This window comes from Pseudophryne corroboree, chromosome 6 (assembly GCF_028390025.1).
Source record: "Pseudophryne corroboree isolate aPseCor3 chromosome 6, aPseCor3.hap2, whole genome shotgun sequence".
In the NCBI taxonomy this organism is placed as follows: Eukaryota; Metazoa; Chordata; class Amphibia; order Anura; family Myobatrachidae; genus Pseudophryne; species Pseudophryne corroboree.
The window spans coordinates 540,633,179-540,705,267 of NC_086449.1; the positions used below are offsets into that span (position 1 = coordinate 540,633,179).

At 47.3% G+C, this 72,089-nt stretch overlaps 1 long non-coding RNA gene across 1 annotated transcript; it reads right to left on the reverse strand.

Annotated features, from left to right (window-relative positions):
- Positions 1-16,966: 16,966 nt before the first annotated feature.
- LOC134935427 (uncharacterized) lies at positions 16,967-46,502 on the reverse strand. Its single transcript, XR_010180131.1, has 3 exons — positions 46,370-46,502; positions 19,995-20,135; positions 16,967-17,346 (listed from the first exon to the last, which is right to left on the reverse strand). It is a non-coding gene; the product is annotated as an uncharacterized LOC134935427 (long non-coding RNA).
- Between the last annotated feature and the right edge of the window lie 25,587 nt (positions 46,503-72,089).

Below are 72,089 nucleotides of genomic sequence, written 5' to 3' on the forward strand. Positions count from 1 at the left end.
GGTAGTAAAAGAATAGTGTCTAGACAGACAGAAAGGAGGATGGTTGGGACTCGTGGTCTCAGCTGGTTCTTCAGAGTATGAACTAGCTGCCACTAATCAGTCAGCTCACTAGAAGGTCCAGCTCCTCTGGCTGGTGCCCATTAACTTCCTTCACACAAGGCACGTTCCTGCCTCCCCATGTCTTTTCTTATTTTGTTAAACAATTGCTTAAATATAAATTTTATAACCATAAACCTCCACAAAATAGTAGTGTACCACCAGCAAGGCTGAGACCATAACTTGTAATGGGTGTAGTCATATCCCATAAGGAGCAAGCCAGGCCCATCCCACTTGGCGAACCTTTCAACCAGTGGCGGAAGTCTGGGAGGCAATGGAGTCGGATGCCGCCGGGCTCCAGCAGTGACGGGGGCACCTTCTCCATTGCCTCTGATAGTGCAGCGGTCCGGCTGCGGCTCCCGTCTCCCGCATGACCCGCCAGCTCCCGCCCACTGACAAGTGCGCCTGGCCGGCTCCGGCTCCCGCATAATGATATCACGTCTGGCTGCTTTCCGCCCGCCCTCCCTCTCACTCCGATGGAGCCCAGATCCGGCTTCAGCCTGATGACAGGACGGCTGGCCGGCTCCCGCCTCACAGCACAGCTGGCCCGGCTTCGGCTACTTCCCCTCAGCGCCGCTGCCCGACTCCTACATGCTGACACCTGCCAATGGTGAGCACTAAGCTGTAACTGAATGATGGAGGAAAGTATGAGGGTTGGGACAGTGTGTACGTCAATGTGGCTCTGTGTGTGTGTGTGTATTTGTATAGGTGTGAGTATGTAGTTATGTGTGTATTTGTATAGGTGTGATTATGTAGCTATGTGGCTGTGTGTGTATATGTGGCTATTTGTGTATAAGTGGTATAGTGTGCGTGTGTGTGTGTGTGTGTGTGTGTGTGTGTATGTGATACCCTGAAACTGCAGCCCAAATCAACTGTGGCACTACAGGTGCCAGCATGACTTTAAAAAAAGTAAAATGTTTGCTGGAGTTGCATAGCACTGTGCCAGCAGCCTACGGCTTGCAGCACAGAAGGAGTTAACAGCACAGCTCATAGCTATACAGATTAGTCTGCAAAATGCAAAGGGCATGACTCACTCATTTGCAGACTCAGAGCGGGAAACTGAGAGCGGGAAACACAGAGCGGGAAATCCCAGATAGAATGTGTACCTGGGAATGCAGGGTTATAAAAAGGTTGTCCTGCAGCAGCCTAGGAGGAGGACAGTCAGTGAGGAGAGTGAGCAGACAGTGAGGTGAATTTAGCCAGAAAGATGTAGCCCCAGTGAGGGCTCCCCACATGTTTAGGTGGGGAGTGATGCCAGCCACAGCAAAGCACTTGATGACAGAGGGAGACATCCAGTGAAAGGGTGATGCCAGGAGAAAAGTTTGCTAATGGTGTGAGTCTCAAGAGGTATCTGGGTGAAGTGGTCGGAAGCCACGCGGCGTGAGTAAGCGCCCCCATGGAAAAGTATCTCGAGAGGTATCTGGGTGAAGTGGTCGGAAAGCCACGCGGCGTGAGTAAGCGCCCCCAAGGAAAAGAATCCTCGCTAAGTAAGAGAGAGAGAGACGGTCACCTGATGTGTAGCACTACTGATCACAGAATGCCCTGGTACGTAATGCTGTTTGCCATGTATATGCCGCTGCGACTAAGCGATGCGCTGGAGGAGGTGCCCTGATGTGTGATCCACTGTAACTTATGCTTTGTGCTGGAGGAGTGTTCACAAGTTATCCCTGCAATCTCCCTGTTTGATGTTTAAATAAACTTTATGCTGTTTATCTGAGATGGCCTGGCGCCCAATTCTTTATGCGCTGCACTGACACCTGTAGTCCACACCCACAATGTACTTGTAGTTAAAGACCTGATTCTTCAGGGGACCCTCTGGTAACTGTGCCTGAACCCATGACAAGCCGGGGCAAGGTAAGGGTGATGTACTATACACAGTGACTGCAGATCTTGCATACCTAGAACTAGTGGGCTATCACATTTGGCGTCCGCGAACAGGATACGAGCAACCATGGTTACCAACGTGGGGCTCTAAGGGCAATATTTGTGGAGGTGGAACTCATGTAACAGGACATCGGGACTATGCAGTGCACCCGGTCGGAGCAACACCCTTGGGGGCACTGTGTTTGGCCATTTTTGAGTGTCCGAAAGAGCCAAGGATCGCAAGGGGAATGTAGTCCCCTATATCTATTTTCCTAAAGTTTAAGAAACTTGTTTCATGGGAGGGGCCCACGAGAGCCACTTGTCTCTTTTGACCCAGACGTGGGGGGAGACAAGGGCAGGCGAGGGCAGGTTCTCTGTGTTTGGCGCAATTGCCACAAGATGTCTGGAACATTTTACTATCACATGTGACTCTGGACTGTAACTCGTGTGAAAACCGCAACAGAATATGTGATTTGTATGTAATGTGATGTTTGACATACCATGTTTTCCTGAATATGTGATTGTTGTTTTTTTGTCACATGTACTGTCATTATATGTTATGTTGAAAACTGCTGTTGCGTGAGGACACGCAAGATTTCAGCAGGGGTGCATGTGATACCCTGAAACTGCAGCCCAAATCAACTGTGGCACTACAGGTGCCAGCATGACTTTAAAAAAAGTAAAATATTTGCTGGAGTTGCATAGCACTGTGCCAGCAGCCTACGGCTTGCAGCACAGAAGGAGTTAACAGCACAGCTCATAGCTATACAGATTAGTCTGCAAAATGCAAAGGGCATGACTCACTCATTTGCAGACTCAGAGCGGGAAACTGAGAGCGGGAAACACAGAGCGGGAAATCCCAGATAGAATGTGTACCTGGGAATGCAGGGTTATAAAAAGGTTGTCCTGCAGCAGCCTAGGAGGAGGACAGTCAGTGAGGAGAGTGAGCAGACAGTGAGGTGAATTTAGCCAGAAAGATGTAGCCCCAGTGAGGGCTCCCCACATGTTTAGGTGGGGAGTGATGCCAGCCACAGCAAAGCACTTGATGACAGAGGGAGACATCGCAGTGTGAGAGCAGCAGTATGCAGAATCCAGTGAAAGGGTGATGCCAGGAGAAAAGTTTGCTAATGGTGTGAGTCTCAAGAGGTATCTGGGTGAAGTGGTCGGAAGCCACGCGGCGTGAGTAAGCGCCCCCATGGAAAAGTATCTCGAGAGGTATCTGGGTGAAGTGGTCGGAAAGCCACGCGGCGTGAGTAAGCGCCCCCAAGGAAAAGAATCCTCGCTAAGTAAGAGAGAGAGAGACGGTCACCTGATGTGTAGCACTACTGATCACAGAATGCCCTGGTACGTAATGCTGTTTGCCATGTATATGCCGCTGCAACTAAGCGATGTGCTGGAGGAGGTGCCCTGATGTGTGATCCACTGTAACTTATGCTTTGTGCTGGAGGAGTGTTCACAAGTTATCCCTGCAATCTCCCTGTTTGATGTTTAAATAAACTTTATGCTGTTTATCTGAGATGGCCTGGCGCCCAATTCTTTATGCGCTGCACTGACACCTGTAGTCCAAACCCACAATGTACTTGTAGTTAAAGACCTGATTCTTCAGGGGACCCTCTGGTAACTGTGCCTGAACCCATGACAAGCCGGGGCAAGGTAAGGGTGATGTACTATACACAGTGACTGCAGATCTTGCATACCTAATACTAGTGGGCTATCACATGTATATATATGACTGTGTGTATATGTGGTTGGGTGTGTATTTGTATATATATATATATGAGTGTGTGTATTTGTGGCTGTGTGTGTGTATACCATAACTGGGCCAAGGGGGGGGGGGGGGGGGGGGGCAATATAATTTTTTTTGTCTCCGGGCGTCTGATATTAACTTATGCCCCTGCTTTCAACCCTAGTACCAATTTCCTTGGTACTACACATCCCCACATTATATCTGTAATAACACGCACCCTTCAACCTTTGCATTAGCACATTCCCCTCTATCATCTAACATCTCATAGCAGCATTGCAGCATCACTTCTGTAGTAACACATTCCTATGCCATCACTTTTGTAGTAACACATTCTCTCATCACCTTTGTAGTAATACAGCATCTTATCACCTCTATAGTAACACATACTCTCATCACCTCTGTAGTAATACATCATCTCATCACCTCTATAGTAACACATACTCTCATCACCTCTGTAGTAATACAGCATCTCATCACCTCTGTAGTAATACAGCATCTCATCACCTATGTAGTAACACATCTCATCACCTCTGTAGTAACACATACTCTCATCACCTCTGTAGTAACACATACTCTCATCACCTCTGTAGTAACACAATATCTCATCTCCTCTGTAGTAACACATACTCTCATCACCTCTGTAGTAACACATACTCTCATCACCTCTGTAGTAACACAATATCTCATCTCCTCTGTAGTAACACATACTCTAATCACCTCTGTAGTAACACATCCAATTGTCACCTCTGTAGTAACACATACTCTCATCACCTCTGTAGTGATACAACATCTCTTCACCTCTATAGTAACACATACTCTCATCACCGCTGTAGTAATACAGCATCTCATCCTCTCGATAGTAACACAACATCTCATCACCTCAGTAGTAACACATACTCTCAACACTTCTGTAGTGATACAACATCTCATCACCTCTATAGTAATACAACATCTCATCACCTATGTAGTATCACATCTCATCACCTATGTAGTACCACAATGGGCCTAATTCAGACCTGAACGCTGCTGCGCGTTTGCGCACAGCAGCCGATCAGGTCTGAAATGCGCATGCGCCGCTGCTGCAGTGCGCCGGTGCATGCCAGACCGCCAACGGCCATCTCAGCCCTGCGATCGCCTCTGCCTGATTGACAGGCAGTGGTGGTTGCAGGGCGGGAAGGGTCGGACTGGTGGCATTTGGCCGCCATTTTATGGGCGCGGTCCGGGCAACGCCGTGGGGGGGGGGCGTGGCTGTTGCGTGACATCACATGCAGCTGCTGCGACTCGGACAGCAACGAGTAGCTCCCTGCCAGCACACAGGAGCTGCACTGGTAGGGAGCTACTCGTCAAGTACAAAAGCATTGCCGCTGTGCAATATCTCATCACCTCTGTAGTAACACATGCTCTCATCACCTCTGTAGTAATACATCTCATTACCTTTGTAGTAATACATCTCATCACCTATGTAGTAACACATCTCATCACCCCTGTACTAACACTATTGTCACCTCTGTAGTAAAACATACTCTCATCACTTCTGTAGTAATACATCTCATCATCTCTGTAGTAACACATCTCATCACCTATGTAGTAACACAACATCTCATCACCTCTGTAGTAGTAACACAACAACTCATCACCCCTGTAGTAACACATCCTATTGTCACCTCTTTAGTAACACATACTCTCATCACTTCTGTAATAATAACATCGGGGTAGGTTAAAGTTGTAGCTTGTAGGTTACCACTGGCATGAAGCTGCAGAGGGACTAATAGGAAAGCAGAGAAGCCGGGAAGATGTTGCCAAAGTGGAGAGAGCAGTACTACAGAGCAGAGCAGGACCCCACAGAAGGGGAATTGCTGGTTGGGTAAAGAGAGAAGTTTAGCAGACTGCAAGAGATAAGCCACTTGTGCAGTAAAAAGCCTTGATGGTAGTTTCAGAGAACCCCGTAAGTGGATATAGCCCAAGTATTAGAAAGGTGTAGTCTGGCAGGGAGAGAAGTCTGCAGTCAGTCTGAGGAATCACCCATCAGCTTTGGAGTTCAGAGAGGCTTTAGATGTGACACATTTCAGGATCAAGACTGTTTGTCCTTCTGAAGGGGATGGTATCAAAATCCCGGCAGTCACTATCCCGACCATCAGAATGCCAACAGAGGTATCCTGGCAGCCAAAATTCTGACAAATCCTTGTACATATTTTAACCCTGCCAACCACTCCTGCAGCATAACCCTAAACTGATGTAGTGTAGTGCTGTAGGACAGTGCATAGGAAGGATGTGGTGTAGTGCATATTGGGATGTAGTGGTATAATACATTGATGCAATGTAGTGTAGTGATAAAGTGCAGCGATGTAGTGCAGTGATGTACTGCAACGTTGGGGGGGGATAGAATGCAGTGTTCTTGTGATGTAAAGTATTACAGCATATAGGGGGTCATTCCGAGTTGTTCGCTCGTTATTTTTTTCTCGCAACGGAGCGATTAGTCGCTAATGCGCATGCGCAATGTCCGCAGTGCGACTGCGCCAAGTAAATTTGCTATGCAGTTAGGAATTTTACTCACGGCATTACGAATTTTTTTCTTCGTTCTGGTGATCGTAATGTGATTGACAGGAAGTGGGTGTTTCCGGGCGGAAACTGGCCGTTTTATGGGAGTGTGTGAAAAAACGCTACCGTTTCTGGGAAAAACGCGGGAGTAGCTGGAGAAACGGAGGAGTGTCTGGGCGAACGCTGGGTGTGTTTGTGACGTCAAACCAGGAACGACAAGCACTGAACTGATCGCACTGGAAGAGTAAGTCTCGAGCTACTCAGAAACTGCACAGAGAAGTCTTTTCGCAATATTGCGAATCTTTCGGTCGCAATTTTGATAAGCTAAGATTCACTCCCAGTAGGCGGCGGCTTAGCATGTGCAAAGCTGCTAAAAGCAACTTGCGAGCGAACAACTCGGAATGAGGGCCATAGGGTAGTAGGGATGTGGGTAAAACTACTGTGGAGGGTGCACAGGCACTCATTACAACAAGGTGAGTTAGATTAAATAGATCGAACTTGAATTCGACCTCAAACTCCTGTTTTTCCGACAAGTCTGGAAATCCGACTTGAATTGAATACACCCCTAAACCTTTGTAAAAAAAATAAGAATTCCCCTCTCTGCATTTTAGCAACACATTTTCCTTTCCCACCTGCAATGACACCTTTTACTTTGTACCCATGCATTGCTGAATATTGATTATTTATTGCAGACAGAATTAATAAAATGAGGCCCTTAAACAGGACGAAAATAGAAGGAAAACATTCAACCAAACATCTTTGAAACTATGAAACTACCACCAAATCCAAACTGCATTCACCCTCATGCAAACTCATCTATGTTTTTAAAGGAATGTGATTTCATGACATACTATACTTGTATTTGTTATTACCTGTGTGGGAGATGTTGCTCAGCAAAGCTTAGGTTATTGTTGCATACTGCCTGGTGTTTACGCAAACACATTACAAACTGCTCTTCTTCAGCAGATAACCAATTTGCTCAAATGTACGGGCCTGTGTCTTAATCAGACCTGCTATAACATAACTTTAGGGGCAGCTGGTGTCAGAATCATAAACGTGAATATTCATATTCAGAACACTACATCCAGGGCTGGTGCAAGGGTGTTCGGCGCCTCCCTGCAAACTATAAATTTGCGCCCTCCCTCCCATACTTAATAAAGGGACAGTGCGCACCGAAGTCGCACGCCGCAAGAAGCGGGTGGGGTGTGGCCACACAATAGTACCAATTCAAATTACTCTAGAAAGCAGCACAATCTTGTTCACATTACACCGCACACTGGGGGTCATTCCGACCCATTCGCACGCAGCGGTTTTTCGCTGCGGTGCGAGCGGGTCGGAACTGCGCATGCGCGCCAGATGCATTGCGCATGCCATCGCCGGGAAGCGACGCCGCCAGCGAGAAATGTGATCGCATCGGCGATCGCAAGAAGACGGACAGGCAGGAGGCGTTCCGGGGCAGATACTCACCGTTTTCCAGGCGTGGTGGGTCCAACGCATGGAGGGCGGATGTCTGATGTCACAGCCGGGAACATCATCGCTGGATCCGTCGCACTAGTGAGTAGCTGCAGGGCTGGTCTTGTTTTGCTTTAAACTTTTTTAGCATAGCAGGGCTGCACAAGCGATCACATCCCTGCTATGCTAAAATACACTCCCCCACAGATATGAGATAGATAGATAGATAGATAGATAGATAGATAGATAATAGACAGACACACAGATAGATGATTGATAGATAGATGGATAGATAGATAGACAATCACACATAAAAAGAAAAAATATAGGGGTGTGGCTTCATGGGGAAGGGGTGTGACCACAAAATAATACCAATTCATATTACGGTAGTCTCCATTATTCAAATTACGCCACACAGTAGCGCCACTACACCAGGTAGAACCCCTTTTACACATTACGGCAGCCAGTCCCTCTTTTTACACATTACGGCAGCCAGTCCCCCTTTTTACACATTAAGGCAGACAGCGTCCCCCTTTCTACATATTACGGCAGACAGTGTCCCCTTTTTACACATTACGTCAGACAACGTCCCCTTTTTACACATTACGGCAGCCAGTCCCCCTTTTTACACATTACGGCAGACAGCGTCTCCTTTTTACACATTACGGCAGACAGCGTCCCCTTTTTACACATTAGGTAGACCGCGTCCCCTTTTTACACATTACGGCAGACAGCATCCCCCTTTTTACACATTACGGCAGACAGCGTCCCCCTTTTTACACATTACAGCAATCAGTGTCCCCTTTTTTACACATTACGGCAGACAGCATCCCCTTTTTACACATTACGGCAGACAGCGTCCCCTTTTTACACATTACGGCAGACAGCGTCCCCTTTTTACACATTACGGCAGACAGCGTCCCCTTTTTACACATTACAGCAGACAGTGTCCCCTTTTTACACATTACGGCAGACAGTGTCCCCTTTTTACACATTGCGGCAGGCAGATTCCCAACTTTTACACATTATGGCAGACCGCGTCCCCTTTTTACACATTACGGCAGTCAGTGTCCTTTTTTTACACATTACGGCAGACAGCATCCCCTTTTTACATATTACGGCAGACAGCGTCCCCTTTTTACACATTACGGCAGACAGCGTCCCCTTTTTACACATTACGGCAGACAGCGTCCCCTTTTTACACATTACGGCAGACAGCGTCCCCTTTTTACACATTACAGCAGACAGCGTACCTTTTTACACATTACGGCAGACAGCGTCCCCTTTTTACACATTACGGCAGACAGCGTCCCCTTTTTACACATTATGGCAGACAGCGTCCTCTTTTTACACATTACGGCAGACAGTGTCCCCTTTTTACACATTACGGCAGACAGCGTCCCCTTTTTACACATTGCGGCAGGCAGATTCCCACTTTTTACACATTACGGCAGACCGCGTCCCCTTTTTACACATTGCGGCAGGCAGATTCCCACTTTTTACACATTACGGCAGTCAGTGTCCTTTTTTTACACATTACAGCAGACAGCATCCCCTTTTTACATATTACGGCAGACAGCATCCCCTTTTTACACATTACGGCAGACAGCATCCCCTTTTTACACATTATGGCAGACAGCGCCCCCCTTTTAAACATTAGATAGAAAGATAGATAGATAGATAGATAGACAGACAATCACACATAAAAAGAAAACTCACTTTAGTTCCTCTGTACTGGTCTAGGGCAGTCTCTCTTTTGTTCCTGATCCTGAGTCCTGTCAGGTGATGAGATGGCTCCGTCCATAGGGATGGGGGCATCTAGTGGCTCCTGGCGGTACCGCAGTCAGCAGTGACTGCAGCTCTCAGCTTCCGAAGTCGTCCTTTGCTGGTCCCGCCCCCACACCTCCCCTTACTAGCGTCACACAGCGCTGTCACAGGACGGGAGGAGGTGGGGCTGGAGTGGGGGGACAGAAGTTCCGCGATCCAGGCTGCCGGCTGCTGCTGCTTGTACAGTGATAGGTGCAGCGGCAGCCGGCAACAACAGCACACAGTGAAGGGATGCAGTGTAGGGAAAGCGCCTCTCCTGCCTGGCGCCTACCTGCACTGCATCCCTTCGCTGAGCGGGTTCCGCCGGCTCTGACTACATCAAAACATTGAACAACATCTGAGACCAGGTAATTACAACCTAAAAATTACACCCTAAAAATGGGCCTGATTCAGATCTGGTCGGAGTTCCTATCACTGCTGCTTCCTTCCAGCTGTCACATTTTAAAATGTCATGAAAGAAAAAGGAGTCAGATTCTGGCGCACTAAGAAGAAAAGTCTATTATTCAATATTGGTTTTAGTTGTTATTATTCCACAAATATCCAATTGGGGTTGGTCCAATAGTCATTTATTCACCACTGTATACATATGTACATTTATTTATCCTTATAAGTATAGATATAATGGTTTTGGTATGTTTTCCCGTCACACAGGATTCCGAATGTCAGTATACCGATATCGGCATCACGAGCGGCAGAATGCCAGCAGGGGCGGAGCGTGGACACTCATAGAGGGGACATCACCTACTTTGCAGGTATACCAGTGGTGGTATGGTGCCCCTTTGGGATTCTGGCGTCGGTATTGTGACAGCCGGGTACCGACGTGTGGTATGCTTACCGCATTTTGATATAACACATATTATGTTAATATTGAATATATCCACATAAACAATTGGGGATCTGATATTATAATAATCAAAGGTGGCTCACTTGAGATAGGGGAATATAATAAAGATGTATAGTAATAATGTTATGTGAAATTCAGTAACAGATTACTAGTCTCCCTATGAGGACTAAATCAATTATACACTAGATATAAATTAGTGCTATAATCTGTCTGAACAGCAATTAAGCAATACCATTCACAATAAATGGAGCCAGTCTCCATGATCTGCTTTCATATATATATCTAATACCCCTTTCTGACAGAGAAAACAACCCAGTAATTTCCCGGCACGGGAAGGGTCGACTCAGGATTTTTTTCTGTCTGAAAGGATCAACCCGGGACGGAATTCCGGGGACTTCGACCCAGGTTTTTACCTGGGTTTTTCCCAGATCTTACATGGGTTGCTGGCTGTCTGAAAAGGTCCGATTGGCTGAGCAGCAGGGTCTCTCTGATTGGCTGAGTGGGCATTGCACTGGCGCTGGCGTCTGAAGTCACAATTAGGCTGCAGGGGAGACGGAGAGAGACAGCATGGCGCACTGGAAGGAGGAAGAGATCAGGGAGCTGCTTTCTGTTAGAGGGGAGGAGGAGATCCGGAAGCAAATTACTGGGACAGTGAAGGATGCCGCAGTGTACACCAACATTGCCAAGATACTTACCTCAAGGGGCATTGAGCGTACACAGCAGCAGGTAGTGAATAAATTGAAAGCTCTCAGAAACTTTTAAGAAAAAGTTCATGACAACAACAGGAGGAAAAGTGGTGCTGCTAGAATGGAGTGGGTTTACTACGATCAGTGCAATGAAGTATTTGGCAATTCTGCACTGGTTAATCCTATTACCATTTCATATTCCAGTTGTGCGTCCTCACGAACGCTACCCCGGATAACAGCCAATCCATTCCACTGATGCCACCAATGTTGTGTGATGATATAACTGAGATCGGCGACACCGATCCGATTGCTGCTGTGGGGGACCCAGTCACCAATACTATCGTGGTCGATGCCAGTGGAAGCAGCACAGGTACTCCGGCTGGGACACCGACTTCTGCACAGACTGAGACCCCAAAGTTGCGTAGGAACAGTAAGTTGTTTTTGTTTTACTTTACACACACTTAAGATTTTTGTTTTGTTTAAAATCCAGTATATAGTATGGGCCATATTCCACAATGATGTTGTTTGCACCTGTTATTATTTTTAAATGCTGTATTACACATTAAGTTCCTGACTGTCATGTATTTCATCAATATCAGATGGCCACATTAGCTGTTGCACGATTTATGAGTAATAACGACTGCTAACAACATCACAGGCCTGTTACACACCTGCACGCTAATAGCACGATTTATCCTTTAGATACATCGTGCATAGCATGCAGTGTTTGTACAATTGCGCACTTTCATAACTCACACATGATATCTTTGTCTTGACCGATACTTAAAATGTATATGTTGCAGTGTGAAGCTAGTGCGCAGGAGGTAGGAGTCCTCAAGCACAAATATGCTGACATCACTGCTATTTGATTTTTTTAATTTGTTGTTTTCCCTCCATTTCTAGTCTTTGACGTACCTGAACGGAAGAAAAAAACTTCAAAGATGGAGCAAGCTACGCGCATAATGACAAGAATCCTGGTCAATCAGTTGCAAGATTCCGATGCTGAAATGCAGGCACAGGAGGATGCCCGACTGCAACGCTTTTTTGAGAACGAGAAAGTTATAAAATTCATTTCTCACGCAACTTGTGGGTATGCATGAACGCATTTCTAGGGAAAACAGAGAGGCACAGATGTCATTTCTTAACGGTCTGGTGTCTAGAATACACAATCCGCACCCTCCACACCCTTATCCAGTGTATACTCCTCACTATTCTGAGGGTCATTTTTCCAACTACCAGTAACATAGCAGAGGCATTCAGTTTACGGAAACAAACTCCTCAAATCCACCTAATGCTACTCCACATGCCACTGTGCATAATAGTCCAGATGGCACAGGGAATACTACTTGCTATGGCGCAGTGCCTAGTTATCTAGATGGCACAGGGAATAGTTTTACACATGGCACTGCACGTATCAGTCCACATGTCAATAAGCAGACCAGTCCTGATGGTACAGTGCATAGTTCCACATGCCACTGTGCATAATAGTCCAGATGGCACAGTGAATAATCCTCCACATGGCACTGTGCATACTTACCTAGATGGCACAGGGAATAATGCTCCACATGGCACTATGTATACTTATCCTGATGGCGCTAATCATAAGCATCCACTGGGCAGCACATTTTACAGACAGTTGAAGACATTTATGTTCTTCTATTTCAAGTTTGCTGTACAGTTATGCCTTTTACATATGTGTCTACAGAGGCAAATAATATTTTTTCTTCATCTTTTGTATTTTTCTAAATGTTCATGTGTATTCTGCACTTTACAGGCCTGTTAAGTGCCCGTGCCACACCTGGCCGTTACCTCAGCCACTTCTACAGATTGTGGGGGTGTACGTTAGGCTGAATGTACACACATTATACCTTCTATTTATGTGTCTACAGAGGAAAATAATATTTTTTCTTCGTCTTTTTGGAAATGTTCTTGTGTATTCTGCACTTTACAGGCCTATCAAGTGCCCAGGCCATACCTGGCCGTTACCTCAGCCACTTCTACAGATTGTGGGGGTATACGTTAGGCTGAATGTACACACATTATGCCTTCTATTTATGTGTCTAATGTCTACACCAGGGGTGGGGAACCTCCGGCCCGCGGGCGAAGCCGTTTGGTCCGGCCCACCAGTTTGTGTTAGTGAGACACGCTGCCGCTCAGTCCGGCGGCAGCGTGTCTCAGCTGTCAGAAGTTGAACAGGGAGGAGAGTGCGGCTGTCGGGTGAGAGCGGCGGCGTGTAGTACTTCAAACCAGCCGCCGGTCCGTGAGCCAATCAGAGCTCGCGGACCGGCAGCCAATCAGGAGCCGCGGCTGCCGGTCTGCGAGCTCTGATTGGCTCTTGAACCGGCGGCTGGTTTGAAGTACTACACGCCGCCGCTTTCACCCGACAGCCGCGCTCTCCTCCCTGTATACCTGGCACTGTGGGGGGCATTTGTATACCTGGCACTGTGGGGACATCTGTATACCTAGCACTGTGAGGGCATCTGTATACCTGGCACTGTGGGGACATCTGTATACCTGGCACTGTGGGGACATCTGTATACCTGGCACTGTGGGAACATCTGTATACCTGGCACTGTGAGGGGCATTTGTATACCTGGCACTGTGGGGGCATCTGTATACCTGGCACTGTGAGGGGCATTTGTATACCTGGCACTGTGAGGGGCATTTGTATACCTGGCACTGTGGGGGCATTTGTATACCTGGCACTGTGGGGGCAATTGTGGATCTGGCACCGCACTATTGGATGCATATGTGCATCACGTCCCATTTTAACTGGCCACACCCATTTTTTTGGCGCGTGCGCGCCGGAGGTGTATGGCCCCCGAAGGATTTTATAAATATCCAAATGGCCCTCGGTAGAAAAAAGGTTCCCCACCCCTGGTCTACACACATCATGGCCTATTTATATTCAAAAATTAAAGAAGCATTTTAAATTGTAAAGATGTTATATTTAAAGTGATACATGTGAGGTAACGTACATAACGTTTTCATAACCAATAAAACCAAAACTTATTTTCAAAAACAATAAAACCAAAACTTTTTTGCAACATATCTCTTGTGTCCTCATCTGTGTCATAGTAGATAAGTTAGCAGTAAGGGTGTTGCGGATTTCCTCTGCACTGCCACTACTTGTTTCACCCTTGTAGCCTGCTGCTTCTACCGGAGTATCGCACAGTTCAGAGTCCACAACATTACACTCAGGTAATAAAAAGTGTTCTTTCTGTATCTCACAAAAGTTGTGGAGGATGCAGCAAGCAGCAAACACATCCGGCACCAGGGTGATGGCAATGTCATTGCACTTTAGTAGACACCACCAGCGCCCCTTCAGTCTCCCAAAGGCATTCTCCACCACCATCCTGGCTGAGCTGAGAGTGTGGGTGAAATGCACTTGTTCTGGAGAGAGTGGGAGATGCCGTATGAAGCCCTTGATGAGCCAACGCCTCAGAGGGTACGCCGCATCTCCAATAAGGTGTACTGGGATCTCCACCCCATCAACAAACTATGATTACTGTAATGGGAAAAAAATATTAATATATAGTATAGGTGGCATACATAATGTTCAGGAAATTTGTGGCAGGGCATGCTGGGAGGTTTAGTTCCACAACAGCTATAGATTAACACCCCTGCTGCACAACGTAAGAGGCTGCCCCATACCATAATTGCAATCTATTGTATTATTATTTTGCTATGAAAAATATAACCCATCAAAATAGATATGTTTACCTCTCTAGGGAACAACCAGCCATGTTGGTTCTCCTTTGCAATCTGGAACAATTCAGAGTTGCCAAGTACCCGGGAGTCATGAGAATGAATTGGCCAGCTGATGAAGACATCTGTGAAACTGAACAGTATACGTATTAGCTGTGTTTAACAGTGGGCCCAGCATATCACTCACATAAAACACACCATACTACTTACCAATACTTATGGTCCACTACAGCCTGCAGGATGATGGAGTGCCAGCCTTTTCAGTTGCAGTAATTGGCTGGGTTGTCTCTGGGGGCAATAATGGGTATGTGGGTACCATCTATGGCTCCAGCACACTGAGCAGATCCATGTCACAAGAGACCTTTTATGCTATCATCTAGCCGGTCCCCTTGCGGTAAGGAGATGAAGCAGTGTTTTTTTTCTCATCTCTGTGTGCCATAAAAACAGTCCATTTCTTATGACACACAAGTCTATTGCAGGGCTGACACGGGTTCTGTCTGAAAGGGGTTGACCCAGGAATAATCCGGGTTAAATGTGCTGTGTGAAAGGGGGTTAGGAACTGTAACCCGGGTTTTTCCCAGTTTCACAAATCTGGGAAAAACCCGGGATTTTGAGATTTTTCTGTCTGAAAGTGGTATAACATGCAAGTTCAGACTGAACTGAAAAGCTGCAACTGTTTCTTATTGACACCTGCAAACAGACATATTATAGTGAAGGGATCTTCCAGTGTCTGGTCAAAGTATGGCCCTCATTCCGAGTTGTTCGCTCGGTAATTTTCTTCGCATCGCAGCGATTTTCCGCTATTTGCGCATGCGCAATGTTCGCACTGCGACTGCGCCAAGTAAATTTGCTAAGAAGTTTGGTATTTCGCTCACGGCATTACGAGGTTTTTTCTTCGTTCTGGTGATCGTTGTGTGATTGACAGGAAGTGGGTATTTCTGGGCGGAAACTGGCCGTTTTATGGGAGTGTGTGAAAAAACGCTGCCGTTTCTGGGAAAAACGCGGGAGTGGCTGGAGAAACGGGGGAGTGTCTGGGCGAACGCTGGGTGTGTTTGTGACGTCAAACCAGGAACGAAACTGACTGAACTGATCGCAGTGGCAGAGTAAGTGTCGAGCTACTCAGAAACTGCTTAGAAATTTCTATTCGCAATTTTGAGAATCTTTCGTTCGCAATTTTGCTAAACTAAGATTCAGTCCCAGTAGGCGGCGGGTTAGCGTGTGCAATGCTGCTAAAAGCAGCTTGCGAGCGAACAACTCGGAATGAGGGCCTATATGAATAATCTCTTGTTGATACATTTATGTTTGGAAATGTAACAACTGTATTGAGTCAGTGAATACAATATGAATCCATAGGCTGACTCTTTAAAGCTGACAGGATATAGTCAGCATTTTCTCCAGTGTCTGAGTGCAGAGATTTAAATATAAATACATAAAGAACAGACATTTTATTGTGAGCAATTGCTCCAGTGTCTGGATAAAGAACTAATAAGCACATTCAGATATCTGCAGACATGTAAATTGGTAATGAACCAAATGAAATCTACATGTGTCAATTGAGGTTATCAGAGCAGTTGGAATTCTAAATATTATTCAGTTTCTGAGAAATCAGGTAGTACTAACAGGCATATAAATAGTGAGACCTTTCTCCAGTGCCTGCCGTATGGAACAAACAAAAAACACAGAATGTAATATTTCGATGCATGTTGAATATAATATTGAAATGCGGAGCACAATACTGCTGAAATGAATCTAAATAGAATTAATAGAAATTAGAACAACTGGTTACCAAGTCATCTATTGAAAGTGACCCTGGTTATCATGCAGAGTTAATTCATTGTATGGGGGATAATCCATTTATTTAAAATCCATTGAAATAAAACTTAGTGGTAACAGCAATGGACACACCATAGTGAGCCTCACCAACCCTGTGTGTCTACTAAGATCTATAAAAGTGTATAGTACACTATTTACATTAACAGGCCTAATAAGTGCTCTGCAATTACTTTATCCCTGATACTAATAGTCATATTAACCACCTTATGATATCCATGTAGCCAATATAGCCCATTACTGTCTATTCCCCTGAAATTATACAAATCTATTAAATCTAACAATCCCTAATAATTTAGTTGGAAAATCACTCCCAATAGGGTCTTTAGATACAAGCAACAGTACAGACAACCTGAGCAATAATAAAAGAGACAGACAGGAATTGGATACACAGTTGAGTTTTTAATACACACAAAAAAAAATATTTTTCTTTTTATTCACTTTATTATCTTCTAGACAATATTTCACTGTTTTGATACATGAATATGTTAACATTGAATTAATAAAAGTTAAATTTTAATACTCTTTTCTACTTAGTGCGCCACAATTGGACTCCATTTTCTTTCCTTTGTTCCTCCATAATTAATATTGGTCTGAGGCAGCACCCCTGTTTGGATATATTACTTATAAATGTATGTAATTTTGGGGTATCTAAATAAATAGAATCGATAAGTTCTGCTGCATTAGAAATCTCCAACTCCTCTCCACATTTTAAAAATCCATAGGCGACCGAGTTTGGGAACGCTGATGAAGCCCTGAAGTGGAAAACAATTGAACAAGATAAATTCACTGAGCAGAGAAAGTCTTATCACTACTGACACCTGCGCCAGACAAGCCGGAAGTTTCAGCTGTGTGTTCTACAGTGTGGTCCAACAGCTAGGAAGAATACAGAGACGCTGGACACAGTGGGCCTAATTCAGAGTTGATCATAGCCGTTCAAAATTTTGCACAGGTATGATCCTTTACTCTGACATGAGGGGGGACGCCCAGCAAGAGGTTAGTCCACCCCGCATGTCAGGCCCTATCCCCCCCCCCTGCAAAAGTACAAAAGCATCGCACAGCAGCGATGCTTTTGTACTTTCTGAGTAGCTCCCTACCTGTGCAGCTCCTGCGCACTGGCAGGGAGCTACTCGTCGCTGTCCAGGTCGCAGCGGCTGCGTGTGAGGTCACGCAGCTGCAGTGGCCTGCCTCCCGCATGGTCCAATCACGCCTGCATTGCCTGGACCATGCCCCTAAAACGGCAGGCAAATGCCGCCGGCCTGCCCCCTCCTGCCGAGCGACTACCGCCTCTGCCTGTCAATCAGGCAGAGGCGAATGCAGGGCTGAGATAGCCATCGGCTGTCTGCAGAGCCGGATTAAGGGGGGTGCCCCGGGCCCCCCTTTCCAAAAGGCCCCCCCCCCCCGCCGCTATCCCACAGATCGGATCTGTGTTCTGGTCCGATCTGTGTTTCTGAGCTGTGGCCGTCACTGCAGCGGAAGTGTCCTGGTCAGCTGCGCTCAGCTGTTTTTCATGTGGCGGGTCTGCAGGGTGCGCGCAGGCTGGTTCATCGATTGCTGATTGCCGATTCGTTGCCTAGCTGCCGGGGACGGAAGTGCAGGAGGGTTCATCGCGGCAGAGTCTGTAGCGGCTGGTAAGTAGCACACACACACACCTCTCTATCTCATAGGGGCCACACTGTCTTACGTGCCCCGGGCCCCCCGTGGTCGTAATCCAGCCCTGGCTGTCTGGCACGCGCCGGTGCACTGCAGCACCGGATCAGGTGCAGTTCAGACCTGATCGCCTGCTGTGCGACAATGCACAGCAGCGATCAGGACTGAATTAGGCCCAGTGAATAAGTGTACGCAGCATCGGAGCAGGAGTACCGCATATTTGGGTAAATGTATGAAGCAGTGATAAAAGTGGAGAAGTGAGCCAGTGGAGAAGTTGCCCATGGCAACCAATCAGCTGCTTTGTATAATTTTATTGTATACAATTTATAAATGTTACTTCAATGCTAATTGGTTGCTATGGGCAACTTCTTCACTGGTTTACTTCTCCACTCTTATCACTGCTTCATACTGTTATCCGATTGGACCACAGTGGCAGTAGGGAATGGGAGTTGGTCCACTGCCACACCATAAAGGAGCCACACCAGAAAGGAGGACCAGGTAAACACCTCATCAAGAGGAATGAATGTCTCTACCTGTTACTCTTCTGTGACCCACTAACTGTGAGGTGCTTTTATAAACTGTAAATTAGCACACACAAGGATTTCTTGTCACATATAAACCACAACAGCAGGATTTATATTTTGCACATTAATCCCAACAACAAGATCTGGCACGACCCATTTTAAATGATCACAGGTCTCTGGACAATACTTATAAGCCGGTCAAGCAGAAAACTGGGGTGTAGCTACACCATTTTACAATGTATAGATTTTATAATCTTTCTTCCAGGTACCTGGGTTTGTTTGTGATCGTGTAAACAATTGTTGTTTTATTCTATAGTTGAATCTCATTTGCACAGTTAACTCTATTTCTCTTACCCCCCCACTTTAATTTCATTTTCTCTTTTCTTAACCTTCATTCCTGCCCATCCCCCAACAATGTATAAGCGCCGTGAACACAGCTACAATTGAAGCACTCTAAAGTACTAAAATTTCTATTGTCATGATTTTAACCGTGTCGACATTTCAAATGTTGACAGTTTAACTGTTATTATTTCATGTGTTGATTTCTTGACTGTATGTACATTTTTCAGTTGTCAGCATGTTGGGTATCAAAATTTTAATTATGTCAACATTATGGCATCTAAATATTATTGTGTCGACCTTTTGACTGTCGACATTGTGATTGTAGAGATGATGACTACGTCCTAATCTAGAAGATATGTTGTTTTTATTATTTTATTTAAATGAAGAGATAAATCTTTTAAATCTTCCAAAGTGTGCAATGTTTAAATTTTTTTTTATTGTAAACGACAGGTAAGAAAAGAAAAGAAAGATACTGATACAGGGTTAGTGTAGTAATCATATATATGAAGGAAACAATTCACAGTGCATTATATATATATATATATATATATATATATATACACACACACACACACACACACACACACACACACACACACACACACATATATATATATATATATATATATATATATATATATATACACATACATACATACATACATACATACATATATATATATATATATATATATATATATATATATATATATATATGATAAAATTATATATATATACTTATATATATATTTAATATTTCCAAAAGCAAGCTGGCACTCTTGAAGACTGAATGAATGCGCAGACACAGTGATGTGATCAACGTTTCAGGGCTGCTGCCCTTTTATCAAGACAATCTGTATTATACAAATAAAACTTTTATACATTACCAACACCTCGTGCACTTGCTTCCACGGCACCCTCCTCGAGCCGATGACGTCATTGGCGCGCTCCCGCGCCGGCGACCCGGCAACATAGGGGGGGCGTGGAGAATCATAGTGACGTCCCATCACCATAGTAACCCGTTACAACTGTAAGAATGAAAACATGTAGCAAAGATTCAATCATGACCCGCAATGTATGAGGCACTATAGGTCTAGTCTGCTAATGTAAAATGTCACAAGTAAATATACTATTATCTTAAAAAGCTTATAAGCTAATGTTTAACATCTGCATGAGACAGCATTATGATATCAGATATGGACGGAACCTCACACTGTAAGTATCACACTGTCATAATAATATGGTTTGTATCTTAGGCAACACCTGTGGAAAAAAGGGCAGTGCAATTATAACAAATTATAAGAAGCTAGTGAATGATAGAATGTCATTAAGTCCAAAGGGCTTCACAGACTGTAGTGTATGTATCCACCAGGATTCTTTTTGAAGTAGGATTCGACCTCGGTTTCCCCCTCTTGGGGACTCGGGTACTCCATCAATGATTTTATACCGTATGGATGACATACTGTGTTGTAGCTCCTTAAAATGACGGGCTACTGGCTGGTCAGAGCCCCGTCCCTCTAAAGCCGCACGTATACTGGATCGGTGTAACGCTATTCTTTCCTTGAACTGGCGAATAGTCTTGCCAATGTACAATAACCCACACGGGCATTTGATATAGTAAATCACATATCGGCTTGTACAGGTGTAAAATCGTTTAATCTTAAACTCCTTTCCAGAGCGTGGATGATGGAAAACGGCACCTGGTTCCAAACTACTGCATGTGGTACACCCAAGGCATTTAAAGTTACCTGGCTTCCTTGTCAAGAAGTGGCCAGGCGGTGATACTTTAAGATTGGAAACATCATTATGTACCACCCAATCTTTGATGTTTCTTCCTCTTCGATAAGAGGGTAAAATCTTTGCTCCTTTAAGAGACTGTAGTTGTTTGTCTTGGGTGATAATGGGCCAAATTTGTTTGGCTTTCTGCATGGTGTTCATACTGGTGGTGGAAAAATCTTGAGTCCAAACTATAAAGTCCGGTTTTTTAGTACTTTGGATTTTGTTTAATAAACTTATTCTATCTTGCTTCAAGGCTCTGCTTTTGGCTTCCTTTAGGAATTTGAGTTTATAACCTCTTTCAATGAATTTTCTTGTCATGATGTCCATCTGTTTGATAGTCTCAGCTTGATTGCTGCAGATGCGTCTGATCCTCATATATTGGGAATATGGCAGTCCCCATTTGAGGGTCGATGGATGGTGACTATTAGCATGCAGAGTGGTATTTCTGTCCGTTTCTTTGACAAATAAAGAGGTATGCAAGTGGTGTAGATGATCTTGGTTGATAGCCACATCTAGATAGTGTATTTCTTCATAGCTGGTGGAATATGTGAATTTAATTGAGTCATCTAACTGGTTGATGTCAAACATGGCCTGTTGGAAACTCTCATGCGATCCCGACCATAATACAAAGATATCATCTATGTAGCGGAAGTATGCTTTAATATTCCCTGCTACATTTGGATTTTGATAGAAAAAGGTCATTTTCCACTTCTCGCATGAAAATATTTGCAAAGCTCGGGGCCACGCAAGACCCCATTGCACACCCTGAGCATTGCCGGAAAAATCATACACATACTTATATATATACACATATATATACACATATATATATATATATATATATAAATATATTACACAGTATATATATATATATATATATATATATATATATACTGCTCAAAAAAATAAAGGGAACACTTAAACAACACAATGGAACTCGAAGTCAATCACACTTCTGTGAAATCAAACTGTTCACTTAGGAAGCAACACTGATTGACAATAAATTTCACATGCTGTTGTGCAAATGGAATAGACAACAGGTGGAAATTATAGGCAATTAGCAAGACACCCCCAATAAAGGAGTTGTTCTGCAGGTGGTGACCACAGACCACTTCTCAGCTCCTATACTTTCTGGCTGATGTTTTGGTCACTTTTGAAAGCTGGCAGTGCTTTCACTCTAGTGGTAGCAAGAGACGGAGTCTACAACCCACACAAGTGGCTCAGGTAGTGCAGTTCATCTAGGATGGCACATCAATGCGAGCTGTGGCAAGAAGGTTTGCTGTGTCTGTCAGTGTAGTGTCCAGAGCATGGAGGCGCTACCAGGAGACAGGCCAGTACATCAGGAGACGTGGAGGAGGCCGTAGGAGGGCAACAACCCAGCAGCAGGACCACTACCTCCACCTTTGTGCAAGGAGGAACAGGAGGAGCACTGCCAGAGCCCTGCAAAATGACCTCCAGCAAGCCACAAATGTGCATGTGTCTACTCAAACAATCAGAAACAGACTCCATGAGGGAAGTATGAGGGCCCGACGTCCACAGGTGGGGGTTGTGCTTAAAGCCCAACACTGTGCAGGACGTTTGGCATATGCCAGAGAACACCAAGATTGGCAAATTCGCCACTGGCGCCCTGTGCTCTTCACAGATGAAAGCAGGTTCTCACTGAGCACATGTGACAGACGTGACAGAGTCTGGAGAGGCCAAGGAGAACGTTCTACTGCCTGCAACATCCTCCAGCATGACCGGTTTGCAGTGGGTCAGTAATGGTGTGGGGTGGCATTTCTTTGGGGGGGGCCGCACAGCCCTCCATGTGCTTGCCAGAGGTAACCTGACTGCCATTAGGTACTGAGATGAGATCCTCAGACCCCTTGTGAGACCATATGCTGGTGTGGTTGGCCCTGGGTTCCTCCTAATGCAAGACAATGCTAGACCTCATGTGGCTTAAGTGTGTCAGCAGTTCCTGCAAGACGAAGGCATTGATGCTATGGACTGGCCCGCCCGTTCCCCAGACCTGAATCCAATTGAGCAGATCTGGGACATCATGTCTCGCTCCATCCACCAACGCCACATTGCACCACATACTGTCCAGGAGTTGGCGGATGCTTTAGTCCAGGTCTGGGAGGAGATCCCTCAGGAGACCATCCGCCACCTCATCAGGAGCATGCCCAGGCGTTGTAGGGAGGTCATACAGGCACGTGGAGGCCACACACACTACTGAGCCTCATTTTGACTTGTTTTAAGGACATTACATCAAAGTTGGATCAGCCTGTAGTGTGTTTTTCCACTTTAATTTTGAGTGTGACTCCAAATCCAGACCTCCATGGGTTAATAAATGTGATTTCCATTGATAATTTTTGTGTGATTTTGTTGTCAGCACATTCAACTATGTAAAGAACAAAGTATTTAACAAGAACATTTCATTCATTCAGATCTAGGATGTGTTATTTTAGTGTTCCCTTTATTTTTTTGAGCAGTGTGTATATATATATATATATATATATATATATATATGAAGAACAATAGTTAAGGGGGCGCTCAGGTACCACACGGTACTACCAATACACGTGACAAAGAATAAAAAGTAATAATAATTGACACTCCTCTATAATATGAGTGGCCGCAACCTTAAACAATTAAATATGTGCTTGGAAAACACATAAATAGTAAATTTGAGCAAGTGAAGAAAAGGGCGCCTTCTAGTGTCTAAAAAAATTTGTACATAGTGTATACCCAGTGTGAGTAGGAAAAGGACACTACTTATCTGGTATATTAAAGACTTTTCTTCGGTCATAGGATCAATAAAGGAACATGAAAAAAATAAGAACAATGGATAATAGCGTGTACAGTTTTCACGCAATTTTCATACCATTAGGTAACATAAAACCAGTTGTATAAAAAACCTTAGTGGGTATTAGCAAATCCCACAATTTTATAAATCCACAGCCAGGGATGTTTTTTAAAAGGTTTTTCACAAAATGTAATACAACACAAATATACAAATGGAAGAAATACAAGCGTACAGGATAAAAAATATATTGAGCTTATCTATCCATATAGGATATCGGATACATCTAGTTGTCCATAAGTATCCGAGAAATGGTAAAAATGTTAATGACGATGCGCAGAGAATGAAGCTGGCGGAACGCACACAGCTACCACACTGACTGCACTCTGTTTTTTTATACAACTGGTTTTATGTTACCTAATGGTATGAAAATTGCGTGAAAACTGTACACGCTATGATCTATTGTTCTTATTTTTTTCATGTTCCTTTATTGATCCTATGACCGAAGAAAAGTCTTTAATATACCAGATAAGTAGTGTCCTTTTCCTACTCACACTGGGTATACACTATGTACAAATTTTTTTCAGACACTAGAAGGCTCCCTTTTCTTCAATTACTCATATATAGAAGCAAATTATACTTACCGATAATTTCATTTCTTCAAGATACTTCATGGCAGCCATAACTACTGGGGATTGTATCCCATTCCTAACTTTAGACAGGGAGTTTTTCTGAATTACTAGGGCCCACCCACTCTGGGTACATAACAGCACTCCTCCTCTTCCTCCTTAGTCTTTTGAGTGTTTCCTACGACTGGTCCCTCTGAGAAATTTACTAAGGGAGGGTATATTGTAGGCTGCCATGAAGTATCTCGAAGAAATGAAATTATCGGTAAGTATAATTTGCTTCTTTCTCCTACGCTACTTCATGGCAGCCATAACTACTGGGATATACCAACACTCATTATAGGGAGGGTAATATACACACACAAGAGCCTATGTTTCAATGCTGAAACATGATACTTATTTATTGTAATGCCCCCTGAAGGACATGTTTTTCAAAGTGGGTGTCCACAATATCCAACGCATAATGACTAGAGAACGTATGTATTGAAGACCACATGGCTGCTGCGCAAATGTCTTTCGCCGACACTCGACTCTTCTTAGCCCAAGAAGTTGCCACGGCCCTAGTAGAGTGTGCCTTTAGACCCTCCGGAATTCTACGACCACTCTTTTCATAAATAAACATTAAGAGTTCTCTAATCCATCTGGAAATGGTTTGCTTTGTTGGTTTTTCACCTTTCTTCACTCCAGAATGGAACACAAACAAATGTTTAGTTTTACGAAACTCCTTAACTCTTTCCATATAGATTAAAACTGCTCTTATTAGATCTAAATTATGCATTCTCTCCTCTGCATTCTGCGGATTTGGGTAGAAAGACGGTAACACAATGTCCTGATTCAGATGAAACTCCGACACCACCTTTGGCAGGAAATCTGGATTCGTTCTTAGAACAATTCTATCCGGAAAGAAGTTAAGATAAGGTTCTTCCGACCATAGAGCCTGTAGTTCACTAACTCTTCTGGCTGTTGTGATGGCTACCAGAAACACTACTTTCCAAGTCAAGAACTTTAACAAAATATCCTGTAAAGGCTCGAACGGAGGCAGCATTAGAACATTCAGAACTAAGTTTAAGTCCCAAGGAGCAAGAGTTGACCTAACTCGAGGCCTCATTCTTTTAATTGCCTGACAAAACTTTTCACCAAATCCTCCTCAGACATTTTCCATTCCAAAAGGACACTCAGAGCTGATATCTGAACTTTAATAGTAGATACTGCCAGCCCTTTCTCAAAGCCCTCAAACAGGAATTGTAAAAATTGAGATGTTTCTGCTTCCAGTGGATTAAATCTTGAATTGGACCATGAAATGAATTTTTTCCAGATCCTATAATAAACATTAGAGGACACTTTTTTTCTCGCCTGAATGAGCAAATTGAGGACCTGCTCAGACAGGCCCCTACTTCTTAATAATTGCCGTTCAATTTCCACGCCGTCAAATGAAGCTGCTGCAGAGTTGGATGCAGCAATGGGCCCTGATGCAGTAAGTCCCTCCTCAAAGGCAACCTCCAAGGACCCTGCACTACCATCCTCAGCACTGAAGGAAACCAAACCCTGTTCGGCCAATAAGGAACAATTATTATTACCTGCGCTCTCTCCTCCCTGATTTTCCTGAGAATTCTTGAAAACATGGGAAACAGAGGGAATACATATGCCAGTCCGAATGTCCAAGGCAGAGAGAAAGCATCCACTCCCCCTGTTCCTGGGAGATGATATCGGGAGAAGAAGAGAGGGACTTTTGACGTGTGTGGCCATCCATCAAGTCTGCCTGAGGCATTCCAAACTTCTGAATAATCTTCTGAAACACTACATCGTTCAATTCCCATGCTCCTGCTAATAATTCCTGTCTGCTGAGAAAATCTGCCACTACATTGTTTACTCCTAGAACATGAAGAGCTGTCAGAGTCTTGAGATGGCATTCTGCCCATTTCAGTATCCTCGACACTTCCTCCATTAATACTCGACTCTTGGTGCCCCCTTGCCGAATGAGATAGGCCACCATGGATACATTGTCCGAAAAAACCTTGAGATGCATTCCCCGCAGCTGTTTCTGGAAATGTTGTATTGCATTCCACACTGCTCTCATCTCTCTGTGATTTGAAGACAGAACTGCTTCCTCTTGGTTCCATCTGCCCTGGCAATTCCGCTGCAACAGAGGTGCTCCCCAGCAGGGCCGTTTCTAGACAATTTGGCTCCCAGTGCGAGATTTCAAAATGCGCCCCCCCCCCCCCCCCTATTGCTCTAAAAAAAAAAAAAAAAAAAAAAAGTGTGCCCCCCCATATAGCCATAAAAAGAAAAAGCATGCGCGCGCCGTAGGCACGCGCGCTCCCGACAAGGGTGTGTGGCCTGATTAAAATGGGCGTGGTCTCATTAAAGTGGGCATGGCCTCATCTGATATCATCACACCCACCACAGTACGGAAAAAATAAAAATGTCCCCTTTTTACACATTACAGCAGGCAAGTGTCCCCATATTACACAGCGCGGCAGGCAGGTGTCCCCATTTTACACAGCGCGGCAGGCAGGTGTCCCCATTTTACACAGCACGGAAGGCTGGTATCCCCATTTTACACAGTACGCAGGCAGGTGCCCCCATTTTACACAGTACGCAGGCAGGTATCCCCATTTTACAAAGTGCAGCAGGCAGGTTTCCCCATTTTACACAGCGCGGCAGGCAGATATCCCCATTTTACACAGCACGGCAGGCAGATATCCCCATTTTACACAGCACGGCAGGCAGATATCCCCATTTTACACAGTACGCAGGCAGGTGCCCCCATATTACACAGTACGCAGGCAGATGCCCCCATATTACACAGTACGCAGGCAGATGCCCCCATATTACACAGTACGCAGGCAGATGCCCCCATATTACACAGTACGCAGGCAGATGCCCCCATATTACACAGTACGCAGGCAGATGCCCCCATATTACACAGTACGCAGGTAGGTGCCCCCATATTACACAGTACGCAGGCAGATGCCCCCATATTACACAGTACGCAGGCAGATGCCCCCATATTACACAGTACGCAGGTAGGTGCCCCCATATTACACAGTACGCAGGCAGATGCCCCCATATTACACAGTACGCAGGCAGATGCCCCCATATTACACAGTACGCAGGCAGATGCCCCCATATTACACAGTACGCAGGCAGATGCCCCCATATTACACAGTACGCAGGTAGGTGCCCCCATATTACACAGTACGCAGGCAGATGCCCCCATATTACACAGTACGCAGGCAGGTGCCCCCATATTACACAGTACGCAGGCAGATGCCCCCATATTACACAGTACGCAGGCAGGTTCCCCCATATTACACAGTACGCAGGCAGGTGCCCCCATATTACACAGTGTGGCAGGCAGGTATCCCCATAGGCAGGTGCCCCCATATTACACAGTGTGGCAGGCAGGTATCCCCATAGGCAGGTGCCCCCATATTACACAGTGTGGCAGGCAGGTATCCCCATAGGCAGGTGCCCCCATATTACAAAGTGTGGCAGGCAGGTATCCCCATAGGCAGGTGCCCCCATTTTACACAGTGCGGCAGCGGCAGGCAGGTTTCAAGCTGAGGAGAAGGAAGGGGGAGAGAGAGAGAATACTTACGTCTTCCCGCTCTTCGGTCCCGCCGCCTCACGTCCCGCGCCAGCCGCCTCCTCCTTCTTGCTTCTCCTTCTCGCCTCTCCCGAGCGCTCCTGCTCGGGGGGCGGGGCTTTGCGGAATGACGCGTTTGCGTCGTGACGTCACGACGCAACGCGTCATTCCGCGAAACTCCGCCCCCCGAGCAGGAGCGCTCGGGAGAGGCAAGAAGGAGTAACTAAGTGCCGCGGCGGGCGCCCCGTGCAGTTGCACGGCTCGCCCGCCCCTAGAAACGGCACTGCTCCCCAGCCTGTTGTACTTGCATCTGTTGTCAAAACCAGATAGTGATGGTCTGACAAGGACGTTTTCCTGCTGACCAGCTGAGCTTCCATCCACCAGGCTAAAGACTCCTTTGCCTTCCGACCTAACTTTATACGATAATTTAGAGAATATCCTTTGCGAATGTAACTCAGGATATCTTATTGAAGATCTATCATCCTCCACCTCGCCCAAGGAACTACATCTATGTTGGATGCCATCATCCCCAGAAGGCGCATTCCCTGACGAATTGTCACACTGTTGCACCCCCTTATCAGGGTAGCTAGGTCTTGAAGTTTTGAACACCTCTCCTCTGAAAGGCTTATCGTATAATCGAGGGTATCTACTTGTACCCCCAAAAACTGGATTCTTCGCTCTGGTGTTAACCTGCTCTTCTTCCAATTTATCAACCTGCCATGATTTTGTAGAATGTGCAGCGTCATCTCTAACGCGTTCTTTACTTTCTCTATTGAATCTCCGCATACCAGCAGGTCGTCTAGGTATGACCATATTGCCACTCTTTGACTTCTTATCACAGCGATGAGTGACGTAAGAACTTTGGTAAATACCCTTGGAGATGTCTTTAGGCCAAATGGCAGGCATGTGAATTGAAAGTGCGTGCCGAGGACGCAAAATCTTAGATATTTCCTGTGCTGCTTGTGAATTGGAACATGGAAATAAGCATCCTTTAGGTCTATGGAGGCCATAAAGTCTTTCTTTCTCACGCCCAACAGAATAGACTTTAAAGTCTCTATTCAGAATTTCCTTGTTTCTATATACCTGTTGAGCTGTCTTAGATCTAAGATAGTTCTGAATTTGCCGGAAGGTTTCTTCACCAGGAACATTCTTGAATAGAAACCGCTCCTTCTTTCTGAATGTGGGACAGCCTCTACAGCTCTTGCTTCGACCAGCTATCTTAAACTGTCCTGCATGGCTTTTAACTCTAGGCTTATAGTTGGCGTCTCTGAAACTAGAAATTTGTCCCACACTGGAAGTTTTGAAAATTCTATCCGGTATCCCTGGGATACTACTTCTAGTACCCACGTATCCTGGATAGACTCCAGCCAACAACTGACGAACTCTTGAAGTCTGCCACCTACTGGAAAAGATACCGGAAGTCTGTAATAGTCATAATCTTCGACCACCTTTCCTGTAGGACTGACGGAAGGACTGCGTATTGGTCCCTGAGGAGTACCTTCCTGAATAGAAATGGCCTGGACGATATCCTCTTGCCTCCTTAAACTGCTGTTTAGGAGAAGGTATTGGAAACCTATTCCTTTTATCTTGAGGTAATTTTGCCGATTTACATCCTGACATTTTTTGTATAATGGCCTCTAATTTGTTGCCAAACAGCAGAGACCCCTCATATGGCAAGGACACTAACCTATTCTTGGAGTGCATATCTGCTGACCAAGACCGAAGCCACAATTCTCTCCTTGCCATCACACCTGCTGCCATAGACTTTGCAGCAAAATCCAAAGCATCCAGAGAGGCTTCACAGAGATACTCAATGCCTTTGAACATTATATTTAAATTTCTTTGCAGATACTGTCTCGAGATTCCTTCTTCCAGATCTGTCGACAACACTGATCCCCAAACTCTCAATGCTCTAGAAACAGACGCTACCGCCACACTAGATTTTAATGATACTGCTGAAGACATATGCAATTTCTTCAGTGCACTTTCCATACGCTTATCCATACCATCCTTCAAGACTGCTCCGTCTTCTAAGAAAATGGTAGTTTTTGACACCAACTCTGCTACCGCAGCATCAACTTTGGGAACTGCACACCAATTAGCAAACTGCTCATCCTCTATCGGGAACATCCGATCAAGCCTTTTGATATTACCCAGCCTCTTGTCAACATTCTGCCATTCCTTACTTACAACATCTTTCAATGCTTTATGGACTGGAAAACATCTGTTCTTTCTGGCCCTATCACAGAACAGAATATCCTCATCATCACATTTCTCTTCTGGCTCTTTATAATTCATGGTCTTAAAGATATCTTTTAGAAGACTATCCACAATTTCTAGATTAAACTTTCTATCTTCCTCTTGCACCTCTACTGACTCCGTACTAGAGGCATCCTGGTAATCATCATAACCAAAATCCTGTGAGCCTAATTCGTCCACAGAGTCAACATTAGCCAGGGATATAGCTCTTTTATTTCCCTGTAGTTCAGAAAACTGTTCTTTAGTAACAAAAGACTCCTTCATCTATTTCATCAAATCTCGTATCTGCCTGGATTGCACAGTCTCCTGAGACTCGCTCTACGTACACTTTTCACAGAATTTAACGTTTTCAGCAACCAAAAAGATTTTTTATCACAAGCTGCACACTGCATGTCTTTATGCCTCTTCTTACATAACCTCTTCTTAGGTAGAGACACACTAAAACAGTAATAACAACACCCTTTAAAACCTAACCTAACACTTCTTAACAGAACAAAAAACATGCCCTCTATGAGGACTTACCTCTTTAGGGCACTGACCGGCTTTTGGGGAGAAGGCTCTCTTTCCATCCTGCTGGTAAGCTCAGAAAACCAGCCCAGCAACCATAGGAGCTTTCTTCCACTCCTTGTGTGCAGCACCGTTTATTTTAAATACCCCTATTACCATAGAGGCCACGGCATCCACGCAGACCATCCCACACAGTCACCTGGGACAGCCGCCAACAGCACTTCCGCCCACCAGCCTCTGCCACCTCCCCCCAGCGCTTCCGCCCGCCGCCGCACCATCCCTTAGCTGCGCGGACCTTCCTGCCGGCAGCCACGACTTCCCTTCCTTGAAGGGACCTCCGGCCACCAGCCGCATACATTCACTTCGCCGCACGGACCTTCCGGCCAGCAGCCGCGACTCCCCTTCCTCGACAGGACCTTCCGGCCACCAGCGGCGCAGATCCTCTTCACTGAGAGGCCCTAGGAAGTCACAGCGCGCAGACCAACAGAGCGGCGGCTATAGGCAGCGGCAAAACGCCGGAGGGGGACCCGCATAAGAGAACTGGCGGGCAGACACCTTAAGCTGACAAACGGGGACTTACTTGACCGCCCCAAGCACACCAGCCAAACACTCCCCAGGGAGCCACCCTCTTCTAGCACGGCTGCAAAGAGGCGTAACAGCTAGGAAATAATGAGGTAAGTCCAGAAAAAACTGAATCAGAATCTAAAGAAAAATAAATAAAAAAACTCCTACACTGTCCAGCTAGGAGACAGGAAAAAGACTAAGGAGGAAGAGGAGGAGTACCCAGAGTGGGTGGACCCTAGTAATTCAGAAAAACTCCCTGTCTATAGTTAGGAATGGGATACAATCCCCAGTAGTTATGGCTGCCATGAAGTAGCGTAGGATATATATATATATATATATATATAAAAAACAAAATCATACAGGACCTTCTAATATCCATCTTCATTGTTGTAAACCTTTTCTTTTACACTGCTCAAAATTTGCTCAACGAATATGTAAACATCTGTGCTAGACATCTACTGCATTCATAACTCACAACACTAATTAGGAAAATGTTTATTGTAAAAATGTTCTCTACAATTATGAGGTGGTAACTTGAAATTTGAATTTTCCATTCTTAAAACAGCATGGGTTTTGAAGCTTGAGTTTAAAGGTCCAAGAGCAGCTAATTTTAAAATGAGTGGAAATGTACAGTAAATAATGTAACCATGCAATTAAAGGTCAGTAAGTCATAGAAATGGCATCCCTCTTAGTAGGGAGGCCAATCCCATGCCGTTTTTCCAATCCCGGAATTGCAGTAGGGATCAGCGAAGAGCAGTCGAGAAGGGTGTAGGGAACAGGGAGGCCGTAGGGAGCAGTGCTGGAGGGAGGGTGTAGGTAGCGGTGCGGGAGGGAGGCTATAGGGAGCACTGCAGTGAGGGAGGGTGCGTTTAAGTAATACTACTTACTATTAGGCGGGCGGCAGCCATGGACACGCTGAACGCGGCGGCATTTCAAATGTAGCGTCGGCCATCAGCCAACCAGAGCTGGCGGACTGGCAGCCAATCAGGGAAGCTGCCGCAGCAGTTCCTCCTGATTGGCTGCCGCTGCTGCTGCAGCTTCCCTGATTGGCTGCCGGTCCACTAGCTCTGATTGGCTGGCGGCCGGTGCTACATTTGAAGTGCCGCCACGTTCAGCGTGTGTCCATGGCAGCCACCCGCCTAATAGTAAGTAGTATTACTTACACCCACCCTCCCTCACTGCACAATTGCACATGCGCAATCCAATCCCGTGAATCCCAGGATTGGAGGCTCCAATCCCAGGATTCAAATCCCAGCATTTTTGGGTCAGAATCCCGGGATCCCGCCAATCCCGATCCCGGGATTGGCCTCCCTACCTCTTAGCATAAGCCACTTGTGATGTTGGTACATGGGAGTAGTTGAATCTTTGGCACAACAAACTCCTGTAGGGGTGGAGAAAGTTACAGGTGGATAAAGTGGGGCACAAAGGGGTTGCTGTACCAAGCAGTGAAAAGAGTGGAGAAATGGAACAGTGGAATAGTTTCCCACAGCAATCAGTCAGTACCTACCTACCTACCAGTGTACTTGATAAATGCTTTCTCAAAGCTGATTGGTTGCTATGGGCAACTTCTCCACTTCTCCACTTTTTTCATTGTTTGATACATCAACCCCTTAGTCCTAAGGGGCTGTACTAACAGCAGAGCACTCAGAGAACTGTAGATGGGAGGAATCTCTAAATGTACAAACTTGGGTGTTTTAAATAATAGATAAAAGCACTCTAATGACAGTGGTTACATGCAAGGTGTACAGATCACTTTGTTTTAGTCAGTCTTATTTCTCATACGTCCTAAAGGATGCTGGGGTCCACTTCAGTACCATGGGGTATAGAGTAGACGGTTCCGCAGGATCCATGGGCACTTTAAGACTTTTTCAGAGTGTGAACTGGCTCCTCCCTCTATGCTCCTCCTCCAGACCTCAGTTTAGAAAATGTGCCCAGGCAGACTGGTCGCACTCTAGTGGAGCTCTACAGAGTTCTACTAAAAGATTTTGTTTAGGTTTTTTATTTTACCAGGAGACTGCTGGCAACAGTCTCCCTGCTTCGTGGGACTTAGGGGGAAGAAGTAGGAACCAACTTCCTATATAGTTTCATGGCTCTGCTTCTGCTGACAGGACACCATTAGCTCCTGAAGGGTACTGAACACTAGCTGCGGCTATGCGCTCGCTCCCACAGCACGCCGTCACCCCCCTAACAGAGCCTGAAGTCAGAAGACTGGTGAGTAGTTTTACCGGAGATCTTCAGAGAGGGACCTCCGGTCATCGTGACGGCATAAGGTACCATGCAGCGAGTGGGAATGCTGCGCGAGCATGCTCTCCGTTACACAGAGCCCAGCAGGGAGTGTGTGTGTGTGTGGGGGGGGGGGGCACGCCCTGAGCAGCACGAATCCTACTCTCACTGGCAAAAGGTAGCATACTATTTGTCCTACACCCCCGCCAGTATAAATATAGAATGTAAAACCTGAGGGGAAATGCGCCATTACAGGGGGCGGAGCTTCTTCCTCAGGCAGCCAGCACACTTCTCAGCACCATTTCCTCACAGCAGCAGCAAGGAAAGACACGCTGATCCTCCTATCCACGTCTGAACAAGTATCAGGGTGCAAAAAAGGGGGGGGGGGGGGGGAGTGTATTATTTAGGTGCTAAAACCTATTATTGGCATTGTATAAGCGCTTGAAACGTCTCTGTATATAAAATACGATACACAGGGATTTGTTATTTTGGCAATGAGTTGTGGACTGGCAATTCCTTTCTGTGTCTGTGGTGTGATTTTGCACGATGTAGCATGTCTGAGGCAGGGAGCTCTTCCCCTGAGGAAGCCATTTTAGGGACACAGGGATGTAATGTGGTGGCGCTGCCGTCACACCATGAGCCTGAATGGGTGAAAGAATTACGTGATAGTGTGAATCATATTAGTAAGAGATTGGATAAATCTGAGTCTCATGCAGCAAACTGGAGAAAATCCGTGGAAGACGTGATTTTTAATAATTCTGCCTTTTCATCCATAGGGGACCCTTCTGGTTCACAAAAGAGGTAATTTGCACAAGTAGTACAGAACGATACCAACACGGACTCTGATTCCTGTGTCGACACTAGTGATTCCAGGGGAATTGATCCAAAATTAGCAAAAAACATTCAATACATGATTGTTGCTATCAGGGAGGTGTTAGAGGTTACAGAGTCTCCTCCTTTACCACAGGAGAAGGGTTACTTTGATAAAGAGAAAAAAAACTGATGTAACCTTCCCTCCTTCTTATGAATTGAACAGACTCTTTGAAGGAGTCTGGACAAAACCTGAAAAGAAATTCCAGATTCCCAAAAGAATTCAGGCAGCTTACCCCTTTCCTGCTGAGGACAGGAAAGGGTGGGAGTCACCCCCCATTTTGGACAGTGCCCTGTCAAGGTTAACAAAAAAGGTGATTCTCCCAACACCTGGTACGGCTACACTAAAGGAGCCGGCAGACCGCAAGTTAGAGACTACGTTGAAATCTATTTATGTGACCAATAGGACACTACTCAGGCCTACCATTGCCTTTGCGTGGGTGAGTAGTGCTATTGAAAAGTGGTCAGAAAACTTGTCATCAGACATTTACACAATAGATAGAGACGAGATACTCCTAACGTTAGGTCATATCAAGGATGCTGCTGCGTACATGCTGGAAGCCATGAAAGATATTGGTCTCTTGGGATCAAGAGCCGCTACCATGGCAATTTCAGCATGTAGGGCGTTGTGGATTCACCAATGGAATGAAGATGCAGATTCCAAAAAAAAATATGGAGGCTCTCCCGTACAACGGCAAGGCCTTGTTTGGAGATGGGCTGGATGCCTTAGTTTCTGCGGCTACCGCAGGTAAGTCGACATTTCTGCCTAATGCTCCAGCACCGGCAAAAAAGACACATCACTCTCAGATGCAGTCCTTTCGGCCCAATAAATACAAAAAGGGAAAAGGTTCCCCTTTCTTTGCAGGTAAAGGAAGGGGAAAAGGTAAAAAGTCCACGGCGTCTCCAGGATCACAGGAGCAGAAATCAACCTCTGCTTCTGCAAAATCTTCAGCATGACGCTGGGGCTCCCTTGTGGGAGTCCGCTCAGGTGGGGGCACGTCTGAAACTCTTCAGTCAGCTTTGGGTTCAATCGGACCTGGACCCCTGGATCTTACAAATAGTGTCCCAGGGGTACAAGTTGGAGTTTCAAGACATTCCCCCATGCCGATTTTTCAAATCGGCCTTACCAGCTTCTGTTCCAGTCAGAGAAGTGGTATCAGAAGCGATACAAAATTTGTCTCAGGATCAAGTGATTGTCCTGGTTCCCTTGTCACAACAAGGAGAAGGGTTTTATTCAAGCCTTTTTGTAGTACCGAAGCCGGACGGCTCGGTCAGATCGATTCTAAACCTGAAAACAATGAATCTCTACCTGCAAAGGTTCAAATTCAGGATGGAATCTCTAAGGACAGTGATTTCCAGTCTGGAGGAGAAGGACTTCATGGTGTCAGTAGACATAAAAGATGCCTACTTACATGTTCCTATCTATCCTCCGCATCAAGCTTATCTGAGATTCGCAGTGCAGGATTGTCATTACCAATTTCAAACTTTGCCATTCGGGCTATCCACGGCACCGAGGGTATTTACCGAGGTGATGGCGGAGATAATGGTCCTCCTTCGCAAACAAGGAGTCAACATAATTCCTTACTTGGACGATCTCCTGATAAAGGCGAGGTCCAAAGAAAAGTTGGTGCAGAGCATTACACTCTCCCTGACAGTAGTTCAACAACACGGGGGTAAATTTACTAAGATGGGAGTTCTATTTAAGATGGGATGTTGCCCATAGCATCCAATCAGATTCCAGGTATTATCTTCTAGAAGGTGCTAGTTAAATGAGAAGTAGAATCTGATTGGTTGCAATGGGCAACATCCCATCTTAAATAGAACTCCCATCTTAGTAAATTTTCCCCACAGTTGGATCATAAATTTTCCAAAGTCACAATTGAAACCAACGAAAAGATTATAATTTCTGGGAATGATACTGGATACAGAACTACAGAGGGTATTTTTTTCCAGTAGAAAAGGCTCTGGAAATCCAGAGGATGGTCAAACAGATTCTGAAACCAACAAAGGCGTCAATTCATCAATGCATATGTTTGTTGGGAAAGATGGTAGCAGCCTACGAGGCGTTACAGTTCGGCTGATTCCATGCCAAAGTTTTCCAGTGGGACCTACTGGACAAGTGGTCTGGATCCCATCTACACATGCATCAGAGGATAATCCTTTCATCCAAAGCCAGAATTTTGCTCCTGTGGTGGCTACACAGTTCTCACCTCCTAGAGGGGCGCAGGTTCGGGATTCAGGACTGGGTCTTAGTAACCACGAATGCGAGTCTCCGAGGCTGGGGTGCAGTCACACAAGGGGAAAGCTTCCAAGGAAGATGGTCAAGTCAAGAAACCTGTCTTCACATAAACGTTCTGGAGTTGAGAGCCATTTACAACGGCCTTCTACAAGCGGTGCATCTTCTTCAAGATCAACCCATACAGTTCCAGTCAGACAATGTAACAGCAGTGGCTTACATAAACTGTCAGGGCGGACCGAAAAGCAGAGCGTCAATGGCAGAGGTAACAAAGATACTCCTCTGGGCAGAAAGACATGCAAGAGCTCTGTCTGCAATTTTCATTCCGGGAGTAGACAACTGGGAAGCAGACTTCCTCAGCAGACACAACCTCCATCCAGGAGAATGGGGCCTCCACCAAGAAGTCTTCCAAGAGGTGACGGGTCTTTGGGGAATTCCTCAAGTGGACGTGATGGCTTCTTGTCTCAACAAGAAGCTAAGAAGCTTCAGAGATATTGTTCCAGGTCGAGAGACACACAAGCAATAGCAGTGGATGCACTAGTGGCCCAGTGGGTGTTTCGGTCGGTGTATGTGTTCCCCCCACTTCCACTTATACCAAAAATTCTCAAGATCATAAGAAGAACAAGGGTTCGAGCGATCCTCATTGTCCCAGACTGGCCAAGGAGGGCTTGGAATCCGGATCGTCAGGAGTTACTCATAGAAGATCCGTGGCCTCTTCCTCTTCGCGAGGACCTGCTTCGGCAGGGGCCGTGCATGTATCAAAACTTACCGCGGCTACGTTTGACGGTATGGCTGTTGTACGCCGGATCCTAGCCTGAAAGGGTATTCCCAAAGAAATCATTCCCACACTTATTCAGGCTAGGAAAGGAGTAACGTCTAGACATTACCACCGTATTTGGAGAAAATATGTGTCTTGGAGGGAAACCAAGAAGGCTCCAACGGAAGAATTTCAGTTAGGACGTTTTCTCTATTTTCTTCAGGCGGGTGTGGATGCTGGCTTAAGATTGGGTTCAGTCAAGGTCCAAATTTCGGCTTTGTCTGTTTTCTTTCAGAAACAATTGGCCTCCCTTCCGGAAGTTCAGACGTTCGTGAAGGGGGTTCTGCACATCCAACCTCCATTTGTGCCTCCTATGGAACCGTGGGATCTTAACGTGGTGTTGCAGTTCCTTCAATCAGATTGGTTTGAACCTCTCCAGGAGGTGGAGTTGAAGTTTCTCACTTGGAAAGTGGTCATGCCTTGGCATCTGCAAGGAGGGTGTCTGAGTTAGGGGCCTTGTCTCACAAGAGCCCTTATTTGATCTCCATGAAGATAGGGCTGAACTGAGAACTCATCAGCAGTTTCTTCCAAAGGTGGTTTCTTCTTTCCATGTGAACCAACCTATTGTGGTGCCAGTGGCTACTGAAACCTACGCTGATTCAAAGTCTCTGGATGTGGTCAGAGCTTTGAGAATTTATGTCACAAGAACAGCTCAGATACGGAAAACATGATCCCAACAAGATTGGGTGTCCTGCTTCTAAGCAGACGATTGCGCTTTGATGAGTGGCTACTTGGTCAGAGACAAACACGTTTGCTAAGTTTTACAAGTTTGACACCTTGGCCGCTGATGACCTAAAGTTTGGTCAATCAGTTCTGCAGGGACATCCGCACTCTCCCGCCTGTACTGGAGCTTTGGTATAACCCCATGGTACTGAAGTGGACCCCAGCATCCTCTAGGACGTATGAGAAAACAGGATTTTAATACCTACCGGTAAATCCTTTTCTCCTAGTCCTTAGAGGATGCTGGGCACCCAACCCAGTGCGTTCTTTACCTGCAGTAGTTATATAGGGGGTAATTCCAAGTTGATCGCAGCAGGAATTTTGTTAGCAGTTGGGCAAAACCATGTGCACTGCAGGGGAGGCAGATTTAACATGTGCAGAGAGAGTTAGATTTGGGTGTGGTGTGTTCAATCTGCAATCTAATTTGCAGTGTAAAAATAAATCAGCCAGTATTTACCCTGCACAGAAACAAAATAACCCACCCAAATCTAACTCTCTCTGCAAATGTTACATCTCCCCCCCCCTGCAGTGCACATGGTTTTGCCCAACTGCTAAAAAATTTCCTGCTGCGATCAACTTGGAATTACCCCCATAGTTATAAGTTTTACACGAGTGTTGTGTTAAAATTGTTTTCAGTACATTGCTGCAATGGTCATGCTTGTTGGCATGTGTTATGTTAGTTGCCATGTTGTGCGGTATGGTTGAAGTGTGAGCTGGTTTGAATCTCACCATTAACTTAAAAGTAAATCCTTTTCTCGAAATGTCCATCTCCCTGGGCACAGTTCCTATACTGAGGTCTGGAGGAGGGGCATAGGGGGAGGAGCCAGTTTACACTCTGAAAAAGTCTTCAAGTGCCCATGGCTCCTGCAGAACCATCTATACCCCATGGTACTGAAGTGGACCCCAGCATCCTCTATGGATTAGGAGAAAAGGATTTACCGGTAGGTATTAAAATCCTGTTTTTGTTTGTTTTTGTATACCATACTTCCATGTCTGAAATTAATATTTTTTTAATTATTTAAAAAAAAAAAAAAGGGAATTATTAAACCCCACAAAGGCACAGACATTCTCATAAAATTAGTTTGCTGCTGGTAAACTTCATGGCTACGGTTTCTCATCTTTTCTTGACTCTTTAATACAGCACCTCTACCAGAGTCATTTAAATTCTTCAGGTTGGGTAGACCCTAGAAGTATTATCTCTGCAAGGTGAATTGAGATGATAACAATAAAATACAAGATACTTTAAGAATAATGCAGAATAATGACAAATCAATGGTATACAGTAAAGGCCCATATAGACTGGCCGATGTGGGAGAGATGTGTGCTGAGCGTGCGGGGGGAGACGGGGGAGACGCTCATTTCACCCAGCGGGTGAAGTGAGCGACCCGCTAGATTGGCCTGCATGCAGGCCAATCTAGCACCAGCGATAGCGATGTGTGGGGCTGCGCATCGCTATCGCTGTAGGGGGTACACACGGAGCGATAATGCTTAAATTCTAAGCAATCTAGTCAGATTGCTTAGAATATCGCTCCTTGAGTACCCCCCTTAACAATGGCTTAAGACAATATGGAGATGATGTAATATACAAATTTAAATGACAGAAACACTTCCAATATAATAGTGTAAGAGGGTTAGGGAAACATGTACCATCTCCTGGGGTAGATGGTAGTGTACAATAGCTGAGAGATCACACAAGTCCAAGGTTTCTGGTGCAACTGTCCTCAACCAGTTTTATTAAGCAAAAATGCTGTTAAGACACTGTAAAAACTCATAAGCAAAATAATGTACTCAGCTCAATAATAGAAAAATTAGACTATGTTTCAGTATCATGTCACTTAGCTCCCTTTATAAGGATCATAGGCTAATGTAGTAATGAAGAGTTGACATACTCTGTAATTACTTATGTGCACCATTAAACAAGTAATAGAATGCAGGAGACATTAATGAAATATTGCTAACAAAAACAGCAAATATAGATTATGGAGCATAAATGGGTTTAATTAGAATGATTACGAGGTTACTTATAACATTATTACAACCTTAGTGCTAATTGTGCAGACAGTAACAATTTTGAAGAAGTGTCAATGCAATTAAAATTGATTTGTATCATATGTACAGCGCTGACCTCGTCAGGATTCTGGTGTTGGTGTTCTGACAGGTGTCGGGATTCCGGTGTCGGTATTTTTACTGCTAGGATCTCAACAGCCGGGATCTTGAACCTATACCGTTCTAAGACACCACTGTATTTGGTTCTTTGCAGATCATGAAATACTGTCTCTTACAAGTCAGTAGCAGAGGGCAGTTCAGAGGAAGACACGAGCCAGTAGTAATACTATGCAGAAGGAGTAATACTGAGCTAAGAAAGATTCAATTGAGACTAATGGGTCTATGTACTAAGCCTTGGAAAGAAATAAAGTGAACGGAGATAAAGTACCAGACATTCAGCTTCTAACTGCCATGTTACAGAATGGTTTCTAAAAAAATAGTTACTGTAGCTGCTGGTTTGTTGGTGCTTTATCTCTGTCAACTGGAGGAACTAGTTGGTAGCTTTGTAAAAAGCAGAATTTCAACAGAAGACACTGGAGAACAGGCAGGGCCGGCTCAGGGTCTTTTTGCGCCTCGGGCGGCCATAGGGGGCGTGGTTTCATACAGGGGGCATGGTCAGTTACGCCCCCTGTACAGTAGTAGCGACGCTGTAATGATGTGCGGTGCGCGATGACGTCATCGCGCACCGCACAGCAAAGGTCCTCTCCATGAAGGAAAACTAGACGCTACGCGTCTAGTTCCCTTTGTGGAGAGGACCTTTGCTGTGCGGTGCGCGATGACGTCAACGCGCACCGCACATCATTACAGAAAAGGTCCTCTCCACGAAGGGAAACTAGATGCGTAGCGTCTAGTTTCCCTTCACAGCGGGCAGCGGGGGGCACAGCAGCAGCGGATCTTGCCGTGGTGCTGCGCCCTCCGGATGGCGCCTGCGCCCTCCAGAAGGTGGTGCCCGGGCAAAAGTCCTGCTTGCCCGTGGCAAGATCCGCTACTGAGAACAGGAGAAAATGCAGGAGAGTATTCACAGGAGACAGTGGAGAACAGGAGAAAATTCAGGAGCGTGTACACAGAAGACAGTGGAGAGCAGTAGAAAATCCAGCAGTTTATCCATAGAAGAAGGTACAGTAACAACAGTAACAACTGCAGTAGCCAAGCTGTCAATCACAAATGCAGATATGGATCTGACACTTGTGCTTTGGGCACTGAATTAGGAAGGAGAATGCCCACTGGAGCAGGAAGACAAGCAGGCACGCCTCCGGAGATTACTTGTAAGGCACCCGGCAAGACGATGGCCTCTAGAAGCCAAACTGAAGGAGAAGGCGCTGGCAAGATGTCAGCACCTAATAAGGGGGGTCATTCTGACCTGATCGCTCGCTGCAGTTTATCGCAGCGCAGTGATCAGGTCAGAACTGCGCATACGTCAGCGCCGCAGTGCGCCAGCGCATGGCTGACAGCCGACGGCTGTCATTGCCTAGCGATCGCCTCTGCCTGATTGACAGGTAGAGGCGGTCGCTGGGTGGGAGGGGACGGCACGGCGGCGATTGCCCGCCGTTTTGTAGACTGCGAGCCGGACAGCAACGAGTAGCTCCCGGCCCACGCACAAAAGCTGTGCTGGCCGGGAGCTACTCCTGACGTACAAAAGCATTCCTGCTGTGCGATGCTTTTGTATTTCAGGGACGGGGCAGGGACTGACATTCGGGGCGGGCTAGCCCTGTGCTGGGCGTCCCCCCGCATTTCAGTGTGGATGATCGTAGCTGTGCTAAATTTAGCACAGCTACGATCATCTCGGAATGACCCCAAGATGCTGTTGTCGGAAAGACCTGCTGTAGTCAACTCACCACGGGATCTGGCAGAGAATGCCAGCTTAGACCATAAGACCACTACAGGGTCCTCCTTCCCTGGTGGTCAGTGACACCTTTGTATGTGTGACACTTCCCTCTGCATTTGGCAATACACTCTGATAGTCTGGCAACTCTCTTTAATAAACGTGCAGTTTTGGTGATTAAAATTGCAGCCTTGTATGCAATTGTTGCTGCTCTATGTCTATTTTGCAGCTTGTGCTGATTCCAAACCAGAGTAGGTTTTACTGAACATAACAGGATGCACATGATAGAAAACAAACAGCAGTTAATAAGATTAGGTATCACTCTCTTTTGGGCTAAGTACTGTACAGCTGTACAGCACTGTGGCACTCCAGTAACAGTGACAGACCTTTAAGCTTGGTGAATAATTTTTACTCAGAAATGTGATGCCATTTAGAAAGATAGGTCATACAAAATAACAGTTAAGAGAAAGCATGTAGTGATATACCATTTAACTACATATCAACAAATTTGTCTGGATATTCTCTCAGTACCATTGTATAGGTATATGGTTCCCATAGAAGTCCAAATGAATATATTTATATTAAAAAATCCAGATGGCAATGTTGTTTGTAGTGGCCCCAGGCTAGAACTTCTCAGCCCTGTGGGAGTCAGAATATATTGAGTATTCATGCTTAGGCAACTACAGATGGGTCCCTGTTTATCTTTACCTTTAATGTGATTAATTTAGACTGGGCAGTTGGACTTAATCTCCTGCTGTAATGACTTAATCCCCTGCTGTATTGTCCTCTGTATTGTATTGCATCTGAGAACAATAGATGAATGGTTTATGTTAATAAACCATGTTGTGCCTAGGGCAGCAAACTAGCCAAGATAACCGTGGACCCATCTGTAACTTCAAAATCAAACATATATTTAAATTTAACACCCAATTCTTGAAAACAGGTAGCAAGCCAATTCAATATATAGTCTGAACAATATTTCCAGAGAAACAATTTAGCAGGTTCTGAGTAGTTGTCCCTCTAGTTGTATCAGTTCTTTCCTTGACCACCCTCCAGCTGGGTAGTGGTCTATCTTGATATCACCTAGCTTCTGATGGGCACCTGCCAGCAGGACCATAGATAGCCTACTTGAAAAAAGTATTGCTCCAACCTGCTCAGGGTGTACCAAGCGTCCTTCAGCCAGGAACAGATTAGATTCAAAAGGGGGTACGATCAGTGCGATCGCTAACCCCTCCGGCAGGCAGAGAAGACTGCTGCACTCAGCAACAGCAGTCCCCCTGGACCCACTGTTGGGTCTGGAAAGAGAGGCTGCAGTTGATAGGTAAAAGGAAGGGGAAGGGGGGTAGGGGACTCTGACCCAGCCCTCGCCGGGCACCTCCAACAGGTGCAAGCCCCGGTAATTAGCACACCCCTTAGCACCACTGCTACACCTGTTTGTTGTAGGATGCAACAAGATGTTCAGAAATCTCACAGTCCAGGTCAAGGTTGGCACCAACAAGTCTATGATGGTCTTCTTAACAATGTTCAGCCACTTGGTACATGGTAGCACATAAATATCCACAAATCTTGGGTTGGTGTATATTACATAACAGCTGAATGAATGCTTCACTGTGATTAACCACTTAACTGATTTTCCCCTTCAAAACTGTTCATATAGCTCAGTGGTGGGCAACCAGTCAGAGACAAAGAGCCAAGAAATCTTGCTAGGTACATCAAAGAGCCGACTTCGAGCCGAATGCTCACCCGCAAAAATGGGGTGTGACCCTGTGCCTGCTAGGCCATGCCCCTGGTATAAAATACATTTAAAAAGCCAGATCGAACCTGAAATACAATGAAAAAGCCACTTCTACGTCAAATAATTGAAAAAGCCAGATCCGCATAAAATATATTGAAAAAGCCAGATTCACATAATACACTTCAGTTCCCCCATGTGTCACTCCAGCCAGCACCCGCCTGTGTCACTCCAGCCAGCCGCCTCCTGTGTCACTCCAGCCAGCTCCCTCATGTGTGTTTGGCTCCCTCAGTTCCCAGTCTATGTAGTGCTGCTGCTGCATGTCTGGCTGGAGTGCAGCAGTTTACAGATCTCTTGTGGTCACGTGACTGAGTGTTGGGAGCCACATTTGAATAAAGAAAGAGCCGCATGTGGCTCAAGAGCCACGTGTTGGCCACCACTGATATAGCTGCTTTTTTATTTATTTTTAAATTTAATCCAGTTTAAAAACTATTTTTTAAAATATTACATTATGCACATCTGCAGAATGGATCTACTCGTCAAAAACTGGGACACAGTGGGGCGGCACTGTCGCATTTGATCTAACCATGCCAGTTAAGTGGTTAAGTTACGCGGGCAATGCTTTTTCTCCCTAGTCTGGTCAGGGCTGCTTGCAACGTGGAACCACCCAGTTCTACTAATACATTAGAGCCAATGTTTGCTTGTTGTCTCCAAATGTAATCACCTATGATGGATCTAACAATTTTTATGATCATTAGAAACACAGATATTTAATTATCATAAACTAGAACTGTGAAAACCTGAAACCAATGACTCCATACGGGTCATTATAGTTAAACTATAGTGGTATACAGGATTTCAGTATGCTTTACCGATGGACACAATACCGACATGAGTTTTTATGGGTTTTTTTGTGTGTAAATGTCGATATAGGTTGACATGGACAACGTCTAAGTGTAGCGCGTGCGCACAACATGCTTTGGGCATGGTGCCTCGCTGTGCTCGGTACGCTATTATCTTCCCCCTTCAGGTCTACTGGAATGGTAAAATATGAACAAGTCTGTTTTGGGGCAAAAATTCCTTAAAAACGTATGCCGGCATTATGACATGTTGGCATTTCGAATGCCGGTATTCTGACTATGTCGCCATTTTGACATGTCGGCATTTCAAACGTCGATATTCTGATTATGTTGGCATTTTGAACATGTCATTATAATAAATGTCGGTATTGTGACCGCGTCTGTATTTTGACTCTCGGCCAATGGCTGTCGGGATTAAGACCGTCAGTAAATCAACAGCTACCTGTGTACAGAATAGTGTAAGATATATACTACAGGTTGAACTCGATGGACAAATTGTCTTTTTTCAACCTCATTAACTATGTTACTATGTTACTGTTTCACTAATGAATTACAATCTCTAAGTTACATGCATGAAATAAATTGGCAGCGCCTACATTAATACACTGTAACTTAACAAGACATGACATAACCTATTTTGGACAGTCATCTGAAAGGGCCACACAGGGTTATTTAAGAACTGAGAGGAGAGTGTCATGCAAATCTTTTTCGGTGATAGAGGGTCCCCAGCAAACATAACCTTTTTTTACCCTGCTCTTGTCACACTGTTTAATAAGCACCTTGAGATCCGTTTTGCTTTCTTAAAGAGTTAATGTCCATATTATTATTAACAATAAAAAAGAAACAACTTGAATTGATGAATTTCAACTTTCCTTTTCATGTGAATGTTAATTTTGATGGTGAAAGAAACAGGTCACACACACACAGACTAATAATCTGGAGCACACTTCCCATGTCTCCTTGCTAAAAATGACTATACCAGTTAAAACACCTTCTTTGTTGCTTAGCAACATCATGAATGCTTGCAGATAAATGCAGCATCATTAACTCTTCCTGACCAATATCCTCAACTGTTACTTGATGTGATATTGCTACTTCAGTGTTTAAATACGTGATGTTCTGCCAGGACAGCTCTGTAGTCCCGTTTTGTTAAATTCAAACAGTTTTTTGTTATTGAAAAGAAATGGCAAACAAAACATACAGTATAAGACACAAGAACATATGTAAAAATATGTGGAGAGTTCCAAAACTTAAAGCAACACGGAAAAAGGCCATACCAGGGGAAATGGTACGGGCAGCAGGGTCGGCCCGACAATCGGACGATTTTTCAGGAAATTGTAGGCAAAAATATCTGCGCTACACAAAAAAATTTTGGGTTACCAATTTTCTGCCACGTCACACTGCATTTACATATGTCCGCCCACAAGGAGGATGATGTAGTGAGAGGAAAACATAGGAAATATGGGCAGATTATTGAGAACGCACACACACTGCTCAATATCTGGAGATTGTGGCAGATATTTTTGGTCTGGGCCGATTGATCGGAAAATCGATAGTGTGTGTGTGCAACATTTTTCCAAATTATCGTTGAAACACCGACACGATCGTTCGTACACACTATACAATAAATCAGGCGATGTCCCAATTATTGGCAAATCGGCCCAATAATTGTATAGTGTCTACTGTACCTAGCTTTAGAGGCCCACTGCTACCCATACCAGCAATTCATTTTTCCCTGGGCCAACACACAAACATTTTGAGAAAAATTAGGTGACTTGCTCAGCAAAGGGAGCAGGGTGGGTCCCACTAGCTGAACAAACTGCCCCTTACCTCAGTGAGGTTGACCTTGTGTCTGTGCAGCTGCATCAGAACGTTATCTGAGCTGGACTGATAGGGAGTCTTGCTGCCTGTCAGCACTGATGATTGCAGGTGCGTACTGCCTCTAATTCACAGGACTGTGAATTCTTCCTGAATCACAGCTGTCTATGAATTACAGGCAGCTCACAGTCAGTGTAACTGGTGCTGTCAGAGTCTTCCTGGCAATGGGGTCTATTCAGACCCGAACGCAGCTGTGTTCACAGGTGATCACCAGATATTAGCTGCTAAGGGGCCACATAATTTGAAAAAGGGGACTCTCTTCTATTACATTTGAGCATTCCTACATAACATATAATTTGGGATGTGAGAGGGCATATTCAGCACGGATCGCAAAATTGGGAAAACGCAGTCCGGACGATTATCGAATGACTGCTCATGCGTAGCGTTTGCATTGCACATGCGCAACTGCAATTTGCAATTTATTCTGAGCATGCATTGTCCTTCAATGCAATCACATTTTGATTGACAGGAAGCCAGTATTTAGGGGAGGAAACGTGGCGTTTTGTGGGTGTGTTTGTCAAAATACAGGCATGCCAAGGCATTTTTCAGGTGGGTCTCTAACGTCAGTGATGACCACTACCAGCCTGTTGTATTAGCAGAATTGTGGATGACTTTGCTTGGCGCAGATTAAAAAAGTCTTAGATGTTCCGGATATTGCAAATGGTTATGTGATCCCACTGTGCATTACGATGCGATTGCAATGCGTGCAGTGGGTATTTTTTCTTTTTTTCTGGACCGCAACTATTTGAATGCATCAATTGCTTTTTAGCAGTTTTGCCATCCGTGCTGAATAAGGTCCTTAGTGCCCTACCACCCATATACAGAAACAGGATGGTATCAGGATTCTGGTGCTTGGGATGCCAGCAGTCAAAATACCGACAGCGCATCCCAACATTCAGAATCCTGAAACCAAGGTTGTAAACAGACTAGCCATAACCCGCAGCCTGACCCTAACCCCCCCCCCCCCCCTTGCCTAATCCTAACCCTCTCCAGTGGTGCCTAACCCTAACCCCCCCCTCCCTGCATCCTAACCCTATCTCTCCCTCCACAGCCTGTACCTAACCTCCCCCTTCCCCAAGTGCAGAGTGGCAGCCAGAGCCGGCCATAGGCATAGGCAAACTAGGCAATTGCCTAGGGCATTTCATATGCCTAGGGGCATCAGCAGCTTCTGCTGATTAAAATGATATGCAGCATGCCTATATTCTGTGTGTAGCATTTCATATGCAGATACAGCCACAGTCTAACACAGTATATAGGCATGCTGCATATCATTTTAATCAGCAGAAGCTGCTTGTGCATCCTAACCACATAGCAATGCAAATAAGATGCACTTTTATAAAAAAAAAAAGGTGTGCCCGACGTTAGCATTGAGGCAATATTTATGAGGACACATCTGTAGCCAAGCAGAGGCAGAGGTCACAGTGTTAGTGGCAGTGTGAGTGCTGTGTGGATGTGAGTGGGTTGGTTGTGCAGTAGTGTTCGGAATATGTGTAAGGAGCATTGGCCCTCATTCCGAGTTGTTCGCTCGCAAGGCGATTTTAGCAGTATTGCACACGCTAAGCCGCCGCCTACTGGGAGTGAATCTTAGCTTCTTAAAATTGCGAACGAAAGATTCGCAATATTGCGATTACACATCTCGTAGCAGTTTCAGAGTAGCTTCAGACTTACTCGGCATCTGCGATCAGTTCAGTGCTTATCGTTCCTGGTTTGACGTCACAAACACACCCAGCGTTCGCCCAGACACTCCTCCGTTTCTCCGGCCACTCCTGCGTTTTTTCCGGAAACGGTAGCGTTTTTTCCCACACGCCCATAAAACGGCCTGTTTCCGCCCAGTAACACCCATTTCCTGTCAATCACATTACGATCGCCGGAGCGAAGAAAAAGCCGTGAGTAAAAATACTATCTTCATTGCAAAATTACTTGGCGCAGTCGCAGTGCGGACATTACGCATGCGCACTAAGCGGAAAATCACTGCGATGCGATGAAATTTACCGAGCGAACGGCTCGGAATGAGGGCCATTATGTGTGTCATGTAAAAATGCATTAATAATGTGCAACATATGTGTAAGGGGCACTATGGGGTAAATTTACTAACATTCGTAATTTTCCGATTGAGGTCAAAGTTCAATCACGAATGACATCGAAAGTGTAAATATGCAACTTTTTGAATTGATTACGACTAATTTACTAAGCTGCCGTATTCTGCATTTTCGGTTTTTCCGATGTCGATGTCATTCGTTTTTTTAGGCAGTGTTTTACGTGAGTGACTTGTAAAACACTGCCGACTTTAATACAATGAATCTCGGACGGATCTGAGAGATCCGTGCTGGGCTTCATTGTGCACAATGTTAAATAAAAAAAAAAATGTTTAAACTATTAAAAAAAATTGCGTGGGGTCCCCCCTCCTAAGCCAAACCAGCCTCGGGCTCTTTGAGCCGGTCCTGGTTGCAAAAATATGGGGAAAAAAATTGACAGGGGGTCCCCCATATTTAAACAACCAGCACCGGGCTCTGCGCCTGGTCCTGGTTCCAAAAATACGGGGGACAAAAAGCGTAGGGGTCCCCCGTATTTTTGAAACCTGCACCGGGCTCCACTAGCTGGACAGATAATGCCACAGCCGGGGGTCACTTTTATACAGCGCCCTGCGGCCGTGGCATTAAATACCCAACTAGTCACCCCTGGCCGGGGTACCCTGGAGGAGTGGGAACCCCTTCAATCAAGGGGTCCCCCCCCTCCAGCCACCCAAGGGCCAGGGGTGAAGCCCGAGGCTGTCCCCCCCATCCAATGGGCTGCGGATGGGGGGCTGATAGCCTTTGTTGAAAGTTATGAATATTGTTTTTAGTAGCAGTACTACAAGTCCCAGCAAGCCTCCCCCGCAAGCTGGTACTTGGAGAACCACAAGTACCAGCATGCGGCGGAAAACCGGGCCTGCTGGTACCTGTAGTACTACTACTAAAAAAATACCCCAATAAAGACATTACACACACACCTTGAAAGTATAACTTTAATGCATAAATACACACCACCATATACACATACTTACCTTATGTTCACACGAGGGTCGGTCCTCTTCTCCATGTAGAATCCATGGTGTACCTGTTGAAAAAATTCTACTCACCAAATCCAGTGTAGAGGGCTCCTCGGATAATCCATTTGTAATCCACGTACTTGTAAAAATAAAAAAACGGACACCCGACCACGAACTGAAAGGGGACCCATGTTTTCACATGGGACCCCTTTCCCCGAATGCCAGAAACCCCCTCTGACTGATGTCTAAGTGGGTTTCTTCAGCCAATCAGGGAGCACCACGTTGTGGCACCCTCCTGATCGGCTGTGTGCTCCTGTACTGTCTGACAGGCGGCACACGGCAGTGTTACAATGTAGCGCCTATGCGCTCCATTGTAACCAATGGTGGGAACTTTGTGGTCAGCGGTTGACCGAAAGTAACCTCACCGCTGACCACAAAGTTCCCACCATTGGTTACAATGGAGCGCATAGGCGCTACATTGTAACACTGCCGTGTGCTGCCTGTCAGACAGTACAGGAGCACACAGCCGATCAGGAGGGTGCCACAACGTGGCGCTCCCTGATTGGCTGAAGAAACCCACTTAGACATCAGTCAGAGGGGGTTTCTGGCATTCGGGGAAAGGGGTCCCATGTGAAAACATGGGTCCCCTTTCAGTTCGTGGTCGGGTGTCCCGTTTTTTTATTTTTACAAGTACGTGGATTACAAATGGATTATCCGAGGAGCCCTCTACACTGGATTTGGTGAGTAGAATTTTTTCAACAGGTACACCATGGATTCTACATGGAGAAGAGGACCGACCCTCGTGTGAACATAAGGTAAGTATGTGTATATGGTGGTGTGTATGCATGCATTAAAGTTATACTTTCAAGGTGTGTGTGTAATGTCTTTATTGGGGTATTTTTTTAGTAGTAGTACTACAGGTACCAGCGGGCCCGGTTTTCCGCCGCATGCTGGTACTTGTGGTTCTCCAAGTACCAGCTTGCGGGGGAGGCTTGCTGGGACTTGTAGTACTGCTACTAAAAACAATATTCATAACTTTCAACAAAGGCTATCAGCCCCCCATCCGCAGCCCATTGGATGGGGGGGACAGCCTCGGGCTTCACCCCTGGCCCTTGGGTGGCTGGAGGGGGGGGACCCCTTGATTGAAGGGGTTCCCACTCCTCCAGGGTACCCCGGCCAGGGGTGACTAGTTGGGTATTTAATGCCACGGCCGCAGGGCGCTGTATAAAAGTGACCCCCGGCTGTGGCATTATTTGTCCAGCTAGTGGAGCCCGGTGCAGGTTTCAAAAATACGGGGGACCCCTACGCTTTTTGCCCCCCGTATTTTTGGAACCAGGACCAGGCGCAGAGCCCGGTGCTGGTTGTTTAAATATGGGGGACCCCCTGTCAATTTTCCCCCCATATTTTTGCAACCAGGACCGGCTCAAAGAGCCCGAGGCTGGTTTGGTTTAGGAGGGGGGACCCCACGCATTTTTTTTTGGAAAAATTAAAACATTTCCCACCCCTTCCCACTGAAAAACATGCACGGATCTCATGGATCCGTGCATGCCTATAAGACAAACACGGGATAAAAAAGCAGGTCTGTTTTTTTTAGCACTTTTTCACGATTTGTATTTCATCACGGCAGTGTTTGGCTATTGTCGGCAGTGTTTGTGTTTTGCACTTTTTAGTAAATTCCCTATTTCTACCAAATTGCAGGCGTATTTGACCGATGGTGTATTGATTCGTGATTTTTTCCTAGGACTTCCAAAATATTACGAATGCCCTCATCACTGCCGTGATTTTTGCTTAGTAAATTACCGAGATGACACTTTGAAGAAAAAACGGCATCTCGGTCAAAATCGGGACCTTAGTAAATATACCCCTATGCGTGTCATTATATGTATAAGGGCATTAATAATGTGCGGCATATGTGTAACAGGGTACTACTGTATGTGTGTCATTATGTGTATAGGGGCACTAATAATGTGCAGCAAATGTGTATGGGGCACTATGTATGTCATTATGTGTATAAGGGCATTAATAATGTGCGGCATATGTGTACGGGACATTATGTGTAAAAGGGCATTAATAAAGGTTGTCATAGACAAGGGATACCGGCTGCTATTTGTCTGTGAAATCCTCTGGCAGAGAGCTATTCCTATTAACAGCTACACACATTGAACACAGTATAACCAAATAAACCACATAGTCCAAATATAACATATAAAACATAACTGTACAATATAATAGCACAACACAACACAATACAATATTGCCTAGCATATAACTAATAACATATTGGCAATTAGTGGAGTCCATGGGTAGGACCAGGGCTAGGAAAGTAACCGCATGTATTTTATGACTGTGCGACACGACGTGCCGGCTGTGTCGTCACACCTCCTAGCACCGCCGCTAGTTCTGCATCTGACCCAGCAACACTCAGGCAGTAGGGCCCACCAAAGGGTTACCCTGTGCCCTGGTGGGCCAGTTAAACCCTGCATAATGCCCCACAGTAATGCCCATAATACACATAATTTCACACAGAAATGCACCTTACACATATGCCCCACATTAGTAATGCTAGTAGGTTTTTTTTTAAAACTTACTTTTGCTTGCTGGTGTGCTTGGAGTCAGTTTGTGAACCTATGCAGCTCACTGGATCCGTGACTGCATTTTGTGAGATGGGGGTGGCAGGATGGGTGAGAGGTGGCTGTGGTGTACTATGTGTGTGCTTGGTGGAGGGCTGTGGTGTATATGGCTGCCGTAATATGTAAAAAGGGCGACGCTGTCTGCCGTAATGTGTAGAAAGGGGATGCTGTCTGCCGTAATGTGTAAAAAAGGGGACACTGTCCGCCGTAATGTGTAAAAAGGGGAATCTGTCCGCCGTAATGTGTAAAAGGGGCTCTACCTGGTGTAGTGGCGCTACTGTGCGGCGTAGTTTGAATAATGGAGACTACTATAATATGTAATATGAATTGGTATTATTTTGTGGTCACACCCCTTCCCCATGAAGCCACGCCCAATATTTTTTGCGCACTCATGGGGCACGCACTGCCCCTATTTTACATACAGGTGGTGGGGGGGGGGGGGGCGACGATGCCCTCTCTTGCACACAGCACTAAAATCTAAAATGTCTAGTTACGGCACTGTCTGTGTACAGAGCCGTAACTAGCGCTGCACAGAGTGTGTGTGGGCAGAGAGTTCACATTTATAGGCTTGCACGGATCTCCTGCAGGTCAGGGGCCCAAGAGGCCATGTTAACCCCCCGGCCCTGCATGTAAAGTATGAGAGGGCGCTAATTTATATTTTGCAGGAGGGCGCCGAACACCCTAGCACAGGCCCTGGATGTAACCTCACAGAGTATGCCATCCTTTGCAAGCCTCATCCTTTATTTTAGCTTGCTGGTTGGACACAAATGGCAGCAAAGTCCAGATACTGCCATGCTTGCTGGCTATACAAAAAGACCAGTATCAAACATGTAGCAACTGTCCATTCTCTTCACTGTTCAGTGTGTTTGCTGGTGTCTGTTACTCCCGGCAACTGCATGCCCTTTATTGTATACTGTGGGAGCGATATGCTCTGCCCTCCAGTCTGACACGTCTGAAAGTCACGTTGCACTGACATTTAGAAATAGCGCAACGCAACCACTTTACAGTGCTGGATGGAAGGGGAATTTTACGGCATGGGCTGACTGAGAAATAAAGTGTTGGGAGAACACTGCCCATGTTATATCCCTGCATACACCTGGGGTTTGCACGGGGATAAGGGACACAGGATAGCAGGGTCCCCCTCCCCCATATGCACAAGCAGTATGGGTGATGTCAGATTTATATGGAGCAGTCTTCCAAAATACACATGTGGTATCATAAGGAGCCATCCAGAAATAACCTTATATAGTCAGTGAAAATGTCGCAGGTCCAGGAATTGCAGTTACCGGGCTTCTACTGCCTGAAGTTTCACAAGTCAGGGGCATTCAAGCATGTCAGAGGGAGTTCAAGGGACTGTTTGCATTCTATTTGACAAATGTAAACAACAGTGTATACAAGTATTGATTGAATACATTTAGAAAGAACACGGAGGACATTGCTATATGCCAGCAGTGTCATAAACCTCCTGGCTCTGCAGGCTTAGGCTCCTATCAGGCACACAAAGGGTTAGTGAATTTATTGGGAGGGGTTAAAGGAATAGTCAGCGGAATTTGATTGGAAGTGGCTGTAGAGGAGAAGATAGTATATAAATAGGTGGGGAAGTTTCTGGAAGGTTCAGCCTCTTTTGGGACGTTGGAAAGACAAGTACAGTGTGCTCTGCACATATACAATTCACTTATGTATTGTCTTATTATATTCTCTTCACTCTTCTATAACTTATCTACTATTCTGCTTTGTTCTTCTATTCTATTTCTATCTTATTCCTTCCTACTGCTGTATTCCTTTCTCTTCCCTGACTATCTTCTTATAATTGTCTTGGTATGGAGCCCCCTGCTAGGAACACCGCCAGGCCGCGTAGAGCGATTAATGTCCCCGCGCGTTACCTCCCGGCCCCCGGACGGGGTCCATCGCCAGGTAGCGGGGCGGTGGACGGGTCCGGAGCAGCTCTTCCTGCGCGCGGCCGTGCGGTTTCCGGCCGGGGACCGGCGGCTGAAGGCGAGGAAGTGGGCAGTGACGGTCCGTCTCTCGCGTGTTACCTCGTGGGCTCCAGCCGGAGTCGGGTAGCTGGTGGCGTGGGGAGAGAAGAGGGGAGCAGGTCGCGGGCGCTCGCGGCTGCGGGCGCCCGTGCCTGAGACTGAGGTGGGCCGGCCAGCAATGAGAGGAAGGGGACGTGCCAGGGACCGGGCGGCGATCCGCGACCTTTCAGGTTCTTTGGGACGAGCCCCTGCTGCAGTGGCCTCTGGGTGCGCGTCTCTTGCGAGACATGAGGGGTCTGTTAGGGATGGCGGCAGAGCCGGAGGCAGCAGGGCCGGCACTGATATAGTGATAGGTCGGAAGCGAGTGGCAGTGCGCGCTTCCGGCAGTGGATCGCGCAATAGTGCGTATGGGGGAGGAGGCGGAGCGGTTGCCGAGCGGTTGCCGGGAGCAGAGGTGACCCACTCATAGGTGGAAGGGGGACGGAGGATTCTGGGTCCACTGACTCGGACGTCGGGGACAATGCTAGGGCCCGCAGAAGGTGGAGGCGCCAGGGGCAGCATGAGGGCAGCAGCTCAGTGTTAGGCAGCAGCGTCTCTTCTAATGAGAGGGGGTCACTAGGGGATGACTCCGTTATGTCGAACTCTACGTGGAAGTGACGAATGACAATGACTCACTGACTGAGGTGGTTCCGGCAGGGCCGGTGCTAGGGTGTTCGGCGCCCTCCTGCAAACTATAAAATTGCGCCCTCCCTCACTTAACTCATAAAGTGTCAGCGTGCGTCACAAAAGAGGGGAAGTTACAGGGAGAATGAAGGCAGTGGCACTGACAGTGAGTTACAAGAAGAGTGAAGGCAGGGGCAGTGACAGGGAGTTACAGGGAGGGTGAGGGCAGGGACCAGTGGCGTAACTAGAAATTTTTCTCCCCCAAGCCAAAAAATTCTTCGCCCCCCCCCATCCCCCATAATTGGCACTATTAAAGGGATAAACGTCGCAAAATAAGGGGTGTGGCTTCATTGGGATGGGCGTGGCTTCACATAAAGGGGCGTGGCATTGCAGGAAAAGACTACGTTATACCCCAGTTTTCCAACCTGCACGCCCAGACGTTAGCCACCACAGGAAAGAAAAATAATCCTGATTCATGCCCCTTACATTATTTGTAATTTTTCCTCCTTATAGTAATGCCCAGTATACATTATGCCACATACTGCAATGGCCCTTAGACATTATGCCACACACAATAATGCACATGACACAATATGCACACACCATAATGCCCCCGACACATTATGCCTCACACCGCAATGCCCCCGACACATTATGACAGGAATCGCAATGCCCGTTATACATTATGCTACACACTGCAATGCCCCTGATACATTATACCACATACCGCAATGCCCGTGATATAGTATACAACACACCGTAATGCCCCCGACACATTATGACAGGAATCGCAATGCCCGTTATACATTATGCTACACACTGCAATGCCCCTGATACATTAAACCACATACCACAATGCCCATGATATAGTATACAACACACCGTAATGCCTGACACATACCGCAATGCCCGTTATACCCTATGCCACACACCGCAATGCCCGTTATACATTATGCCACACTGCAATGACCCTGAGACATTATACCACATACCACAATGCCCGTGATATAGTATGCCACACACCGTAATGCCTGTGACACATTATGACACACACCGCAATGTCCGTGATACATTATGCCACACACCGTAATGCCCATTACACATTAAGTCGTACAGTAAGGCTTCTAATTACTTTTAAATTACCTGCTCGTTGCCAGGGGTTTCATGCACTGGGTGTCATGCTCGTTGCCAGGGGTTTCATGCACTGGGTGTCATGCTCGTTGCCAGGGGTTTCATGCTCTTGGTTCCATGCACGGTGCCAGGGGTTTTCATGCTCAGGGTGTCATGCTCGTTGCCAGGGGTATCATGCACTGGGTGTCATGCTCGTTGCTAGGGGGTAGTGCTTGTTGCTAGGGCTGTGCTCCCAGTGCCACATATGTCCCCAGTGCCAGATATTACCCCACGGTGCCAGGTACTCACATGACCCCAGTGCACAATATAGCTCCCCCCCTATGTGCCAGGTACACATATACCCTCCCCCCCAGTGCCACATATGCCTCCAGTGCCAGATATTCCCCCTCAGTGCCACATATGCCCCCAGTGCCAGATATTCCCCCCCAGTGCCAGATATGCTCCCAGTGCCAGATTTCCCCCCCCAGTGCCACATATGCCCCCAGTGCCACATATGCCCCCAGTGCCAGATATCCCCCCCCCCCAGTGCCAGATATGCTCCCAGTGCCACATATGCCCCCAGTGCCAGATATTCCCCCCCAGTGCCAGATATGCTCCCAGTGCCAGATACCCCCATTCCCCCTCAGTGCCACATATGCCCCCAGTGCCAGATATCCCCCCCCAGTGCCAGATATTCCCCCCCAGTCCCAGATATGCTCCCAGTGCCAGATTCCCCCCCCCCAGTGCCACATATGCCCCCAGTGCCAGATATTCCCCCCAGTGCCACATATGCCCCCAGTGCCAGATATTCCCCCCCCAGTGCCAGTTATGCTCCCAGTGCCAGATTCCCCCCCCGTGCCACATATGCCCCCAGTGCCAGATATTCCCCCCCCCCAGTGCCAGATATGCTCCCAGTGCCAGATTCCCCCACCCCCCCAGTGCCACATATGCCCCCAGTGCCAGATATTCCCCCCCAGTGCCATATATGCCCCCTCCCCCCTCCTCCGCAGCCGCCGCTCCCCCGCTGGTTTGTGTTGGAGGGACACGGAGGGCACAGCGCTCGCCTCTCCTGTGTCCCTCCTGCATCATCTCCGGCGGCCGCGGGTCTAATAAACGAAGTGCCGGTTCGTGAGCCAATCAGAGCTCACGAACGGCACTTCGTTTATTAGACCCGCGGCCGCCGGAGATGATGCAGGAGGGACACAGGAGAGGCGCGCGCTGTGCCCTCAGTGTCCCTCCAACACAGCAGGGAGGGTTAGCAGGAGCAGATTGACATGCGGACGCTCGTCCGCATGTCATTCTGCGCTAAATTAGTGGCGCCCCCGCAGCCCCTCGCCCCCAAGCCACCGCGAGGGCTGCGGGGGCAGTAGTTACGCCACTGGCAGGGACACTGAAGCGTGGTTACAGGGATGGTGAGGGCAGGGATGCTGAGGGGGAGATACAGGGAGAGTGAAGGCATGGGCACTGACAGGGAGTTACAGGGAGGGTGAGGGCATGGGCACTGACAGGGAGTTACAGGGAGGGTGAGGGCAGGGATGCTGACAGGGAGTTACAGGGAGGGTGAGGGCAGGGACGCTGACAGGGAGTTACAGAGAGGGTGAGAGCAGTGGTACTCAGGGTGATAGAATGCACTTTTTTTCTACTAAAGTCGTATTTTCTTTAACAGATCAATCACCTAAAAAAAAAGATGTTTTGTTGCTTGCCTTACTCAGCAGCCCTGTATCACTGATCGCCAGCCTGAGCCATGCACAACAACATGCACACAGCTGGCAGCGAGTGACTCGGAGCCGTCACTTTGCACGCCACGTGACGCTCACTTCCCCTGCCCTTATGGTTGATGCTAGATACAAGTGGCCTAAGGGACCTTTTATGTCAGGAGGAGGAGCCATGACACAAGGGGGAGGAGCTAGAACAGCGGGATAGTTCCTCTACTATCCACGCCACCAACTACTACCTTTATTAACCAGGTGGCGAGCGAAGCGAGCCCGCGAGGGTACTTTTCTGGTACCCTGTTCGGCCATAGCTCCTCCCCCTAATGACGTGTCTCCTCCCTTAGTGACGTCAGAAGGTCCCTTCTCTCACTCTGCCCTTATGTGTTTGTGTATAGGGTAATGGGTCAGCCAGCCACCGCTCCCAGCTGTACAACGGGACATTGCTGCTGCAGCGGGACAGAGTGGAGCAAGCCGAGAGCGGTAATGTCGCTCAGAGCTGGAGTTAGCGCCAATCAGTGACTCTGTGGTGACTCTGTGACCTGTGGTGACAGTGACCTGTGGTGCCTCCCTGACAGGGGGACCTGACATTCACCTTCCCCCTCCCCTCTCCCATGCTCACTGTCATGCCGCCGCCGCGCTTACCCCTCCGGGTGCGCTGGGCTTCCTGGCGGCCATCCCCGCTGGTGGTCCCCGGCTCCTGGTGCTCCGTTGGCGCTGGTCCCGGCGGACGTTCGGGGGGCGGGCGCCACGGGTACGCCCGGCGTCCACAGAGGTCGGATGGGCGGGTGACGTCATCGGCGCTCCCCGCCAATCAGATAGAGGTGGGAAGTTCAAATTCAGACGCCGGGCAGAGCTCCGGCGCCTGAGTATCTTCTTTCTCCTAGAAGAGTGAAACTCCAGCGCTCCGGTTCTCTAAAGTATTTCCTACTTCTGCTGCATGGACTTCTGTGCTCCCAGATTCCTGTGCTCCAGCATTCAGGGTGCCTCTCTGCTGCACGGACTTCTGTGCTCCCAGCACCGTGTGTTTCTGCAACGCTCACAAGCATCCGTCACCGTGTGCTTCTGCAACGCCCACAAGCGTCTGTCACTGTGTGTTTCTGCGATGCTCACAAGCGTCCGTCACCGTGTGCTTCTGCAACGCTCACAAGCATCAGTCACCGTGTGCTTCTGCAACGCTCACCAGCATCAGTCACCATGTGCTTCAGCATCACTCACGAATCCTCTGAATCACTGTGCGGTCAGCATCGCCCTTAAATTCCTGTCTCTGAGTTTATCAGCCGCAACCTCAGTGCCTCCAAGCACCTCAGCATCTCCAAGTGCCTCAGCGCCTCCAAGCACCTCAGTGCCTCCAAGCACCTCAGCGCCTCCAAGCACCTCAGTGCCTCCAAGCACCTCAGTGCCTCCAGCACTTCAGTATCGCTCTCAGTGAGCTTACGGTACTCTTCACCAATTCATCAGCGCCTTTTTCAAGTCTTGTCTTTCAGGAGACCTCCAGCGTCCACACGTGCCTCCTGCCTGCCGTCCAAATCCTGCATGAGGAAAACCTACATTCGGCCATCTCTGCTGCGACCCAGTTGCGGTTCCTCTTCTCTGTCACCGGAAGAAACCCCGAGTCCACAACACTCCCAAACCAGGTCAGTGATAGTATACTCAGGCCTCATGGACCCGGGGGATCGGAACACAGAGTCGAGCGCCATCCAAAGTTTGGCTTCCCGAGTTCAGACTCAGGAGGCGACACAGGGCCTGGTGATTTATTTATTTTATTTATTAACAGTTTCTTATATAGCGCAGCAAATTCCGTTGCGCTTTACAATTTGAAATAACATTAACAAAATGGGTGATAACAAACAGTCATAGAGGTAGGAAGGCCCTGCTCGCAATCTTACAATCTATAGGGAAATAGGCATGTGAGGATATGTGTGGACTGTACACAGTGGATGCAATTTGATAGGAAGGTTTATGAAAGTTATGTGGGCGGTTCTGGAATTTGGTATGCTTGCCTGAAGAGGTGAGTTTTCAGGGAACGCTTGAAGGTTTGGAGACTAGAGGAGAGTCTTATTGTGCGTGGTAGGGCATTCCACAGAGTGGGTGCAGACCGATGAAAGTCCTGCAATTGTGAGTGGGAGCGAGTAATGAGTGTCGATGAGAGACGCAGGTCTTGTGAAGAGCGAAGAGGTCGGGTTGGGAGATATTTTGAGATAACGAAGTGATGTACGTTGGTGTAGTTTGGTTAATGGCCTTGTGTGTGAGTAAAAGTAGTTTATATTGAATGCAGTAGAGTACAGGTAACCAATGGAGGGACTGACAGAGTGGATCTGCAGATGATGAACGTCTAGCGAGGAAGATAAGCCTCGCCGCTGCATTCAGAATGGATTGTAGTGGTGAGAGTCTCGTTTTGGGAAGACCAGTTAGGAGACTATTGCAATAATCAATGCGGGAGATAATGAGAACGTGGATTAGAGTTTTAGCAGTGTCTTGTGTAAGGTATGGTCGTATTTTGGATATGTTTTTTAGATGCATGTAACATGATCTTGAGACAGATTGAATGTGGGGAACAAAGGACAGATCAGAGTCAAGGATGACACCTAGGCAGCGAGCTTGTGGGGTAGGGTAGATAGTCGAGTTTTCAACAGTGATAGAGATATCAGGTTGGCACCTACTATTGGCCGGTGGAAATATAATTAACTCTGTCTTTGAAATATTCAGTTTGAGGTGGCGAGATGTCATCCTGGATGAAATGGCAGAAAGGCATTCAGTGACACGGTCCAGTACAGATAGGGACAAGTCAGGTGAGGATAGGTAGATTTGAGTATCATCTGCGTACAGATTTTACTGAAAACCAAAAGAGTGGTGATGCAATATCTCCAGGAATTGTCCGGCCGATTGGATCAAATTCAAGCATCCTTAGCTTCCGTAATTCCGGTTTCAGTTCCCGTAACTGCTCCAGTTGCCGTTTCCAGTAACGTCCAACCTCCGGCCGGTAACAGGTCACGCCTTCAGCTTCCTACTCCTTCCCGCTATAATGGGAATCCAAAGAATTGCCGTGTTTTTTTAAACCAGTGCGAGGTGCACTTCAAACTTCTCTCTCATATATTCCCTACGGATCGGTCTAAGGTGGCATATATTATTTCCCTGCTCGAAGGGTCAGCGTTGGATTGGGTGTCTCCGTTATGGGAACGATCTGATCCCGTGGTTTCCAACTACACCAACTTCATCACGTCCTTTCGAAGAATCTTCGACGAGCCCGGCAGGATAGCCACTGCTTCTTCTGACTTGCTCCGTGTCCGTCAGGGCTCCCGCTCCGTGGGTCAGTACGTGGTTAATTTCCAGACCATTGCCTCTGAACTTCGCTGGAATAATGATGCCCTGAGGGCTGCCTTCTGGAACGGTCTCTCCGACCGGCTGAAAGATGAGTTGGTCACTAGGGATCCGCCGGATCCATTAGAAGAGTTGATCTCCCTCTGCGTCAAGGTGGATCTTCAGATGCAGGAGCGTGGAGGAGAACGTAGTCGTTCAGATCGTTCCAGGTTCCGGCTTCCTCCTCCTAGGCCGGCGGCTGTACCCAGTCCGGATGAACCCATGCAAATTAACCGGTCCCGACTGTCTCCGGAGGAACGACAGCGTCGTCGTGAGGGTAAACTTTGCCTTTACTGGGGAGTCGCAGATCATTTCCTCAAGTTTTGTAAATCCCGTCCGGGAAACGGGCACGCCTAGCTTGTTCCGGAGGAGTCAAGTTGGGAGTCACGTCAAAATCTTCTCCGACTTTGGATTGCTTACCTTCCGTGTCTTTGACCTCCAAGTCATTTGCCAAATCTTTTAATGCCCTATTGGACTCTGGGGCTGCTGGGAATTTCGTTTCTTTCTCCTGTGCCCAAGGTCTGGATTTAAAGTTGCGGTCTATCAAACGGCCTATTTCATTGACTGCTATCAATGGAACCAGAATATCCAATGGCCTCATTACATATCGCACAGAGCCCATTAGGCTGCAGGTCGGAGCGCTACATCAAGAACATCTGGAGCTCCTAGTGATTCCGGAGATGCCTCACGACCTTGTCCTCGGGTTGCCTTGGCTCAAAACCCATAATCCCCACATCGACTGGAAGTCTTCACAAATTCTGTTTTGGAGTTCATTCTGTCTCACTAATTGCCTTACTCCTGTCTGTCCGCTCCGTGCATATTCTAGGTCGGACGAGGAGCTCATTCCGGAGGCTTATCGGGAGTTCACAGATGTGTTCTCTGAGCAGGCGGCTGATCAGTTACCACCCCATAGACCTTGGGACTGCCCCATTGACCTCATCCCAGGGAAGATGCCGCCTCAGGGTCGCACTTATCCCCTGTCTCTACCTGAGACCCAAGCTATGTCGGACTATATTAAATCTAATCTTCTTAAGGGATTCATTCGCCCCTCTATCTCTCCGGCTGGAGCAGGTTTCTTTTTCATGAAGAAGAAGGACGGGGGGTTGAGACCATGTATCGACTATAGTGGCCTAAACGATATCACCATCAAAAATAAATATCCCTTGCCGCTAATCACGGAGCTATTTGATAGGGTGCGTGGAGCCCACGTTTTTTCGAAGCTCGACTTGAGAGGAGCCTATAATCTTATACGTATCCGGCAGGGGGACGAATGGAAGACCGCCTTCAATACCCGAGATGGGCATTACGAATATTTGGTGATGCCGTTCGGCCTTAGCAATGCTCCTGCCAATTTCCAGGGATTCGTTAACGAAATCTTCCGAGACATGTTATACCAAAGTGTAGTGGTGTATTTAGATGACATCCTGATTTTTTCCAAAAATCTTGCAGAACACAGGACACAGGTCAGAGAGGTACTTCTCCGACTACAAAAGAATCGTCTTTACGGCAAGATTTCCAAATGCACTTTTGAGGTATCGTCAATTCCATTCCTTGGCTATGTCATCTCGGGTACGGAGCTTCGTATGGATCCGGAGAAACTCACTGCCATTCGTGATTGAACTCAGCCTCCCTCTTTGAAAGCAGTACAAAGGTTCTTGGGCTTCGCAAACTACTACAGGAAATTCATTAAGGGTTTTTCCACCATTGTTGCACCCATTACCGCATTGACCAAAAAGGGTTCCAACCCGAGTTTGTGGTCTCTCGAAGCTGTGGAAGCTTTCACCCGGTTGAAATCAGCTTTTGTATCAGCTCCGGTACTCCAACAACCAAATTTTGAAGAACCGTTCTTCCTGGAGGTCGATGCTTCCTCAGTCGGAGTCGTAGCCGTTCTTTCCCAGTATTCTTCGGACAAGAAATTGCATCCATGTGGTTTCCATTCTCGTAAGTTCTCACCTGCTGAGCAAAACTACACTATTGGAGATCAGGAACTGTTGGCAATAAGTCCGCCTTGGAAGAATGGAGATACTTGTTAGAAGGTGCCAAACATCTGATTACTACTTACACCGATCACAAGAACTTATTGTACATCAAGACCGGACAATGCTTGAATCCCCGTCAGGCCAGATGGGCACTTTTCTTTACTCGATTCTCCTTTGTTATTAAGTACCGGGCCGGTACTTTCAATACAAAAGCTGACGCTCTGTCTCATTCCCTAACTGCCTCAGATGAAGAGAATTCCTTTGAAAGGAGTTTAATCCTCAGTCCAATCTCCATTTCCGCTGCTTCCACTTCTCTAGATCCTCCTCCTGGAAGAATGTCAGTACCAGTTGAATTCCGACCAAGAATACTACAGTGGGCCCATATCTCCAAGTTCTCTGGTCACCCGGGGGTCCAAAAAATGTTTGAATTCCTGCGAAGGTCTTACTGGTGGAATACCATGAGGAGGGATATACAGGATTATGTTAGTTCTTGTCCTCAATGCACACAGCACAAAATTCCTCGTCTGCCTCCTGCCGGATTGCTTCGTCCTTTGTCCATTCCAAGGAAACCCTGGACCCATATTTCTATGGACTTCATTACCGAGTTGCCCCACTCCAAAGATTACAATACCATCTGGGTGATTGTCGACCGTTTTTCGAAGATGGCACACTTCGTTCCATTGACAGGTATTCCGACAGCTCCCAAACTGGCTCTGCTATTTATCCGGGAGCACTTTCGGTTACATGGCTTACCTCTGGAGGTGGTCTCAGATCGAGGGGTACAGTTCACCGCCAGGTTTTGGAGAGCTCTCTGTTCTGCCTTACGAATTAAACTCAAATTCTCGTCTGCCTATCATCCCCAAACAAATGGGCAAACCGAACGAGTCAACCAGGATTTGGAGACTTTTCTCCTCGTTTATCTCCTTCACAGGACGACTGGGTGGAACTGTTACCCTGGGAAGAGTTTGCCCATAACCATTTGTATCATTCCTCCACTGGCGAATCTCCGTTCTTCATCAATTACGGGTTCCATCCACGGGTTCCAGAATTACCAATCCTTCCGTCGGAGGAGGTTTTGGCTGTAACTTCCACGTTACAACACTTCAGTCAAATTTGGAGTAGGGTTCATGCTAACCTCAAGAAAATCTCCGTCCGATACAAGTTCTTTGCAGACAAGAAACGGCGGGCCGCTCCTCAATAAAAAAGTTGGCGATAGGGTATGGCTCTCCACCCGCAACCTCCATCTAAAAGTACCCACTATGAAATTTGCTCCAAGGTTCATTGGTCCTTACCCTGTTTTACAAGTCCTGAATCCTGTGGTCTGCAAATTGGGTTTGCCTCCTCACTTTAGTATACCAAATTCTTTCCATGTCTCTCTCCTTCGTCCCCTCATACTAAATCGTTTCCATTCAGAGCATTCTAGTTCAACCTCAGTAGAGACTGAAACTGGGACAGAATTTGAGATCAAAACTATTCTGGACTCTCGTTACTATCACAAGAATTTACAATATTTGGTGGAATGGAAGGGTTATTGGCTTGAAGAAAGAAGTTGGATAAAGGCTTCTGAGGTCACCGCTCCCCGACTAATTTGGATCTTTCATTCCAGACACCCAACAAAACCAGGAAAGTGTCCTGAGGCCACTCCTAGAGGAGGGGGTACAGTCATGCCGCCGCGGCCGCCACGCTTACCCCTCCGGGTGCGCTGGGCTTCCTGGCGGCCGTCCCCGCTGGTGGTGCCCGGCTCCTGGTGCTCCGTTGGCGCTGGTCCCGGCGAACGTTTGGGGGGCGGGGCCGCGTGTATGCCCGGCTTCCATGGAGGTCGGATGGGTGGGTGACGTCATCGGCACTCCCCGCCAATCAGATAGAGGCGGGAAGTTCAAATTCAGATGCCGGGCAGAGCTCCGGCGCCTGAGTATCTTCTTTCTCCTAGAAGAGTGAAACTCCAGCGCTCCAGTTCTCTAAAGTATTTCCTACTTCTGCTGCATGGACTTCTATGCTTCCAGATTCCTGTGCTCCAGCATTCAGCGTGCCTCTCTGCTGCACGGACTTCTGTGCTCCCAGCACTGTGTGTTTCTGCAACGCTCACAAGCATCCGTCACTGTGTGTTTCTGCAGCGCTCACAAGCATCCGTCACCGTGTGCTTCTGCAACGCACACAAGCGTCTGTCACTGTGTGTTTCTGCGATGCTCACAAGCGTCCGTCACCGTGTGCTTCTGCAACGCTCACAAGCATCAGTCACCGTGTGCTTCTGCAACGCTCACCAGCATCAGTCACCGTGTGCTTCAGCATCACTCACGAATCCTCTGAATCACTGTGCGGTCAGCATCGCCCTTAAATTCCTGTCTCTGGGTTTATCAGCTGCAACCTCAGTGCCTCCAAGCACCTCAGTATCTCCAAGCGCCTCAGCGCCTCCAAGCACCTCAGTGCCTCCAAGCACCCCAGTGCCTCCAAGCACCTCAGCATCTCCAAGCGCCTCAGCGCCTCCAAGCACCTCAGTGCCTCCAGCACTTCAATATCGCTCTCAGTGAGCTTACGGTACTCTTCACTAATTCATCAGCGCCTTTTTCAAGTCTTGTCTTTCAGGAGACCTCCAGCATCCACACGTGCCTCCTGCCTGCCGTCCAAATCCTGCATGAGGAAAACCTACATTCGGCCATCTCTGCTGCGACCCAGTTGCGGTTCCTCTTCCCGGTCACCGGAAGAAACCCCGAGTCCACAACACTCCCAAACCAGGTCAGTGATACTCACAGCCCGGCTCCTCTAACCCAAACTTACTTCTCTCACAGTAGTAGAGCCCCAGAGGCGGGGCAGTGTGCCAGCGCAGAGGAGGAAGCAGGGTCCGGCAGCGGTGTAGGCCAGGCGTGGAGTCCGGCTGCTGGGAGATTAGTGGGAGACTACTCACTGCAATGCGCGCGCACCCTTCCCCCCTCCTTGTGCGGTAGTCTTCCTGGGCAGTCAGGCAGCGCATGTCATATATCTGCAGCACGTCACTTCATGCTGCCGCTGCTGCCTGTGGTGTTACAGGGTGCTGTCAGTAGCGGCAGCCGGCAGCAACAGATGGGGCAGTGCAGCTCCATCAGTGAGGAAGCAGGGAGAGGGGAGCCGCTGTTCATGCTGCTGGCGGCGCAGATGCCTGTCAGAGTGGCAGGCGCTGGCAGCCGGCATCAACAGCGCACATCAGAGCAAGGTCACAGAGCAGGGAGAGCGCCTCTCTGACCCAGCGCATCCCTGCTTTGCAGTACATTGCTGAGCGGGTAGCGCCGGGCCTTTAACCAGGGTATCCTTAGCTACGGACTGATATGCTTATATATAAATGAACTTATCAACTACATTGGAGCAATATATCAGATACTAATGAACTGAAGTGTTTCTATAGCCTCCAGTACTAATATGTATATATGTGAATGACCAATGGGTAACATTTATCTTTTATAAGGGAAAACATTTTTTATTGTGTAATAAATGTGTTTCAAATTGATGCACTCTCTTATCGATCGATCGATAGATAGATAGATAGATAGATAGATAGATAGATAATCACACATAGAAAGAAAACTCACCTAATTCCTCTGTAGGGTCCAGGCAGTCTCTCTGATGATCAGGGCCCTGGCAGGTGAGATGACTCAGTGGATATGGGGGCATCTAGTGGCTCCTGGCAGTACTGCAGTCAGCAGTAATTGTTGCTCTCTCTCTCCCGCAGCCAGCTTTTATTCTGTGTCCGTCCCTCCGCCCCCCCTCCTTCCTCCCTCCAGTGGTACAGGAGATCACATCAGCGGTGGGGCAGGGCAAGAAGATGCCGGTGCCGCTGCTTGTATGGTGTGAGAGGCGCTGTGGAAGCCGGCAGCAGCAGCGCACAGCAGAAGGGATGCAGAGCAGGTAGAGCACCTTTCCAGCCTTGGCGCCTACCTGCTTTGCATCCCTTTGCTGAGCGGGTTCCGCCGGCTCTGGGTTCCGGCACGGCGAGCGGGGCGTGGTTTCTGAAATGCGCCGGCCAAGGTGGCCACCGGTAGGGCGGGCGGCTCGCGGATCGGGCACGGAAAATGCTTCGCTTTTAATAATTACCAATGTCCGGTGGGTGCAAAATGTAAATTTCCGGCATCTTTGTATTCGGTGCGGAGGCCCCCACCTGATCAAAGACTGCACGCGATCGGTCGGGGGGTAAGGGCGGCGCGGGCCAGCAAAACCGCGGGCCCACGGTGGCCAACTCTAAATAGAGCCCCCACCCCTGTCCACATGGAGGCGATGGCGGGATGGCTTAATGATTATCCCGATCGCGCGGTGGCAGAATTTCTAAAATCAGGGTTTTCAGTAGGGTTTTGCCTGCCTATCACTGGGGAAGTCAGGTCAGGTACGGGCTGCAATCTGCGTTCAGCAAGGGAGTTTCCCGGTATACTACGGGAGAAAGTGATGGGCAAAGTGGCTTTGGGACGCATGGCGGGTCCCTTTGAGGATCCACCGGTCGAAGGCTTACTGCTATCGCTGGTGGGCGTAGTACTCAAGAAGGCTCCTGGCAAGTTCCGGCTGATTCAGCATCTATCTTCTCCGGAGGGTTTCTCGGTGAATGATGCCATTGAGGATGGCCTCCACAGCGTGACTTATCAGTCATTTGAGTCTGCGTTGGCGTTAGTCCGCTCTTTTGGTGTGGGTGCCCTCCTGTGCAAGCTAGATGTTGAGTCGACTTTTCGCTTGTTGCCATTTCATCGGTCGGCATTTAAATATATGGGTTTTCGGTTGGACGACGGGTGCTATTTCGACAAGTGCTTGCCAATGGGTTGTGCCATATCCTGTGCGTATTTTGAACTCTTTAGTTAATTTTTGCACTGGTGTTTGGAGCAATACTCGGGGGAAGAGGGGGTAGAGCATTATCTGGATGACTTCCTCCTGGTGGGTCCGGCGGGGTCCTCACGTTGCGCTCAGCTCTTGGAGAAGGCTGAGAGGTTGTTTCGCAGTTTTGGGGTTCCCATAGCAGAGGACAAGACGGAGGGCCCTGCGGAAGTCATTACATACCTCTGTATTGAAATAGATACCGTGGTGGGTTTATGTAGGCTTCCTCAGGAAAAAGTGGCGCGTTTGCACGACGGAGTCCTGCTGGCATTAGCTGGGGGTAAGCTTACACTTAAGCAAACCCAATCACTCTTGGGTTTGTTTAATTTTGCGTGTGAGTTATCCCAATGGTTTTTTGCAGGAAGCTTGAGAGAGCTACGGTGGGAGTGCGACGTGCTCATCATCACATTAGGTTATCCAGGGAGACACGGAGGGATCTTCTGATCTGGGACATGTTTTTGGTTAGCTTTAATGGGGTTCGGATCTGGTTGTCACCCCCTATCGCCAGCCCTGTTCTCCTGCTCTTTACCGATGCGGCCTGGTCCACCGGGTTTGAAGTAATTTTAAATGATGACTGGTGTGCGGCTCCTTGGCCGGATGAATGGGTGCAGCAAGGGCTGACCGTAAATATGTTGCTGCTCGAGATTTTTCCCATACTGTTTGCTCTCGAGTTATGGGCTGGGGAGCTGGAGCACAAGCAGGTGGTGTTCTGGTGCGACTTGGGCGTGGTACAGGCCATTAACAGGCAACGGTCGACGTCGCTTCCCGTTATACGAGTGGTGGCGCAGATAGTTTTGCACTGCTTGCAACACAATATTGCGTTTAGCGCTCAGCATGTCCCAGGCGTGGATAACAGGATTGCGGATGCACTGTCGCGTTTTGACTGCCCGCGGTTTAGACGGCTGGCCCCAGGCGCTAACTCATGTGGTGACTCTTGCCCTCCTTATGTATGGCAGGTTATCCATCCGACTTGGAGGGACTAGCCCACCGTTCCTTGGCCCCGGCGACTTATGCGGCTTACCTGGCCGCTTGGGAGCAGTGGACCAATTTTTTGATCTGCAGGGGCGCTGGAGGTAAGAGCAAGCTGTCATTACTTTTGGCTTTCGTTTGGGATTTTTATTCGTCGGAAAGGTCCAGGGCATACGTCGTTAAGTTACTCTCGGGAATATCCTATTTCCTCCGTTTACGGGGTGAGCAGGATATTACCAAATCCATCTTCTTGTCGCGGGTCCTAAAGGTTTGGGCGTGTACAGCGTGTACACCTCTGGACACGCGTTTGCCTATAGATGCGCCCCTTCTTGGGCAGCTACTGCATGCTTTGTCTCTGATTTGCGCTTCTCGCTTTGAAGCGGCATTATTCAGAGTGGCATTTTCGGTGGCATTCCATGGGGCGTTTAGGGTGGGGGAGCTGGTCGCACCCTCAAAGCGGTCGGCTTCTCCTCTGATGACGTCCCATGTGGTGCTTCAAAATGATACCTTGTGGTGTCGGGTGCAGCGGTCCAAGACAGATCAGGTTGGTAGAGGACATTGGATTTCCATGGGTCGCTGCTCGGAAAGCAGGATCTGCCCTGTGGCCTTGGCAGCGGCTTATGTGGGTCTACGTCCATCGATTCCTGGGTCTTGGCTGGTTCATGCCGATGGTAGTCCGTTGACCCATTATCAATTCGGGTGGGTCTTGAAGTGCTGTATCTTCCACCTGGGTCTTTCGCCGGATGTCTACGGTACGCAATCCTTCCGTATAGGTGCCACTACGGCTGCCGCCGCGGCGGGTTGGTCCGTGGACGAGATCCGGGCACTTGGCAGGTGGAGGTCTGGAGCATTTCGGAGATACGTCAGACGTTGACCTGGTTGATGCAACCTAACTTGAGGAGTAGTCACTCGTCGCCATTAGGCAGGGGTCTTGAGGAATTTTTTGTTTAACCAGCAGTTTTATTTACGGTTTCTACCGGCTGTCGGATGTTTGCGTTTTTTTCCTCAAGTCAAGTTAGGAGACCCGTGCCCACTAAAGTCCTGTACCGTCATCGGCTAGGTCTAGGATCGTTGCCCAATTTTAGCACCCTCTTTTCGATTTAGTGGTTGTCGTTGCTTGGCAGTCGCTGGTTTGGTTTTTCCATTCAAGTTTTTTGTGAAAGTTCTGGTTATTAATGACATTTTTATATTCTTCTACAGGAAAGCATGTTGATGAGCAGTTTATTTGGGTGCTAGGGCACTTGTTTGTGTACTGTGCTGCTTGTTCATCATTGCTGGCGGATTGCGCCACTTACCCGGAGGTCGGTTTGATGCGCTAGCTTGGTTGGAGAGGCATGCGCTGGGAGGCTTTCCAGCAAAGGTTGGAGGAAGCGGTACAAAGGTTTGGTTTCCCGTTGTTCCTCATTGTCCATCTTGGGGGCAACGACCTGACGTCGAGGTCATCACTGGACCTCAGATGCCAGATCAGGAGTCAGTTGGTGGAGTTGGTGGCAGAATGGCCATTCTGCAAGATAATCTGGTCGGATATTGTACCGCGTTTGGTATGGCAGGGCGCCGATAGACCGGGTGCCATAGACTTGGTGCGGAGGAGAGTGAACGCGGTGGTGGGACGCGCGGTTGTGACTGCTGGGGGAGGCGTGATCTCGCATCCATCCATCTCCTATAGGGAGCACACCCTGTTCCGGGGTGATGGTGTGCACCTGTCGGAGGAGGGTATGGCCAGATTCCTGGAGGATATCTTTAGGGGGCTTAGGTTGGTTTAGGGGTAAGTTATAGGTTAAGCTTTAGAGTATGGTGGCGGCGCAGGTTTGTTGGCAAACCTTTGTGTTGGCCGGTATCAGAACGGCTAAGGTATTGTTTGATTGGAAGTGGCTGTAGGGGAGGAGATAGTATATAAATAGGTAGGGAAGTTTCTGGAAGGTTCAGCCTCTGTTGGGACATTACCCTCCCTTCCCTCCCTTGTTGTGGAGTTGTGTTTATGTGTCGGCTGTTTAGTTAGTGGGTTGTCTGAGGTGGCCGGTATCAGAACGGCTTAGGTATTGTTATGGGTAGGCATTGGTTAATTTTCCCTGGGGAGCAGTTCAGTCACGGAGGAGTATGGACATGGTAAGCAGGGGCAGAACAGAGGGCATCATTGGACCCGGTGAGCCTCCTTTCTCCTTACGCATGGCTGAACTGCTGCCTCAAGTTGATGCTGATGTGGGCAGATGGCCTCATCAGTTTGGAGTGTTGTCCCTGCAAGGCGTGGGCAGTTGGTCCTGCCTTGGTGAGTCAGATGGACAAGGAAAGTAACAGTTGGCCCTTCCTTGCCTGTCGGACAGTTGGCCCAAGTTCATATAGCTATGGTTAAGAATGTTTGCTTATGCTAGGCCGTTCTAAAAATAAAAGTTAATTTAAACCCTCTCAATAAATAAGCTGACCCATTTCACCGCAATTACAGTTGTCCATGTATTTATTTATAGATAAGTTAGTGCGCATGGAGTGTGGGAATGCATGAGCCATGGAGAGTTTAAGTAACAGATAGTTTGCAGACTGTCCCTCCCAGCATGAGATACTGCAGGGACATGCTTGGATGCCCCTAGACATGCTTGGATGCCCTAGGCAAATGCCTAGCCTGCCTATAGCTAAGGCCAGCTCTGACTGCACTCACCCCCATATACTGCCCCTATATACACACTGTACCCTCATAAACCCTCCATATAGTGCCCCCTATATACAGGGCACACGTCTCCTCCATATGCTTCTGCCATATACTGCATTCTCTGCACCCCCTTCTTCATATATTATGCTGCAACCCCAGGTTACTTGTCATCTTGTGACTCAGCAACAAGTAGCAGCAGTAACCAGGAAACAGATTTAGGAACCACCAGACAGTCCTGCAGTGCTCAGAGCAGAAGCACTGGTGACACGTGTGCCCACTTAATGGCGGGGGGAGGTGAATCAGTCTGGCAGGAAGGAGTGAGACCCTGTGTCGGGTGAGGAGTGCGGTGACTGGGAGGAGGAGTCAGCGCTGGGGCTGCAGATGATGTAGGTGAGGAGACAGATAATTGGCTCAACTGCCTTATATATACTGCGCGCCAGTGGAGGGGTGGGATCCTGTGATTGCCCCTCCCACACCCGACACAGGCCATGGCCAGATCCCTCTAGCCAGCTGCTGGTGGCTTCTGGTGTCCTTTACCCCCAGACTGTTCAAGAGCTGTGCGAGGACTGGTGAGCTTACACATGCCAGCACTGATCTATACAGTGCAACATCATTATAGCCTGCCCATTACAGATATACAGCATCTATATATATTAAAGGCTAACACTACACCCTCAGCAAAACAAAGCCCCAGGTCCCAGCAGCAGGACTTCTAGAAACCCGGCAGCTCCTGTGTGAGTAGCAACCCCCTATAATCTGTCTCTGGTGGCCATCATTTTGACG